Below are 71,766 nucleotides of genomic sequence, written 5' to 3' on the forward strand. Positions count from 1 at the left end.
ATGGCAGGCTGCCCCCGGGGCCGGAGCCGTTGCAGCTGGTGCTTTGGGAGCCACAGGGCCCGCTCTACACGGCGGGGTAGCAGTGCTGGCAGGGCGGCTGTGGGCGGGGGCGCAGCATGTAAGCATAATTACAATATAAAATGTTATTGTTACAAATGTTTTTATTATGCATTTATGATATTATAGTGTATTCTGTATTATTGTTGCAATGAATAAAATGTTTCTTTTATTTACGATATTTTTTTCTTCAATTTATTTGTGTCCTCCTTTTCATTGTAAATAAGTTGGTCATCTTACGAAAAATAATGTGAGCGTTTTTAAATAGTTTTTCTGTCCAGACGTTACTATTTTTAATAACTCAAAACAGCGAATATACCCTAATTATTCCTTCGTCCTTCCATTTCCTCTGCCATGCCAGTCTTGTGGGTGAGTTGGGATGAGACAGATTGTCCCTTGGTACTCGACTAGTGTTAGCTGAAGTGATTGGTCCAGTCAACCCAGCCAGCTTTCAAAACCGAAGTTCGGGTCCATGTATTTTCCTCATTAGTGATGTTAAATTGGAGCTGCACTATGTGTTTAGAATTAGTAATTAGAGTAGGGGGGACACGATAGCGGTATTCCAGTATTTGAGAGGCTGCCACAAGGAGGAAGGGGTCAATTTATTTTCCAAAGCACCAGAGGGAAGGACAAGAAACAATGGTTGGAAATTGATCAAAGAGAGAAGCAACCTGGAATTAAGAAGAAAGTTCCTAACAGTGAGGACAATTAACTAGTGGAATAGCTTGCCTTCAGAAATCGTGGGCACGCCATCACTGGGTTTTTTTAAGAACTGGACAACGACTTGTCTAAAATGATATAGGACAGTGATGGCGAACCTTTTAGAGACTAAGTGCCGAAAAACTGGCCCCACCCCTGCCCCACCCCATTCCACCTGCCTGCCCACAGGGCCACTCACCGCCTCCAGGGCCTGCCGCAGATCGCCATGGCAGCCACGCCTTCTGCCGTGTCCTGCAGCATCAACTGTGTGTGTTGGGGCGTGAGGGCAGAGTCTTATCTATGCTGCCTGGTTGCCATGTCCTTGGCTGCGCTGTTCCACGTGGGCCACGCTCGGGGGCAATTCTCCAGGGGGGTTGCTGGTGAGGAGGGGCTCGTGGGGGGAGGCAAGGCTGGGGCAACGGCACGTGCCCACATAGAGGGCTCCCAGTGCTGCCTCTGGCACCTGTGCCATAGGTTTGCCACCACTGGTATAGGATCTCCTGCTTGAGTGTGGGGCTGGACTGGAAGAATTCCAAGGTTCCTTCCAGCTCTATTCTGATTCTAATTCTAATTAATTATGCAGTGCTGATTACCACATTTTTTCTCTTTCTAAACTCAGGGCTCAGCTTATTTTGGTGGGGACCAGTGATCCTCGCATATCTTAATTAAAAAAAAAAAGAGATCTCCATTGCTTTGCTTTGCATTTCAGTAAAGCTGCTTTTTTTCCATGACAATAGAATAACTACCTGGGATCCTAGTAGATATATCCATGCCTGAACATTCTGTTTGACTTATAGTAGTACTTCCCAAACCTGGGTAAATTATCCAAAATTGGGTAAAAGTGCTTGTTCATTAGAAAACAGTACAGGAGCCCATTACCCAATCATAACAGAAACATTTAAATGGACTTTTTAAAATTGACATTTAAATAATAAAGTGTTTTACCTACATTGGGTAAAAAAGGCTTTCTGATTATTGGTTTTGGATTGTAAAAAATTGGGAAGGACTGAGTTGGATTGACAAGGCATTCTGTCAAACCTCCTTTTTGTGTAGCAGAAGATACTTCTCCAAAGCTATTCTATCCTCCAAATTTAAGAAACTTATACAATTGTTGAATTATAAAGTTGGAAGGGACCAGAAAACCTCTGCAAGGTTCAGGAAAATTAATTAAATTAACGACAAGAAGTGGACATCCAGTCACTTCTTAAAATTCCAGATGTGGAAAATACATAATTGTACGTAGACTTCCACTATTGTCCAGATCTTGCTGTAAGAATATTTTTATCTATTTAAATAAAATGTAGGTACCTGCAACTTATATCCATTATTTTTGGTATTTGTTTCTGTGGTAATACCTTCCCTACAGCATACTAATACACCTCTTCCGTCAATTTTGTTCACATTGAAATTAAATTTTTTCAAATTCCAAATTAAGAGCCAATTTGATTGATATGACTAGAAACTGGGGGAACTGAAAGTTTTACAGATAGTCCTAAACCAGTGGTGGCTAATCTATAGGCACGGGTGCCAGAGGCGGCACTCAGAGCCCTCTCTGTGGGCACACGCACTGTTGCCCCAGTCCTAGGCTTTCAGCTGGGTTTTATAAAACCTTTTTGCTTTAGGCCTCTGCTGCCGTGTGCAAAAAATCCAAAAGGTTCAGTCAATTTCAACTTCTTGAGGGAAAAAAAAAAGATCTTGCAAAGTTGGAATTGAACTTTTTAGTCCCACCCAGTCTGCCATTACCACCACAGCCACACCCAGCCAGTGGGCCATGGCCACCCAGTGGGCCACACCTAGCCAATGGGCCACACCCACCCGGCACTCGATGATGCATAAGTGGGCTTTGGGTTGCAGTTTGGGCACTCAATCTCTAAAAGTTTCGCCATCACTGTCCTAGACCTAGACCTAAATTGAGACTGGAATTTCTGTCAGTGTCTTAGGTGAAAATGCCTCACTGGGATACTGTTATGGTGAAAATAAGGAGCATTATATTTGTTGTCCTGGGTTGCACAGCCCTGTTGATTAATCCAATTAATCAACAGGGCTAGGGATCAGAAAGTGTATCTGAGCCCGTACAATGACTGTTAATTTGTTACAGGTGAGCTTATGTTGCTTTTAAGTATTGTTAACTGCCCAGAGACATGAATCTGAGATGAGTGGCCATATAAACTGAAAGAGTGAATGAGTAAGTGAATGAATACTCATTGCAGCCATTAATATAGATCCGGGGTGTCAAATTGCCGGCCAGCGGGCTGGATGTGTCATGCTGAAACCGCACCCACCTCATTGCCCGCAGTGGAAAAAAAGTTGAAATACATCGTAACACATCACGTGACGTTGCGAGTTTGACACCCCTAATATAGATTCTCAGAATGAGTAGCGAGCCAGTTGTGGACCTTTCGTATAGGGCCAAACAAATTACACTTTAATGTCTCTTTAACAAACTACACTTTAAGGTCCCTAATATTGCTAATGGATTAGGAAAAAAATTAGAAAAGGGCTGATTGGGTAAAACAAAGAAAAGCAATAGTCATGCATACATAATTCAAAATAAAAAGGAAACTGAATATATGTAGAATTTCAGCAGACTGCCCACAGGCTACCGCTTTGAGTTTCTTAAATGTATTAGGGCTTCTGGACAAGACAGATCCTCCCCCCCACCCCTTTGGAGTCTGTTTCTATTGCCTGAATGAGATCTTCTCCCCATTCACCATGGTCAACCTGGGTGGCTGCCGTTCATTTCTCAAGGAGTAGGATTTGACATTGAATTAAAACAGAGATTAGAGTAGCAAACATTAACCTTTTTTAATAACATTGTCTCTATAAAATGTTTTTGCAATTCGTAAAAATGAAAAGGACAAAACATAATCCAGTAGAAAAATATTTTAACATTTAAAAGCATCAGTAAATGTTTGCAAGCACACCTCATCTCACAAGAATCAGTACCTTCTACTGAAAAGTTAACTTTTAAAACTAGTTTCAGGTCCATATTGTAGTATATACAGACATTAAGAACAAAATATTCCATGCTAAACACCACAGATGAAAGTATTAAAGGAATCAGAATTCAGAAATTAAGATATGTCGACAACTCATTAGTTCTTGTCATATATGACAGATACCAGAGTTCTATTATTGTCCTGCTCATCAAAGATACTTTGATTTTACATTGTACCTGTATCAGACACAAAACCCTTTTGGGTTTTCCAGTTTTTGAATATATAAATACTCCCCTGTGAAGAAAGAGATTTTGAGGTTGGAAGTGAACTATTCTTTTACCTGTGGAATTTAGATATATTTGCTCTGAAGTACCTAGACTTCTGTAGATAGAAGGTAGGGCAGTATGGATATATAGCAAGGAACAAAACAAAATGTGTGTACGTGTGTGTAAAGAAAAAGAAATACAATTTAAGAGACTTCGGTTGTCTGGAGTACATAAATCATGATTATGCATTTTAAAAGGGAGGGGTGATTTCTACTTATGAATGTAGTTATTATACAATTTCTGATTCTTAGAAAACGTCAGACCAAAATGAATAAGTTCACCAAGTTGCATTGTTCAACAATTTAACCATCTTTACCAAGTAGAGACTTTGAAAAACAGAAATTGTAAAATTTTGTGTTAAGCCACTTTTAGTTCCTGTCTAATTACATAGCACGCAATTTCTGCTACGTTCAGAATAGTTTTCAAAATGATGGAGCTTCTGTAAACATGAATGTTAAATAACAAACTTCTCAGGTCAACAAATTGTAACTTTCACGAAAACAGCCTATAAAAAAGCACTTTAGATCATAGTTCAAGTAATAGTTGTTGTTCTTCAAAGCCAAGCCCTGTAACAAACTACTCAAAATCCTGTGTCCAGAATATATTCTACAATCACACGAACTGTCTTGAATGCCTGCAGTCCAGTTTAAGGAATGTACAATTCAACATAAAGTCATGAATGTTACCTTCAGGTACAGATTTAGGCACGTTCTCTCCAAAATTTTAATTTAAAAATCTAAACTACAGATCTATTTTTAAATAGTATAAGAATAAATATTTCCAGCTTTGAGGAAGCTTGAAAGTGTTCCTTTTGAATTTTCTGGCCTAACAACTTGGTGTAGCTTCTATTCTTCCACAAAGGCTGCTGCTGCCATTGGAGTTCTCATATTTCCTCTCGCTGAAGAAGTGAATTCTTCTATTTCAGCATTAAGTTTGCTGATTACCCACTCCAATGCTTCACGTCCCTGTAAAGATACACATTCTTCATTGAAACAAGTCCAAGTATCTCAGAGATCATAGTAATTTACAGAAATGAGAGTGATCATAAATGTTAATTATATTGGTATTACTTTAACATTTAGAATCACCAGGTTAAAGGGTGTAAAGTCTCTATGTTGTATTCAGAATAAGCTTTTTTTTAAAATTGTGGTGGTTCCCAAATTCAAGAACATGGTCAGCTGATCATATTTCAGTAGCCATTTTTTTTTTTTAAAAAAAAAATCTGTTTCCTTGGGCTTTTGGAAGCATTTAATATATATTATCTATTGGCAGCAACCTTTTGTTTTTATCATGATACATTTTGATCATGATGTGAATACCATGAACACCTTGACTCAGAAGGAAATAAGGAAAGAGAAGTCATGCATAGAGTCATGGAAAAACAGGTCAACCCAAAGGAAAAGCTATCCACTGGAAATGGGGAAACTGATGAAAAAAGATATCACATATAACTATCTTGCTGTTCAAACTAAATAGAGATAGCTTAAATAGATAATATAATATGAAGGAAGAATCTAAATCAGGGGTCCTCAAACCTGGCCACTAAGACTTGTGGACTTCAACTCCCAGAATTCCCCAAGCCAGCCTGGGGAATTCTGGGAGTTGAAGTCCACAAGTCTTAAAGTGGCCAAGTTTGAGGACCCTTGATCTAAATTGTGAAAAATTCCACTAGGCCACAAAAGCTTCTTAGGTTCTGTTGCCTCTTACACAGGTGTGGGCAATAAATTTTCCCAAGGGGCCACATGAGAAACTGGGACTGTTGTGGAGAGCTGCTGCTCCGCCCTCTGCTGCTCCTGCCCCCGCCTTGCCCCCCACTGCTGTGGGCCAGACAGGGACCACCCATGGGCCAGATGTAGCCCGCAAGCTGTAAAATGCTCAGGACTGCTCTTACGGGGTAAATATTTGGGTTAAAAATTCAGCAACGTGCATTTCAGCATCACTTGACAAATATGTTAATTATGAAATATCCACATTTCATTTACTAAAATGCTATTTAGGCAGTCTATTCTGTATGAATGACTCTGTTAGTTACTTTTGCAAGAATGTTTCTGGCCTGATGTCATTAATTTTGATTGTAATGCTTGAATTAAGAAAAGATCCAATCTTCTACCTCAACACTTCTCAAGATAATTCTTCATAATACGCTTGTTATGCTTATCACCTATATCAGGGGTTCCCAACCGGGGCTACCCGCATCCCCTGGGGATACGAGACGATATTCTGGGGGTGCAAAAACTTGGGTTTTCAAAATTATAGTGTATATGCATAATTCGTTGCCGTTATTTTGAACTTTTGTAAGGGGTGCGAGAATATACCATACGCTTTCTAGGGGTGCGGGGTATAGAATAGGTTGGGAACCGCTGACCTATATGATCAATATTGTTATCTTACTTTTCTTTTTAATTTTTGTAAACATTGTGTCAATGCTGCTAATATTGGATATTCTTGTTTTGACAAAATATGCAGAACTGTCTGGTATTTTTAGAGTTAACTTAGATGATGCTGGGAGAGGAGGAGAAAGAATGTGTATAGAGAGTAATTACAGGGGCAACCAGGAAGTGAACCTTTGCCCCCAGGCTGATTGGAGAACCTGATTTATGACTGCAAAATAGCGGAGGGGAATAGGCAGGAATATTATGTGCCAGGGGAGGGGAATTTAGTTCTTGGCATCCATCCATGCCGTGCTGACACTCTGTTACACAAAATAAAGACTTTTTAGGATAAACAATGCCTGGAAGTTCTTTGAAGTGTTTCATTAGTCGGAACCATGACACATTGATTAAATGGCTAAAAGTAATATATTATCCAAACAGATTAACTGCGAAAAAAAATCTGTTACAGCAGAGGTCCCCAATCTTTTGGGCACCAGGGACCGGTTCCGTGGAGAAAGTTTTTTTGGCGGACTGGAGGGGACGTGCTTTTGTGTGCTGCCTGCATCTCGCGGATGGAGCTTTGCTTGTTTGTGCGGACTGGTTACTGGCATGCCACGGACCGGGGGTTGGGGACCCCTGTGTTACAAGATAGTTTAGTCTTCCAAGCTTTTGGACTTCTAGTATGAGAGAACTTCCATTAAGGATGAGCTCCAGCACGAGTCCAAAAGCTTGGAAGACTAAACCCTCTGGTCCCAATGACTGACCCAGCTTGGATCCTGTAACATTATCCTGGGACACCTAAGTTTGCCTTAATTTGTGAAAAAAAATCTGTGTTAACCTCACAGGTGAATTACTTTCATTAGTAATCATTCAGGGTATATTCAAGTTTGAAATAGGTAATATTCATAAAATATAGCACAGCCCTTAATAAGCTCTTATTTTCATTCCATCCCAACTTTGAAAGCAGAAATATACTTTGCCCATCTGCCTTGCTAGTTCTCTAATATAAATACAATAATCATCCATATGGTTATTTTTCCAATATTAGCAGTAAAGTCACAGCCTCTGTGAAGATTTGCGTTCCCTTTTCATGTTCACAATTTTCAAGTTCACATTTTTTGCAAAGTTTAGATGCTCATCCACTATTCTCTCCTGTCTTCTCAAAGTAAGTTAGTAATACATACTTTTTTGGCATTAGAAGAAATTGTATTTTCCATTAGTCCTTCTAAGTAACTGCTGAGACTAACTCCTTTTACACAAATGGTTGCTTCTTGAGTCAAAATAGTTCTGTGGAAAAAATGACAATAGTTTACCAATTTATTTCTCAAAATGTAATAAGGAGCTATTTCATTCTTTCTATGTCTATAAAAAATTCCACATATTACAAGAACAACCAATCAATTTCCACAGGGATAAGAGTGTTCATAGATACACTAAATAGTAGGGAATGGGCAACCAATAATCTCAAAATTGCTTTAAACCCTAAGGTGTGGGTGTGCATTTCTGTGTTTGTGTGGATGGTTCTTGGAATTCCTTTTGACAAAGATTACTGAAAACAGTACTGTTTTCTGCCATAATAATATATAGTACAGGTAATGCTTGACTTATAACTATTTGTTTAGTGACTGTTTAAAGTCACAATGGCACTGAAAAGTGACTGATGACTGTTTTTCACACATACAAGAGCCGTGATAGTACAGTGATTAGAATGCAGTATTGCAGGCTAATTCTGCCAACAGTTCGATTCTGACAGACTCAAGGTTGACTCAGCCTTCCAGCCTTCCGAGGTCAGTAAAATGAGGACCCAGATTGTTGGGGGCCATATGCTGACTCTGTAAACTGCTTAGCGAGGGCTGTAAAGCAGTATATAAGTCTAATGCTACAATCATTGCAACATCTGCATGGTCACATGATCAAACTTCAGGCACTTGGCAACTGACATATATTAGTCCAAGTATATTGAGCAGTATTTTGATTATTTTTAAATGAGCTACTGTTATTTCATACCATAAAGATAAATAGAATAAAATTCTGAAAATACATTACTTACTTTTCTGGCTCTTGAGGATGTGGCTTATAAATTAGTCTCTCATCTACCGACACCAGATTTGTAAATGAAATCTACAAGAAATTTAAGTGTCAGCGTTAAAAAATAATTCAGTGAACACAATTCACTTGTGAGACCATAATTCAATAAACATAGATTACATTGGCTTCCTCAGATACAGATTTCATTGTACTTTCTCATAAGACCACATGACACACAAATGCATTATGATCTATAACTATAATAATGAAGTAAACCATTTCACTTGGAAGGATACCATTTTAGAAAAGACAGTCAATTTTACAAAGTACAAAACAGATACTTCCTGAGAAAAACCTGAACTGCTAAGGACTTCTGAAGAGATATTTGGAAGTATGACATTACAGGAATTAAGTCTACGAGAAATGTTTAATTTCATTTTTTAAATACTTACATTAATAGACTTGAGCTCCATTGTTTTCTCAACTGGGTCAACTACAGAGTGCTCTTGAACATAGGTTCTCATTCTACAAGCACCAATAAGCTAGAAGATAAATATAGCATTAGCTGCATTGTGACATAAGCAGAGCATCAAAAGCTGAATTACATTATGCTGTTTCGAGGGCATGAAATAAGAAACAATCTAGAATTTTTCTCCTCTTGCATCGAGTTCCCCTTCCATAACGGTTGTTTTAAAATATAAATTGGATTTTCCTGCTTCTGTACCCTGATTTAACCGAATCTCTTTCAAATCAAATATGTGAATCAAATGCATACACCCTTAATACTTATGCAAAATTCAATCGTCCATGACATGCCCTAGCCTAGATATATACCCATGATGGAGGAATGGGTTATAAACATGGGATAGAAGGTTAAGGAGGGAGGACAGAAAGTAAGCTTGTAATTGCTGCAAAGGAAATGGAAAGTCACTTCCTTAATTACCTTTTTCTTTTTCTAACTTACTTTTCATACTTTTTCTTTTATCTTTCCTCTTTAACTTTTCTTTATATACTTTCATATTTATCTTATCTTGCAGACTTACTGCAACTCTCTCCAATATTTTCTATTCAAATTCTACAGAAATTAATCTATATACTATTAAAATTCTTCTGTTTGTCACCTTCAATTACTCCAAACAGTGCATCATAGTGCAAAAAGATTTGAATCAAGGTACTTCAAATCCACTAACTTAAAAGAATGCACACAAAATGCAGGACCCATTAATCCAGGGATCCCCAACCCCCAGTCTGTGCACTGACACCGGGCCACAGGATGCCAGAAACCGGTCTGTGCAAACAAGCAAAGCCCCATCTGCGGGATGCAGGCAGTACAAGAAACCACGCCCCCTCTGGTCCGCGGAAAAACTTTTCCACGGAACCGGTCCCTGGTGCTCAAAAGGTTGGGGACCTTTGCATTAATCCCATATAACTGAAATTTTAAGGATCTTCACACCAATTGTATTCACAAACTTGTGGCTGCTGCAACTTTGCCACGGTTGCGTGAGTGTGGTTTTCTGTATTCTCTGCCAGCTTTCCACAAGCAAAGTCAATGGGAAAGCCAGTAGAAAGTCAAAAATTGCTCCCGCTCCCATGCTTTTTCACCTGCTTGTGGTTATTCTGTTTCTCTGTTTAAGAAAGGAAGTATTTCTGAAAGAAAGACTCAGTGGGGTTGTGCGTTGTCTAGTATAGATATAAATGTATAGAAATATGTAAGTTAATAAATATGTATTTATAACCACCATTTGTTTCTCAATTTATAAAACTTTTCTGCATTTAAACTGACATTTGTATAAAAATCGTTCTTATGTGTTTGTGTTGCTAAAATTGAAATTACTTGACCAACTAATTTTCATGCTATCCAAAACAGCATAAGGGATGTAATCTGAGGAAAAAAGGAACAATAAAGCAATTCAGTTTTGCTCTAACATGCAGTTGTTTATCATGTAATAGGAACAATGAATTCATTCATCAGCTATAAAGAGCTGCTGCACAATCCAATGTACCAGTCACCTTTATTATAAAAAACTAAATGAATATGCAATAGTAACTCTATGTGAGAATTTGGTCTATTCAAATTCTGAATACTGCTCAATTATGGAAATATCTACTTTTGTAACTTAAAAAACAGAAATTCTAAAGAAAACATAATGCAAAATGCTACAATGTGGACTGTAAGCTATATTTTGTAAAACCAAAGTTATATGACAAACATTCAAAGAAAACTTTTGAAAGCCCTAACTCTTGGTATGGCACTTACCGATTTTACAATTGAGGGCATTCCCCATTCTGTACTCAGCAGCCGGTGGCTATGTAATTTTCCATTAGTATCTACATGACGGTCCAAAACATCAACTCCAACTACGCTGGGATTCATGGGATTGGGGTATTTCTGCATAGCAGCTGTAGTAACAGTCTTCCAAGGGTGACTATAAAGCAAAAACAAAAACACAAGGATGACCATTAGGCTACATAATGTATGGATGGGCAACCATCAATTACCATTTTGTTTGTTCTTCGTGGGTCAATTTTGGGGACACTTTTGAGACTTTTTCGTACAGTGAATCGCTGTGTATCTGTCATACAAAAACATCAAGATTGCTCACTATTAGTGGATTGAATTGTGTTTTCAAATGTTCCTCCAGCTAGCTTCAGTACAGAACGCCATACATATGTGAATACGCATCGCTTATTTTCATGCGCATTGTGCAGCAGCCTCTACCCATACCGTGGTGCGCTATTGGCCAGAATGAGCAGTGATGGAGGGTGGAGCGCTTCTTTTGAAACATCGCATGCTGAGTGGCTGTCCCCTGTGACATCAGCTGTAATGTCAATGTAACTGTTGAAACTAGGTTTATCGATATCCACATCTTTTTCTAATGTTCCAGTGCAGTCGAAAATTTAGTTTGCAGGTAGTGCCTTTCATTTCGAAGACCTCTCAACATGGCCGATAAGAGGAAGTGTCACCAATATTCGACGGAATACCTAAAATTGGGATTCATTCCATCTCCTTCCAACATACAGCTTTTGTTTTGTCTTCTTTGTGAGAAAACATTTTCAAATGAAGCGATGAAGCCTTCCCAACTGAAAGACCATTTGGTAAGAATTCATTTGGATAAAGCCGACAAACTGGCATAGTTTTTCCAGTCCTTAAAGGCCAAGTTTGAGGGTTGCAGCACTGTTGGGAAGTTATTTGGAAAATCGTCACTCAATGCCGACAAGGGGCTCATTTGTTCCTATGAAGTATCTTTGTTGATAGCAAAATGTGGCAAATCTCACACTATCGAGAAACGCTAATTTTACCAGCAGTGAAACAGATTGTTGCCACCATGTTGGGGCCCAGAGCAAGCACTATCATGTAATCGATTCCTTTGAGCAATTACACCTTATCAAAAAGAATTGATGAAATGGCTGCTGATGTGGAAGAAAGGCTTATTGACACTTTGAAAAATACAGAATTCGTGATGCAGACTGACGAGTCAACGATTCATGAAAATGAAGCCTTGTTATTGGCTTATGTCCGTTTCATCAGCGGAAATGAAGAGATCGGGGAAGAACTGTTATTTGTTCGAAATTTAGCCACCGACACAAAAGGTTCTTCGATATTTAAAAAGATTGAATAGTTTTTTTAATGAGAGAAACATCCCTTTGATATCGGTATGTCCCGATGACCATTTTAAAGAAAACAAAAAAAGTGTTTGCATAAATTGAAGAATTATTTCCTATGTTGTGATTGTGAGGTTATGTTGGGGGATGGGACAATGATAACTTCCTCATTGGCTCAAGGGGGCGATTCGTTCAAAAAGGTTAAGAACCACTGGACTAGATGACCTCCAAGGTCCCTTCCAACTTTATTATGATTATTAAAAGGTAATACTGTAATTCCCCAGGACAACCATTTTGTCACAATCACACTGTAAACAAAAAAACACCACTTGCAACGACTGAAAGCTAAATCCTAGCATTGTTAACTAGAATTCCTGTGATTGAGAAACGGCCAAGCTCCTCTCTTCCGCGTTTGCTCCTTCTCCCCTCTTTCTTTCCCTTTACCGATCGCAGCGTTTATAATCAAACATACTGTACGTTTGAACATCTGTCCATAAGGGCAGGACACGGGAAAAGAAACAGAGAAACTCTTGCTTTCTACAAAAGAGAAGCAACCTTTGGAAACGAGGTGCTCAGACAGGGGGGCGCCCTTCGCGGCCTCCCCAAAGGTTGTTCCTTCCTTCCTTCGAACTCCCCAACGGGAAGAAAAGGAGCCGAGGGCTGCAAAGCTTCAAGCCTTCTCCCGAGCAAATGTGGGAGGCTCTGACTCCCGCGAACACCCCTCACTCGGCCTGGGAGGATGATGGGCCCTGCAGTCCCTCGCCCTGGGGGGAACGCACGCACCACCTCCGCCAAGGTCAGCCCTGGCGGATTTACCCGCGCCCAGAGACGCGGGGAGGAATGAGGAAGAATGAATGAGCTGCCGAGGCTGATGGCCGCAGGCGAAGACCAACGCTCTCCCCGGGGGTCGAAGGACTGTCCAGCCTCCACGGCTCCCCCGCCGGGATGGAATGGGAGCCTCCGTTACCCTAGTGACCCCGCCGCTGCGCCCCGGTCCATCCCCCACCGGAACTCCTCAGACGCCTCGGCCACTCACTCGAAGGTGTGCTCCGAGGTCCAGATCTTCATCGTGAGGGCGGCGGTGCTTCCTCCCAACCCTCTTCGGAGACGCTTCCTTCGCCAGCCCGCCGAGACTGACCAGGAACTCGCGGCGAGGTAGCGGCGCAGAAGAAGCCGGGCGAGGCGGAGACCCAAAAGCGCCTGCGCGGCTGGCCCGAGGAGAGGTCGCAAACGAGTGGGTGGGGCCAAGCCTCGGGGAGGCCTCGGATAGGGCAGTTTCCTATTCAGGGCCGGTGACGTCAGAACAGAAATCAACGTTCCTTTTTTTTCACCCGGCCCGTTGAGAGCGGTTCCCGGCTGTGCCTGTGTGAAGAGGTAACGGTCTCGCTTAAGCTTGGGGCAGAGCCGGCCGGGGTTGCGAGGAGGCGAGATTCGCGACGTCCCTTCCTCCCCATCTTGCTATTATAATAATTATTCCATTAATAATAATTCCATTAGCAGCACTGTGGCCCTGGGAGCCTCAGTGAGATGGACAAGAAACTTCCATACTTTAAGTTTCATCTCAAGCACAGGTTAAGTAATTGTAGAAAAAGACTGTTTCAGCAGTTAGAACCAAAAATGCAATACAGGTAGTCCTCGACTTACAACCATTTGTTTAGTGACTGTTTGAAGCTATAACGGAACTGAAAAAATTGTTTTTTCACACTTGCAACTTGCAGCATCTCTGTGGTCATGTGATCAAAATTTGGACACTTGGTAACTGTCTCATATTTATGATGGTTGTGGGATCCCGGGATTATGTGCTTACTTTTTGCAACTTTCTGACAAAATGGTGAAGCCAGATTCACTTAACAGCCTTGTTATTAACAACTGCAATGATTCACTTAGCAACTGTGGCAAGAAAGATCCTAAAATGGGGCAAAACTCACTTAACTGTGTCACTTAGCAATGGAAATTTTGGGCTCCATTATGGTCCTAAGTGAAGGACTACTTCTATCAATGAAATAATATTTGTAGCTCAAAGTTGATGATGTTGCCTAGTTTGGTGATGAAACGTTTGGAAGAAAACCACCAAGCTCAGTGAGCACCAAGTACCCCATAGCCATTTGTCCGAAATGGTATAGGGTTTCCTGCCTGACCAGAGGGTTGGACTCAATGATCTCCAAGGTCCCTTCAAACTTCTTCTTCTTCTTCTTCTTCTTCTTCTTCTTCTTCTTCTTCTTCTTCTTCTTCTTCTTCTTCTTCTTCTTCTTCTTCTTCTTCTTCTTCTTCTTCTTCTTCTTCTTCTTCTTCTTCTTCTTCTTCTTCTTCTTCTTCTTCTTCCTCCTCCTCCTCCTCCTCCTCCTCCTCCTCCTCCTCCTCCTCCTCCTCCTTCTTCTTCTTTATCATCATTATTATAAAATGCTATATATTCAAATCAGTCAGACACACTACCATTCTGATATATACACAACAATAAAAAGACACTGATCATATGTGAGGCTTGAACAATACAAAACATTGATTCTAGGTAACATTCCACAAGTGATAAATTAGAGTTACATTTCTCTTTTCCAACTGGGTTTGTATCTTCCTTAAAACTTGCAAGTATATCCAAGGACTTTCAGAATAAGGTCTCTATTGTTTAGTGCTGAAAAAATAAGTTCTCACAAGCTAAAAAGAAAAAAAAAACATGTTCCCCTGAAGTTAGAAAGGAGGCCTAGATTGATTGTTAAAAATGCTAATAATAAATTCCAGGTAAAGCTTTTTTAGGTTTTTCCAAATTAGGTGCATTCCCTAATAATCTCATTCAGAATTGTAGCATTGGAAAGGACACAAGGATGTAGTCCAGGGGTATCAAACTGCTAGCCCGCGGGCTGGACACATCATGCAGAAGCCGTGCCCATCCCACTGCTGGCAATGGCAAAACAGTCCTGATACGTTGCGCGATGTCACATGACGTCGTGAGTTTGACATGTCTGATGTAGTCCAACCTTCTGCAATTTGAGCTACATTGCTTGCCTGTTTACTTCCCAGTCTAAGATGCTGGCCAGGAATTTTAGGCTTCATTATTAGCATTTTAAAAAGTGATATTATCTATTACATCTGCTAGATATAGTATGTCGAGTCTCAAGTGTTGTCTCCAAACTCAGGCACCCACCTTGTGGAACATTCTTCCCCCACCCAAAGTTATGTGAGCTCCATCTCTGTTAATGTTTTGGAAATCCTCAAGACCTGGTTATATCATCAGGTCTGTGGGTCCCAGGGAACTGAACATTTGTTAGATGGCTGCACTACTGAAGTGGATATACTTGCTCTCTCTCCCCATGCCTGGGGTTGATATATTTTCATTTTAATAATATTTATTTTTTAGTATTAACTTTTAATATTTGTGTTCATTTTTATACACGCATTTATACACACATTTTATACACACATCTAACAAATAAATGTTCAAGAAAATCAAATCAGCCCTGAGAGATGGCTGTTCAGCCTTTAAAAAAAAAATCCAAAGCTCCATGGCTTTCATAAGTAGGTTGTTCTGCTGTCCTAGAGATCTTACCTTCAAGATTTTCTCTCATGAAAGTTAAATAATCTATCCACGGTGGCTGATAGTAATGGAAGGGCATTTATTTATTACCGTTCTAACATTTCCATTTATTTATTATCATTCTAACATTTACCACCAAAGGCTGATATTTTCAATATGCTTTCTCTTGGAACCATGTTTTTACTATTATTTTTAATAGAAACTTACCAGGGAAGAAGTAGTAATTGTACATGATGAGATGAAACTTTTATGAAAGTTATACATAACTGTAGTCTTACCTATCTGAAAACACTAAACTGGGAAAATTTATTCTTAATGAACCAAAACCAAGCTTGCAATATACCATTTCCTTATGCAATTCACCACCCATGGGGCAAAAAGGCAAAATATTTGTAATTCTCTATCATTGTGAAATTGCAAATAGCTCCTCAAATCAGCCTCTATGATTTCTTTAGTCAGCTTAAAGTATCTCTCAAAGCAAACAAGGTATGGCATTAATCCACCCAGAGCTCAAACTGTACCTTATCAAAAAACTTAGTTTTTTTAATCATAATCTTATTAGAACAGTACAAAGATAAAAAACTAATATAAAGTAAGGAAAATGTAAAAAGTAGAGGAAAGAAAAAAAGAATGCAAAGAGATGGAAAAAAGAAAATAAAAAATAATATGTAAAAGATGACAAGTATAACCTGTGGTTGTGCAGCCCTCCTTGGCGGTACTCCTGAACATTATATACATGGTGGCTGATCTTTCATCCATCCCAAAATCTTTGGCATTGCAGGCACCAATCTTACATTGTTTGAGGTAATTTTCTTCCTGGCTAAATGGGGTGCAGCTAGGGCCAAAGGAGCATTCATCCATGGAAATCTGGTTTTATCATAACTTTTGTTGAAAGATGAGATTATGCAAAACATTTACTATTGTTGTAGCAGGTTAATGGCTTTAGGGATGATCAGAGTTCTGGAATGTTTCTCAAGGAATTGAGTTTCCTTTGGATGTTTTGATTTATAGAGCACCATTCCTCAGAGAGTTCTCATAGCAAAATTGGGCCACAAAAGCATTCTTTTCAGTTAAGCTTGCTCTTTTTCTGACTAAGGTATCACTTGAGTCTTGTAAATTGGGAAAATGGGGCTGTGTTTGGATATAATTACAGAATATCTCTGCTGCCTCAAGGCAGTTGTAGCAATCCAAAGAAATGGACCTTGTACACCCTGGAATCATATTAACAAATCTGAGGTCTCAGTAATGAAACAGAATATCCAAAAATAGCAGGATATTTTTCTCACCCAGGAGCAAAATATTTTTTGGATTGTGAGCAAATACTAAGGAGTTGCTCCAATCACTATTCAGAAACGTGCTCACCTTGCTTCTTAAAGGAGACACAATCTGACTAAAACAGACCAATACAATTGCATCTGAGGAAACTAAAGGAAAGATTCAAAATCTAAATTTTGCTGTTAGTCACGTTTCTTATGTGCTATAAGATGTTCTATACCTGCTAATATTTTGTGTAATTCCTTTGCTTGGATTTGAACTTTGGATAGACAATTGTAATTCTCTCCAACTGAGTAAGCTATTTGGTATCAGTGTTATTCATAAAATAGGTAATTCACACATTCTTCAACATCAATTTTGGTCACCACGATGTAAAAAAGATGTTGAGACTCTAGAAAGAGTACAGAGAAGAGCAAAAAAGATGATTAGGGGACTGGAGGCTAAAGCATATAAGGAAAGGTTGATGGAATTGGGTGTGTCTAGTTTAATGAAGAGAAGCACAAGAGGGGACATGATAGCAGTGTTCCAATATCTCAGGCTGCCACAAAGAAGAGGGAGTCAAGCTATTTTTCAAAGCGCCTGAAGGCAGGACAAGAAGTAACAGGTGGAAACTAATCAAGGAGAGAAGCAACCTAGAACTAAGGAAAAACTTCCTGACAGTTAGAACAATTAACCAATGGAACAACCTGCCTCCAGAAGCTGTGAATGCGCCAACACTGGAAGTTTTTAAGATGAGACTGGACAGCCATTTGTCCAAAATGGTATAGGGTTTCCTGCCTGAGCAGGGGGCTGGACTAGATCAGTGGTTCTTAACCCTTTTGAACGAATTGCCCCCTTGAGCCAATGAGGAAGTTGTCATCGCCCCCTCCCCCAACATAACCTCTCATTCACAACATAGGAAATAATTCTTCAATTTATGCAAACACTTTTTTTGTTTTCTTTAAAATTGTCATCAGGACATATGATGCAAATAATTTATTTCCAGTCTTTTTCACATATCTCAACTGTGTGAAAAATTTTGGTGCCACCCGTCACTTTATTCCCAAACTTCATGATACATGCATTTCATTATTATCTTATTTATTCAAGACACTTAAATGTAATGACCACTGAAAACAAAATTCAACTGCAAGAAAGTGAAATGCCCGAAAAGAAAAACAGTAACATTTAATGATTGAATTACAAGTGAAATTTAAGATGCAAAAAGAAATATAAAAAGGGAATAAGAACAAACCACAATGCAGGAACTAAGAATTTCAAGACGAAAACTCTGAAACTAAATTAAGTATATATAGTCACACAAACTGTAAAAAGGATTAAAAAGACACAAAGAAAATATAATATTCAACTGGAGTGCATGCTAAAGTATAATACAAAGAGACACACAAAACAGCATGCGATGTTTCAAAAGAAGCGCTACCCCCTCCATATCTATCTATCTATCTATCTATCTATCTATCTATCTATCTATCTATCTATCTATCTATCTATCTATCTATCTATCTTCAGTGTTATCTTCATTTTAGATGTCAAAAGGGTCTCTCTTTCTCTCCCTCCCTCTCTCTCCCTCCCTCCCTCCCTCCCTCTTTCTGCCCTTGGTCTGCCAGTCCTCTTCCCCCACTCAGTGTGTGTGTGTATGTGTGTGTGTGTGTGAGAGAGAGAGAGGGAGAGAGAGGCACTTGCGTTTCCTCTCTCTCTCTCTCTCTCTCTCTCTCTCTCTCTCTTTTTTTTTTTTCTCTTTCCCCTCTCCCTCTCTCTTTCTCTCTTTCCTCTCCCTCCTTCTCCCCTTCTTTCTCCAGATGAGGAGAGAGAGAAGAAAAGGTAGAGGGCGCCGAAGGGGTGGGGAGGGGGGCAGGAGGCAGCAGAAGACCTCCTGTCACAGGCCATCCCATGTGCTGCTGGCATCCCCGGGCTGAAGTCGGGGACACGGGGCATCTGTGGAATGCCCCGCCTGTCGGCTGCATCACCAAGCCTCCCCTTGCGCCACTGGGCTTAAGTCATGCTTCTCCCAGGGGGCGGAGCACCTGGGCGCAGAGCCAGTCAGGAACCCTGCGAGGGGGCAAATCCGCATGAGAGAGAGAGAGAGAGAGAGAGAGAAGCACAAGTGCCTCTCTCTGTCTCTGTCTCTCTCTGCAAATGGTGGAGGAGGCTCAAAGCCGCAGGGGAAGGCTCAAAAGTGTCCCCAAAACTTCTCACTCCATTGCCCCCATATCGCCCCCTTTTCGTTCCTTTGCCCCCGCATCACCCCTTTTCGTTCCATCGCCCCCCTTGAAAAATGAAATCGCCCCCTGGGGGGTGATATCGCCCAGGTTAAGAACCTCTGAACTAGATGACCTCCAAGGTCCCTTCCAACTTTATTATTATTATTAGAGTATAAGAGAACATACTTTAATAGGACCATCTTTGCCTGGCTTCTTTTTCACAAAGGAATTGGATGTTTATATATAATACAGGCTGATTTGATAAAGGAATTATTGTGTCTCTGGGAGAGGCTCTCTGCTAAAGGAAATCAATGAGGAGCTTTGTTTGCACACCCAATTTTTCAGAAGCAGAGCAGTTGATTCTTCCTCTGCAGGCCTATAAAACCTAAATTATACAGCTCAACAAAATTTTGATCTGATTATTCAAGGAATATTTTGAAGAACTGAAAGTAATGGCAGATTAACTCAAGATAACTGTTTTAGAGGAAGGGAGTGAGAAGGGACAGAAGCTGGATTCACCCACAACAAGCCATGGTTGCCAGTCTTTTGCTTGGTGAGATATGGAGTCCACATTATAAAGAGATGATTTAGTAGCCCCAATGCCCCAAGCCTTATCCATCCTGGTCTGTAGGTGAGCAATTGTATATTTTGCCAAAATATTTGCTTGTCAGATAAGGTTCTTCTGTTGAGTGGTCTTGGTCCCGTGGACACCAACCTTTTGCTTTTTCCAAGCAAATGAGAAGTTGGAAATAGATTACCTCAAGGGATCCAGGACTTTATCTGTCCAAAAACATTCTGGAAAAATATTCTGCAGTCCATGCCATTAAGAAGAGGCTTGGAATGCTCCCATTTCCTAAATTTTGGACCTTGTCTCCTCTTCTTTAATGATCGCAGCTGCAGAATAGAGCATATTCAGCCTACTTCTTATTTCACAGTGCACATATGCGCACAACACAAATAGAAGGGAAAGCAGAAATACAACAATAGAAGAATAGAAAAAAATAGATGCCTCTTATTTACCCACTGCTGGTAAAAGGATGGGAAAGCATTCTAGAAGTTATGTTCATCATTTTTCCCCACTGTGTTTACATATATCCCAAACTCCTTATAACTGCTTTAATTACAGGTCTTGCTTTTATTTGTGAAATGTTAATGGTTTGCTTAACTGTGTCTTATTTAACAAGCTATAACTAGTTGGGTTTATACAATAACAGTGTAAAGTATTGTAGTGATAGCAGTGTTCCAGTATCTAAGAGGCTGCCACAAAGAAGAGGGGGTCAACCTATTTTCCAAAACACCTTAAGGCAGGACAACAAACAATGGATGGAAACTAATCAAGGAGAACAGCAACCTAGAACTAAGGAGAAATTTCCTGACTGTGAGAACAATTAATCAGTGGAATGACTTGCCTCCGGAAGTTGTGGGTGCTCCAACACTGGAAGCTTTTAAGAAGAGCTTGGACAACCATTTGTCTGAAATGGCATAGGACATGGGTTTCAAATGAATGCCGCATCACGTGATATGTCATATCACGGCTTTTTTTGCATTGCCGGAGCTGGGGTGGGCGCAGCCTCCGTGTGATGCAACCGGCCTGTGGGTTGGCAGTTTGACACTCCTGCTTGAGTAGAGGGTTGGACTAGAAGAGCTTGAAAGTCCCTTCCCACTCTGTTCTACTGTTATTCTGTTATGCTAAACCATAAATCATGATATATATAAATACTAAACTCTGGGGCTACCCAGCAAAATAACTACAAATAAGCAAGGTGTCAAGACTGCTAACATTGGATGTTCTTGCTTGCCATATACGAAGAAGCAAACATATTTTATTTAACCTGCATATCACTTCTAGAGTTAAAGTCAGACAATGTTAGAATAGCAGGTGGGAAAGTATGTACTCGGGGGATAGTTAGCCACAACAATATTTCAGTACAATATTTCCAAGGTCAGCTGTAATAAGAGGAGTTACGGAAGGGAAAGTTCACGCTTCAAACTAATTGGAGAACGTGATTGATGACTGTTAAATGAAGGAGTGAGGTATGCTTTGTTACGGGTGATTGAGGGAGGGAGGATTCAGTTTTTGGCTTCATTATGTAGGTGCTGAAGCTATGAAGCAATAAAAGGATTCTTTAAGGTAAACAAAGCTTCAAAGTTCTTTGAAAAGCTGCTTCTTTCGGAACCATGACACAAGGTACATAATGGCTTAATGTAATACATTTGGTAAACCAATCCTTATTAGGGCTCAATATGTTGCAATCATAATTAGATATCAAGTAAAAATTAGTCAGCAGTACTATAGTGGCTTAAGAGATTTTTCCTTGATTATGTAGTTTATGAGTCAAACTGTATGTGGTGTATTTGTAATTTGAGCATCCTCAAAATATTCAGGAAAAAAAATGAAAATCCAGTTTGAGAAGCCAACAAGTAAATATAATACTATTTTTTATTAGCTTTGATATTTTACCATTTTTATTTTTAAGACAAGATTTTTATCAGCTCTAATCCCAACACAGATCTGACAGTGCTAGATCTTGTTCTTATGCAGAAGGCTATACAAAAAGGAAAAAAGTATTTTTCCTGATGAAGATTAGTAGTTTTTTCTTACTATTTACTCCCCACTTTTCAGAATATTACTACCATATTTTCAAAAAGATAATAGTCAATTGGTTCTCTTATTCGAAGATATTATGAAGAGAGCAATATACCCTCTATATCTATACCATCTCTCCCAATTGCTATTGCCTTGTGAGTCGTGTTTTATTTTTAAAAGAATACACTTGTTTCCTCTGTTACATTAACGACTAATACCCTCACTTTACAAATCCAGCTAACATGCAGTATTATTGCCATTAGTAGCAAGAAGTCATTTAAATAAGAATATGAGAAAGTCATTTACAACAGTGATTCAACAAACAACTAGCTATCTAAAGAGATACAAGAGAGATTTACAAATAAAATGAGTTAAGAGCGTTTAGGAGATAACATAAACATTTACTTTTCTACTTCATTATAGATAGGTGGCAAAATTCTTCTTGACTTTGTCTTAACCCATGGATGTTCCATTATTCCTTTCAGAGGAAGTCTCATAGAAGGTGTACGGTTAAGAACTTTAGCAATTAGATCCATGGCTCCCTCTGATATCCAAGGAGGAAATTTAAAATTCACCTTAAAATAATTTTTTAAAAAGTTAGATTTTGTTATGAAAGCAATTATATTGTGCAAAGTTTAACTGAACCATGGTCTGCTTCTCCAACCAATCTGTCTGGTTTTTTTTCTGTTTGACTGACAACACTTGTTGCTGCTTCTCCTGGTACAAGACTTTCTGCTTATGGTATGGCATGGGTGTGTAATCATCAGCTCAAGGATCACATCAGGCTTTTTGTGGCATGTTGAGACCCACTGTATTTGTGGATGCAACCAGGGCCCATTTGCAAGTTTCATAGGATAAGATGAATGCCACATTTCCTGTTAAACCCACCAGCCTTGTGCTGGATCAGGGTAATGTGCTGGATCAGGGTAATATATATATGGCCGGAGCATATATTGGCTTGAGATCTGTATGTTAGAATGTTTGGCATTTAAAGGGTTAAGTGCTGTCTTCTTAAGAGATGGCTTATGGGTAATGTAGTTTAGCTGTTCAGTGAATCCTATGTTAATAAATCACTGGGAGGGGCTACTAAGTTCATCACAGGATATCCTGGCTACGTGCCAGCTCGTGTTTAATTGTCTTTGTGCAAACCAACCATGCCGCATGCATGGACATCGTATGTAATCAGGCTAAAATGAATGTGGAGGAATTACTGATTTTACCGACGTAAATGGGCAAATGTTCAGCTTCTGGATGCATCTTCAGAAATGTAAGTTTCTGTTAAGGATTCCCAGATTAAATATTTGTTTAAAACCATTTTGTTGAGTTGTCCCTGTCTGGTCTTGAATTTCAAAGCATCTTAGTTCAGGATCCAGAACAAGCCTTGATTAACACAAAAGAGGGGCCATATTTTTTAGCCAACCATCTCTGAAGACCACAAAAGGGATACTACATGTAACCTTTAAATCGTATTTTTTGCACTCTTATTGTAAACCAATAGAAGAGAATATTTTTAGCTCAGGGTTGAACAGTGGGGTCCTTGGTGCTCTCTGAGTTTGGTAACTTTGTTGCAGGTGTTTCATGACCAAACCAGGTAATATTATCAATGCTAGCACTGATGTTGTTACTTAATTTGGTAGTGAAACATCTTATTGTAAAGTTTCTGAAATTATTTCTGAGATTTTTGTCATATGAATAGAACAAGGCATGTGTGAGTTCCTCCTGGTCTCTTAAATGTAATCTGAATGTTGGTATATGTTCATGAATAGACATAACATCTGGCCATGAGTTTCCAGTTACTGTTGTAAGTACTATCTCACTTACAGGCCTTTGGTTTGGAAGAACATACCTCCTTTATTCGTCTGAATGTCTCCATACGAGTGGGTGCTTCAAAAGGTGCATATCCTGCAAGACACTCATAACAAAGAATGCCAACACACCACACATCAACATTTTCATCATGGGGACTCCCTTCTATCATTTCTGGAGCAAGATAATCTGTGGTGCCACATAGTGTTGTCCTCCTATTTAAAAAGAGAAACAAGAAAAAAATACAGTGTTCAAATGATTGCATTTGTGATTTCTTTTCAGTCACTATTTAGTAAAATCCAAGTGAAATTAGAGATTCAGCAAAGCCTAGGGAAAAAAAATCCAGATAACTGGTCATTTCTTTACCCACAGAAAAGGCCAAAGATTAGCAATACTGTAGCACAAGTATTTTGCACATATAAATGCCATTTGATCTCTGGATACTCTGCTCTAGAAGCCTTATCATGGCTGGGGAACTATTTAGACAAGAACATTTTGATTAATAAAATTATTTTATCCTACGGGCCAATTAATAGCATTTTAATACAACATGCTACAGAAACAGCAAGGCACCCAAACCAGAGCCAAGCAGCTTGAACAAAACAATTAACTATTTTCCACACACAGAGTCTGTCAAAACTGTAAACATTGGATGTTCCTACTCTGACAACTGATGAAAATTGCCGCCATTTTCTCTTTGTTTTTAACATGCTTTTTCTGGTGTTTAGAAATCAGGAGCAGAAAGGGGGGATAAATGTTCGAGCTCAGCTAGCCATAATAATAGCGCTGCTTTGTGGGAACCCAGGGATAAACTGATAACGTTTTGGTGGGCTTAGGAGCTGGGGAGAAAGCCTGCATTTTAGGCTAACTGGAGAATGTGATTTATAACAGCTTCTTGGGGGTGGGAATTGCACTTTATTACTTTGTATCCTGGGGAAGGGAATTTAGTTTTTGGGTTCAACTATGTAGTGCTGATACTTTGTTTCCTGAATAAAATATTCTTTAAGGAAGAATTTTTGCCTTGAAGTTCTTTTGATGGGTTTCATCTGTCTGAACCATGACAGTCTGTTCATTTAAAGGCAGAATTATTAAGGCCAGATAGACTGGAGTTCAAAAACATCCCAGGAGAAAACAGTACTTCCATACTATTACAAAGAAGACAACACAGATGTGTCCTTGTAGCCACAAAAAATACCGCTTGAATTGTGGGAGACCAGGTGGATGACTGTCTGTTGGCAACAAGGATCTGTTGGCTCTATCACTTGATCTACCAGCCATATCTCATATTTGGATGTGGGAAAGAAAGGCAAAACAGGGCTTTGGACATTGATCCAAAATGCATGGATAATAAGTAAAGAAGGAAACAGATTGGAACATTATTTGGGTTAATTATCTGAATTGTCATACCCAGTGCACTCATATTTTAAATAAAGTTGTGCAGAGCTGATAGCTTAAAAGATCTTGATCTATGCTCCAGAATTTGAAATGCTCTCCTAGTCCCAAATTCACCATGCAAAGACATCCCAGTTTCACATGAGTTAAGATAGTCTGAATTTCGCTTATAGGCCATTTTCTTTATAAAGAAATGCATGTCAGCAAGCGACCTACCTCAGTGAAAGCGTATGCACTGACCAGCCAAAATCCGCCAACTTCAACTCTCCTCTTAATCCTAAAAGGAGATTTTCAGGCTTGATATCTCTGTGGATCACTTTCTGAGCGTGGCAGTACATCAGAGCATCGGCTATTTCTTCAATGTACTGTTTTGGTACATCATGTGTTAAAATATAGCAAGTAGTTAATGTCAGAGCTCAATTTCCAACACATTAGCTATAATATAGACACTATATATATGTACCTATCTTTTACACCAAGGAGTTTTCTTCTCATCAGTGCAACTAATGCCTTTGCCATGGTGTTAATTTTAATCTAAGCAGTTGCAATATCACATAAGATATTTTGCTATGGAATTGAGGAGAACTAAAGAAGCAGAAAACTCTCAGCTTCTTTTGTTCTTCCTTCAGATTATTTATCACCTGTTTTCTCTGCAAGGCTCCCAATGCAACATCAATGACTCTCAATATTATGATTACATCTCATTAATCCAATTATGTATATATTTTAACACATTCAATGTTTTTCTTATATCTTGGTTCTAACAGAATACAATAGCTAAAAGATGGGAAGGGAGGGAGGGAGGGAGGGAGGGAGGGAGGGAGTAGGATGAGCAGTGGTGGTGGTGGCATCTTATATTAATCTATCAACACCCCCAACATGAAGCCCCTCCTTTGAACCCTCAAGTCAACTGGCAGAGCAAGGTACAATCTTTAAGCTCTTGTGGAAGGTCAGGAGGGTTGGAGCCGACCTCACTCCACAGGGTAAGATATTCCAGAGGGCATGTGTAATAGCAGAGAAGGCACTTCTCCTGGATGCCGCCTGCCGGAATATCCTGACCAATGGGCCTGCAGCATGCCTCCTCTGCCGGCACAGGTGGGATGGGGCCAGTGCCAGTGGGATCAGATGATCCTGCAAGTAGCCTGGACCCATGTCATGAAGAGCTTTAAAGATAATTACCAACACCTCGAATTGAACCTGGAAGCAAACAGCTTGCAGAGCAGTGGTATTACATGGGCCAATCTTGAGGCTCCGAAAACTCTGTGCCACCTTGCTCTGCAGCAGCTGTAGCTTCTGAAAACTCTTCAAGGGTAGCCCATGTACAGCACATTGCAGTAGTCCAAACACAAGATGACCAGGGCATGAATGACTGAGTGCAGTGATTCAGAACACAGGAGTCGCAAGTCCAGATGAACCCCCAAGTTATGGACCAAATCCGTCTGGGGCAGTGCTGCCACATCCAGAAATAAAGATGTAAAAATCCTGGATCTTGGGGCTCCATGCACCCAAAACCATTCGATCTTGCCAGGGTTCAGTCAAAGCCTGTTATCCCCCATCCAGACCCCGCACAGCCTTTAGGCATCATGAGAGGGCAGAAGCAGCAGCACTTGGATTACCAGGAATGGAAATATAGAGTTGAGTATCAGTAGGATATTGAAGATACCTCAATCCATGGTGACAGATGATCTCACTCAGTGGCTTCATGTAGATGTCAAAGAGGAGTGGAGAGAGCAAGCTCTGGGGCACGCCACAAGAGAAGGGTTTGGACTGGATCTCTCACTCCTATTCTCACTGATTGGGACCAGCCTTGGAGAAAAGAGCTGAATCAATGTAACCCAGCCCCTGTCCCATAGCCAACTCAAAAGCATATAATGGCCAATGATATTGAAGGCTAGTGAGTGGTCAAGGAGAGCGAGGATGGTTGCCCTACCCCCCCCCCCCATCCTGTTCTCATTACCCAATTCTGTGATTATTGGTATCTCAGACAAATATATTATGATTACTTGTAATTAATCCAATTATGTATATATTTTAATGTTCAGTGCTTTTCTTATGTTTTGGTTCTAACAGAAAATATTCGTCTAACAGGATAGTACTTACAGTGGCCGTTCTATTATCATCAAATCGATTATTTTTTTGTAACTCCTTGTACAGCTCTCCCCCTGGAGCATATTCCAGCATCAGAAAAATCCGTGTCTTATCGTGAAAATAGTTATACATTCTTAAAATGTTTGGATGTCTAGAGAGAGCATGGGGGGGGGGGAGGGAAATGGGAAGAAATTTACAACTGTGATTGGTGATCCAAAAGGACTTATTAGAAAATTGACTTTAGAAAGGAATGTTGATAGACACTCCTGTCTCAAGGATAGTCCACAAAAGTTAGGGGATAATCTAAAAAAAAAGTCCACTTCCAACTTAAGGAAGGGGACAAACTACTTTTGATTTTAAAAGGCTGGATTAGTTTGAGATTGAGGCACTAATTTGGAATCCGCGTTAGGGCCATGCACTACAATTTTTTTAAAGGAAGTTTTGCTTCAAAGCTTCAGTTGAAGCAGCTTTTTAAGTGGCACTTCCCTTCAGAACAGCTGCACTGTTTTGTTCTGAATACTCATGGAAGCTTTTGTCTATGAGGTAGAAGAAACTATCCAGATCATGAGGCAATGTCAAAACTATTCTGCACAGATCTAACAATTTTTTCAATGTTTGGAAATACTATCTTGCTCTAAAGGGATGGTGAGCAGTGGATTTTGGCTGTATGCTGAAATAGTACAGCCTCTAGCTATGCTCTATGTTTATATTTCAAGTAACTGTTTCTAAAGCCATATTTTCCAATGATCTAGTTCCAAAGGATAGAGTTAAAGCGGCAATAGAACAAGGATAACTCCCTCCAACTAAAAGCTAAACATTCATCCCATGTCATTCCAGCTGGGTTACCTGAGATGACTTAAGATTTCTATCTCTCTCCGAAGCTGATGTTCCATCTGAGCCTTCTCCAAGACAGACTTGAATATTACTTTTAAAGCCAAGATGAAGTGGGTCTTTTTCTCTCTGGCCAAGTAGACTGCTCCAAATCTCCCTTTCCCAAGTGGTTTGCCGAATTCAAAATCCCCTGTGCCCCATATTTTCCTGTAACCCAGAGGTGAACATGAAAACTAATAATGCTTTCTTTACCAACCAGATCAATATAATCAACTCTAGCATGGGCTGTTCCTCACATTTCCATTAACTATCTACCATACTGACCTTTTTTCTTCATATTTGGAGTTAGTTTTCATATTTATAGAATCAAAGAGTTGGAAGGAAACTAAGAGGTCATGAAGTCCAACCCATTACACTGTGCCTGTCAGATGATTATTCAGCATGTGGTTGAAAACCTCTAGTGAAGATGAAGGAACTACTCTGTATGGTGACCTGTTCCATGAGTGACAGTTTTTACTATGTTTTCCAAATGTCTTATCTGTTTCTACATCCTTAAAGGTTTTTTCTTCTCCTCCCATTGATTCGAGCCTCAGCTTCTGGAACAAATGAGAATAAATCTGGATCCTCTACCATGTGATAGCTTTGACATACCTGAAGAAGTTATTATGTCCCCTCTCAATCTTCTTCAAACTAAATGTATCTAGATCTTTCAACCATTCCTGTAGAACTTAGTTCTAACAGAAGAATAGAATCAAGATCATGTGAAGTATTAATACCACTTTACAATGCCTTGGTAAGGCCACACTTAGAATACTGCATCCAGTTCTGGTCACCATGATGTAAAAAAGATGTTGAGACTCTAGAAAGAGTACAGAGAAGAGCAACAAAGATGATTAGGGGACTGGAAGCTAAAGCATATAAGGAACGGTGGCTGGAATTGGGTATGTCTAGTTTAACGAAGAGAAGGACAAGGGGGGACATGATAGCAGTGTTCCAATATCTCAGGGGCTGCCACAAAGAAGAGGGAGTCAAGCTATTTTCTAAAGTGCCTGAGGGCAGGACAAGAAGCAACAGGTGGAAACTAACCAAAGAGAGAAGGAGCCTAGAACTAAGGAGAAACTTCCTGACAGTTAGAACAATTAACCAGTGGAACAACCTGCCTCCAGAAGTGGTGAATGCTCCAAAACTGAAAGTTTTTAAGAAGAAACTGGACAGCCATTTGTCCGAAATGGTATAGGGTTTCCTGCCTGAGCAGGGGGTTGGACTAGATGACCTCCAAGGTCCCTTCCAACTTTATTATTATTATTATTATTATTAGTTGTAGAACTTAGTTTGCAGTCTTTTCATGATTTTGGCAGTCTTTCTCTGGACCAATATGGAACTATTGAATCATTGTATGGAGGAGATCAGACATAATTATTAACTATATTTGATTGTTAGTTGCCAGGTAAAATGATGAGATATAAAGTGAAATTTTATTTCATTTTACATATTTTCATCTGAACAGTTTCAAGACAAAATACATTTGCCCAATTTTCCTAGAGATTTTTTTTAAAAAATAAGAACCATGAAATATTTTAGGGAGGTTTTACTTGTACTTGGGATACTGGCTGGGGAATCCTGGGAGTTGAAATATATAAATAATGGGGTTGCCAAGGTTGAGAAACACTGATATACAGTAGATAAACAGTAGCTTACAATATGGCATTATCAAAAGCACATTGTGCTAGTAAGGCAAATACTGTAAGTGAGGAAATGGCCTAAGTAAACCATATTATAGAGGTGGACCAATAATAAAAAGGCATGGGTACTCCAAATAATATGATTTGGATTAATTGTGGACCAAATGGAATATGGAATATGAAGCAGTCTGAAAGAAGCAATTGATTTGCAAAGAAAGAATGAAGAGCAAGCATAAAACATCTGTGCTGTATACAGAGATACATTTTCCAGTCAAAAAGCAAACCTAAAATATGGAGGCTTCTTCATGCAACATTTCTTTTCTACCTGTAGAGTTTCTTAATAGTTACCTGGGAAGTTGAGAATCAGGGACATTGTTGGTACTTGCTTTTGATTCACTTTTCTCCCCTGCCAAATAAATTTGCATTGATTTACGAATATGGTAATCTTTATTATCTAAAAAGCTTTTGCTTGTAATAGTTAATATTTATATTAGAGGCCTCCTTTGGTTCCAGTCAAAAGCCTTTCTGCTTTAGCATTCCCTAACTCTGTAACCACAGATGGCAGGAGAATTCTACAAATATATGGCAGTATCACTTGTTTATGATGTCCAAGAGCAGTATTGATATGATCATAGTCCGCATGATAATTCATAGCTACATATTCGCCATAAGTTAATCTAGTCCTCCTTTAAAGCTCGTAGCTAGGTAGCTATATTAGTATCTCTATCCTGAATTTTCTTTCATTCAGATTTACTGGATACTCCTGTATTCTAGTATTAAGAGAAAGTGTGCATCTATGTGTACTGCTGCACATTTTCTATGCATTAGGATGAAGACAACCATAAGAGTATAAGAATCTGATTGAGCTTAGTGAGATACAGAGATCAAAAACCAAAATAAAAGATCAATACACTGGGGGGCAGATGAGAAGAAGACAGTATGAAAAAATATAAAAGAAGAAAAAGGTCAGAGACTAATTTTAACCTTTGGATAACTATTGGTCAAGAAATAACTGATTTTCTTTAAGTTGTTGAAGGCAGTTATTACTTCATAAGATGGATTACTTATTAGTATACTTAGATACAATAAATTACCCAAATCTGATTAAATTGTTATATGACACCTGTAGTAACATACCCATTGATTCTATTCTTTGTCTTTTAGGAGATTCTTGAAGTTTGGAGACAATCCTCCCTGAAATCTGCAGATGAAGAAAGAAGTACTATTAAGCTGCTTCTTCAAAGTTCTCTGTTGCATAGCAGAACAAGTGGTTTAATAGCACATGGCTGCGCAAGCAATCCAAGAGATATTTATATAACCACAGTTGACAGCAAAAACTTTAGGAAAAGAAGAAAACAAAACTCAAAAAATAAAAAATAAATTATAGGTTTTATTTAAGTTTAGTGCAGAAAGTAAAAAGAAGATGTAAAGGGGCTAAAATGCACCCCATTCAAAACACTATAATTTGAGGTCTAAAGTTTGCAAATGGTCAAGGAAAATCTTATTTGCATCTCCCAATCCCCCCTTTTTCTTATGAATACCTGCTTCAGCTCTTATTTTGGAGCCAATATTAAAACTAATTTGATAGATTGGTAATTAGAGATTGCAGTGATGTATTTTGATGCAGTGTTCCTTTTGCATCTATTACTAGAAAATTATAAAAAAAAGTTTTTTGTATATGTTTACATAAACTTGATTTTATATATTCTATTTATTTTTACCTCCATACTGCCAAATCCACAGAGTCATAACAGTATTCAAAGAAATATTATAAATTACTGAAATGACATAGTAAAAGCTTTATAGTTTATTAGAAATACTGGTTTCAGTATAGACAACTATCGGAAAGGTGGAAGATAGATTACAAGGTGGGCTTGTTTAGAGAGGATGAGAATTTGTTAAAACAAATCAGAGATCAAAGTCGAACTCACATTAAAAGAATTTATGGTGTGTTAGTGGAATTGGATTCAGAAGCAGAGTTAGTTAAAGACTGTATGGTTAAGTGGGCACAAAATTTTGATGAACCGATTCTATTAGACACATGGGAGATTATTTGGGTGAGGAATGTCAAATTTACACAAGCCCAAAACCTACGGGAAATTTTTTATAAAATGTTTTATAGATGGCACCTTGATCCACAAAAAATGTCTCGTATGTATTCAAACCTGCAGCCTAAATGTTGGAGATGTGGTTGCTTGGATGCCACTTATTATCATAGTTGGTGGTCATGTAAAAGTATAAAAGCTTTTTGGATTAAGATATGGTGGAATATTCAAAGAATTTTTAAAAGAAGGATAAAATTTACTCCACAACTGTTTTTGTTGGGTATTGTTTCGGATTGTGATGATAATGAGATTATTTTAATGTTAAATTTAATTACTGCGGCTAGACTGTTAATAGGGCAATATTGGAAGAAGGAATTTTTGCCTACCTTGCAAGAATGGTTTTTAAAAGTATCTTATCTAGCGGAAATGGCAAAAATTTCGGCTTTCTTGAAAGATCAATCGCAAGAGAAGTACCTCTTGGTGTGGAAAAGATGGATAAATTTTATACAATATAAGTATGATATAAGAAAATACCATCTAGCTTTTGAATAACTTATATTTAAAGTTTAAGATATTTATGTAGAAGTGTAATTATTATTATTCTCTAATTTTTCTTTTCTTTTTTTATCTTTTTTTATTTTATTTTCCTTTCTGTTTTTTATATACAATGGAGTTAAAGTATGTCATAATCTGTTTATTGAGTGTAATGATATTGGTTTAAGGTTTATTTGGGTTTAATTTTTTTTTTCTTTTAAGTTCTAGTTAAGCCTGTATTCAGCTCTGGGAAGAATGAGGGAGGGTTTTGGGGAGGGTTGGGAGGGATTGGGGAAAGGGTTTTTATTGTAAAATTTTAAAAACTTTTAATAAATAAAAAAAAAGAAATACATAAGTTACCCTGGATTTGTGTCAGTACTCTGCATGGATGTTCAATTATCTAGTGGATATACTGAGATACCTGGACAGCGTTATGCTGGCTTGTGAGCTAGTTTTCTATTGTAAAGATCCTCATTTGCATTGAATAGAGCAGTGGTTCTCAACCTGTGGGTCGGGACCCCATTTGGGGTCGAACGACCATTTCACGGGGGTCGCCAAACAACGCAGTCTGCCATTTTTTCCCCCTTTTCCTTAGCTGTGCTACTCCCTTTTATTCTATTGGCTTTTGAAAGCCAATAGAATAGACTCTCTTGAATAGAGTCTAATTCTATTGGCTTTCAAAAGCCAATAGGAATTGTCCAGGCTGTCTCTGCCCTGCTGAGCCCGCCAAAAGTCCCATTCTGCAAACGGTGCTGCACCAGTTGAGTAGTCCTCGACTTACGACCGGTTGAGTAGTCCTCGACTTACGACTGGTTGGGGGTTGCGGCATTAAAAAGGTTGAGAACCACTGGAATAGAGGGCTATGCTTGAACCAGAATTGCCTTTTGATTGTGCAGGAAGTTCTATATGAAAAAATAGAAGTAATTAATCTCTCAGCTGAATGGAAAATGGATATAAGAAAACAGAATGGGGAAGCTGCTTGGAAGATTGAGAAGAATTATGTTATACTGCACTAACATTAGTATAGCTAAGGATGGCATAAGCCTGTATAGCTAAGGATGGCATAAGCCTGTCTAACTCGGATGGATATGAAATCATGGAGACAACAACAGCAAAATGTTGCTAGGACATGTTGATGTTGAAATTAAGCACAATCAGGAAAAGACTATCAGAGCAACTTTAGAGTCCACAATTAAATTGCTGTGTTGAAAATGACATATTTTTGTTTTTTGATTAGTAGAACCTATGGATTTTAAATATCCTGGGGCAGAACTCAAGTGGTTGGCTTCTAAGCACATACAACAGAGAATTCCAGCTTTTATGCCTACATGAAAATGATGATGCTGATTTGAAATATGCAATGCTGGAATCAGGTCTTGCCCTGAGCCATAATTTACTGAGTACATTGACCAATGAACTGGGTTTAATATACCACATTTAGCATAAATTGCTAGTGTGAGAAGTTTTATATCCAAATATTAACAGAATTCACAATGGTCTGAGAATCAGTATCTCCACTAGATAATTGACAGTCAAGCTGAAATTAATCAACTAAAACTAGCAAACCCCCAAATAGGTTACCCAGACCTAATTCACATAACAAAGGATAAGGTCTGTAAACAGAATTAATTAAATTAGCTCTCCCAGAGTAACTGTATGTTCACAAGAATAAATATACGTACCTACAAACACACACACACACACACACACACACACACACACACACACACACACACATCCCTCAAGTGTCACCCTAGAATTAGCACTTAGACACTTCACCCCGGACAAGGTCCCCCTATAAAAATCTGCTGCAGTACCCCATTTCTCTGCAGCTGCCCCTACATGCAAACTGTTTTACTTTTAGGAATAAATATTTCTTCTTTCTTCAGAGCTGTCTGGATCTCTTTTTTATTTATTCTTGTGCAATCCTGGCTCCAGTTGGAATCCCAAATTATTCTTCTGATACTAGATTTGCCCATTGTGCTAAATCACACCAAACAAATCAACGTATCACTTAGCACATGTGACTCCAGCTGTAAAGCAAGTCAGGTACAGACACATTCATTATTCTGCTACTCTGAACACATGGGGTGACAATTCACAAAATAACCCTGGCTTTGTGACCTACTATAAAAAGATACAATCCATTTGAATTATTCAAACAACAAAGAGCAAAGCAAACGCTATCCAATATATTAATGTTAAGTGTCATAAGAGAGCATGCCTTGAGACCCAGTTTGGTCTAGTGGTTAAGGCACCAAGCTTAGAAAGCAGAAGACTCTTGAGTTCAAGTCCCACCTTAGCTATGAAAGCCAGCTGGGTGACTTTGAGCCAGTCATTCTCTCTCAGCCCAATTGACCTCACTGGGTTGTTGTGGGGAAAATAGGAGGGGAAAGATGTTCTCCCTCGTCTAGGCTGGACAGGTGCTCACTTACCATTTTCTTGCGTATCCTAACTTGTGTTTCTATTCTGTTTTTTATGGCACTATTTTTGATAGGTTGGTCTGTTTTTTTCCTTTGTGTAAAGGATACAAAAAACGAGTTAAATAGTTCTGCTTTCTCCCTGTTGCTTGTCATCTTCTTGCCACTTCCACCCACTAATGGACCAATCATTTCCTTCACTTTTTTCTTGTTTTTTACATGTTGAAAGAAGCTTTTTTTGTTATTTTTGACTTTGGTCGCAAGCCTTAGTTCATTTTGAGCCTTGGCTATGTTTGCTGTTGGCTATGTTTGCTGCCTTGGGTTATTTGTAAAAATAATAAAGGTGGGATATAAATAAATACATACTGGTACATACATAAATTTGAATAAAATATTAACACTATAAATCTGAATAGTTATTTCTCTTGCTTAAGAATTCTTGTGCATTGCTTTAATCCTATTACCCTTAAAAAAGCCTAATTTACACACTACACTGAGCCATAATAGTTAACCATAATTTATGTGGTTGGTAGATTCACACAGTACACTATATCATATCCCAGTGGCTGAGTTCACACAATACTAACCCAACATTAAACAAGCCATATTATGGCTTAATTACAGTGCACTTAGCATGTACGTATCTTGTCACAACATATTACCTAACAGAATAAGTCAGCTTGCAAAACTCCTTGAAATTCCAAGACACCAAGAGATGATTGAGGAATCTTACCACAACTTTCCTACTACAGCTGGAAAAAGAATTACCTGGAAGCCTTATTTTCTCAAATCAAGAATAATATGGAAAGGCAACTTCTGATTGGCCAGGGTAACTGTCTTTTCTATATTAGATACCTGCCCACATTTCTCTTCTTAAAGATAGATGGATTTGGTTCTCCTTTGCATTACATCATCTTTGCTGGCCTCACTGAGTATTAGCCACTGGAGGGCAGAGCAGCACTGTCTATTCCAGATAAGCAACCTCCTCTTAGCTGTGGTGAAAATCTGTTGTCATAGAATAGAATAGAATAGAATAGAATAGAATAGAATAGAATAGAATAGAATAGAATAGAATAGGACCTTGGGGGTCTTCTAGTCCAGCCCACCCACTCAAGCAGGAAAATCTATACCCACGGTGGTGAACCTATGGTATGTGTGCCACAGCTGGCATGCAGAGCCATCACAACATTGCCACAGACAGAGGGACACAGGGCCGGGCTCCTCCCCTCCCCCTCTCCATGCATGCGGAGTCTGGGAACAGCTGTGAGAGCTGGGCGGGATGAGCAGTTTTGGTGGGAGAGTGAGTAAGCGGCCTTTGGAAGCGACCAGTGGTGGGTTTCAAATCATTTAAGAACCGGTTCTCTGCCTCGCCTTCCCTCTGTCTTGGTTGGGCTGGGCTGCAAGGGGGGTCAGCTGGGGTGGGTGCAGGAGGGTGGGAGTCATCAGGTCCCAGCTGGGGGAAGGCGAGGAGGTCTGGTGAGGGGGTGGGTGGGAGGGCTGGGACACCTCTGCGGAGGAAAGCCACCCCCTCCGTCGGCCTCTCATCCACACTGTGGTCACTAGGATTGCATAGAAGGGGCACTGGGCAGGGGGCTGAGGGGGCGGCCAGCAGGGGGGGAATCAGAGCCGCCATTTACCTTCTGCAGTTCAGCCCCATCGGTGTGGGCGGAGACGGCTCTGGGATAGCCAGAAAGGAGCCGTCACCTGGTGCGGGCCCTGTCTACACGGTGGCTCTGATGGAGACAGTGGCTACTGCTCCTCCTGTTGCTCCAAGCCCCTTGACCAGCCAACCACACAGGGAAGCAGGAGGAGGCGGCAGTGATCCCTGCATCATCAAGCCTGGCTGGAAGTAGATCTGGAAGTGAAACTGTGCCACCCATCCTCGCACTGGTGGGCACAACAGTGGGGAAAGGTGAGCTCTTACCTAATCTGTACTTATATCTTTGATTTTCCCTGCCTAAATGTAAAATTTTGCTTTTCTCCACATTAAAACTCATTTTATTGGATAGGGCCCATTGTTCAAGTTTGTCAAGATCTTTTTGAATTCTGAGCTTATCTTCTGGGGTGTTGGCTATTCCTGCCAGTTTACTGTCATCTGCAAATAATTTGTAGCTTTGCCCTTATTATTTGGGGTTCATCAAAACTATGTCCAGGCATTGGCCAATTTGTTTTGTAACTTTGCTGGCCAGGATGTCTATAAAAAGTTAGTTATAAAACAGTGATTATAAAAGTTAGTTACAAAACAATGTTTCTCATTAAGGCACTATTTAAGGGCATCTGGAAACTAAATCATGACTCAAAATTCAGAATGATTTTTGCTGCCTGGTTGAGTGTCCAATTCTCTTGCACACTTTTAAAAATAATAACAGTAGCAGTAGAACAGTTATGAAAAACAGCTGCAGCCACTGTCACAACTTTTAAAAATTATATATAGAAAGTATTTTTCTATCTAGAGCAGTGGTTCTCAACCTTCCTAATGCTGCGACCGTTTAATACAGTTCCTCATGTTGTGGTGACCCCCAACCCCCCATCCAGCTGGCCGGGGGGGTATCAAAAACTTGACCCAAAAAAGAGAAAAAAATGGGAAAGTATAGGTAGTCCTCGACTTACAACAATTCGCTTAGTGACTGTTTGAAGTTACAACAGCACTGAAAAAGCGAATTATGATCATTTTTCATACTTATGATTGTTGCAGCATCCCCAGGGTCATGTGATTTACATTTGGATGCTTGACAACTGATTCATACTTATGACGTTCACTGTCCCAGGATCACGTGATCAATGGCCAGAGGGCATCGCCAGCTGATCACTCAGGTTGCAGAGTGCCTGGGGGGGGAATCTGTGGGTCTCTGGGATGGGACTGGGGTGGGTGCCTGCTGCCTTCCTTCCCTCCCTTCTCTCCCCTTGTCCCTTCCTTCCTTGTTTCCTTCCTTTCCTTCACCCTCTTAGTCTCTTCCTCCTTCCCTCCCTCTCTCCCATTGTCCCTTCCTTCCTTCTTTCCTTCCTTTCCTTCACCTCCCTTAGTCTCTTCCTCCTTCCCTTCCTCCTTCCCATTGTCCCTTCCTTCTTTCCTTCCTTTCCTTCCCCTCCCTCTTAGTTCCTTCCTTCCTTCCTTCCTTCCCTCTTTGTCCCTTCCTTCCCTCCCTTCCATTGTTCCTTCCTTCCCTCTCTCATTGTCCCTTACTTCCCTCCCTCTTCGTCCCTTCCTTCCTCCCCCCCTCCATGCCCAGGAAGAGACAAGGGGAGGGGGACAAGCTGCCAGAGGCAGAGGAGATCTCCGCCCAGCTCACTTGCTTAGCTTCACCAGAAAACAAGATGCTTGCTAAGTTAGCAGAAGCCCCAAGATCAGCACTGGGCTACAGCTGATTCGCGCTTCTGCTAAATTAGCAAGCGGCATGTTTTCTAGCAAAGCTCGAGCATGTTTGCTGGGCAGGAGCCAAGGAGAGCTGCTACAGCTGACCTGCTTCTTGGCTACTCTGCAGAAGCGCGGATCAGCTGTAGAGGTTTGTCCTGATCCTGGACAACAGGGAAGGAAGGAAGGACGGAAGGGACAAGGGGAAAGAGGGAGGGAAGGAGGGACAAAGAGGGAGGCGAAGGAAGGAAGAAAGGAAGGAAGGAAGGAAGGAAGGAAGGAAGGAAGGAAGGAGGAAGGAAGGGACAAGAGGAGAGAGGGAGGGAAGGAGGGACAAAGAGGGAGGCAAAGGAAAGGAAGGAAGGGACAATGGGAGAGGAAGGAAAGGAGGAAGAGACCAAGAGGGAGGGAAGGAAAGGAAGTTCCAGCCAGCAGAGGCTTGGCAGCCTGGCTGCTGAGAAACAGAAGAGCGCAAAGCCAAGGAGAAGAAGGTGGCGGTTTCCTCCCAAAGGGGGCTCCTTTTCTCCACCCCTTCCCTGGGTTTGTGGGGAATTTCTCATCACCAATGCTGACAGGTGCTCCTTCGAGCCCTCCACGAGCTTTCTCACCCCCTTTGCTTCTCCCCCCGCTTTCGTGAGGATTGTGGCACCCTTGGGAAGCCGATCGTGCTTTGAAGCTTAGGAGAGGAGGAGGAGTGCCTTCCTCCTTCCCTCCCTCTCTCCTTGTCAAGCCCCGGCGGGCTCAACATGAATGGGCGGAGGAGGAGTCGAGGACGGGCGGCGTGGCAAAGGAGACCGGCGGCCGTCGCCAGACCTCCCGGCTGACAAGCACAAGTTTGGGGGTCGCCAGCTGACGGGTGCAGGAGTTGGGTGCTGCAGCGGCCCCCCCTTCGCTGACCTGCATGCACGAAAAGAAGTCAATCTGGTTGCTGCACAATGAGTCTCTGGAGAGGGCAGGGCCTTGCTCTGCGTCTGCGCTCTTCATGCACCCCCTGAAGGGCACATTTGGTAGAGTTCGTGCAGACTGCCGCCAAGCAGCATATTTTCCACAAACAAGTGAGGTGGCATGGAGGGGGGGAGGGAGAGAAGGTGGTTGACAAGCCCTGCCTAAGACCATCGGAAATATGTGTTTTCTGATGGCCTTAGGCGACCCCTGTGAAAGGCTCGTGCGACCCCCAAAAGGATCACGACCCACAGGTTGAGAACCGCTGATCTAGAGCAAAACAAAATGGAATTGTATGTCAGTCTGACACCAGAAAGGAAAGAGATGCATGTTTTACTTTTTGCAAAAAACTCTTTTGGAAGAACTTTTGATAGCTTTTCATTTTCTTGGCTATATGCTTTTTTAAGAACATAATTTAGAGAACTTATATGTTTTGAGGAAGTTTTGAATAGGCTTCGATTTAGATAGGAAAAGGGCAGGGGTTGCTCCTCCTTCCCCAAACTAAACTCTTTTATATTTCACTAGGATCTATATTCTTTCTTTCTTTCTTTCTTTCTTTCTTTCTTTCTTTCTTTCTTTCTTTCTTTCTTTCTTTCTTTCTTTCTTTCTTTCTTTCTTTCTTTCTTTCTTTCTTTCCTTCCTTCCTTCCTTCCTTCCTTCCTTCCTTCCTTCCTTCCTTCCTCCTTACAAGAAGAAACCAGATGATTGCACAAAGATCTCTCAGACAAACTGAAAGACAAAAAGGACAAGTACAAAAAATGGAAAGAGGGACACATAATTAAGGCCAATTATCAGCAGACAGCCAGAACATGCAAAGACGAAGTTAGGAAAGCAAAGGCTCAGAATGAGCAAAGACTTGCAACAGAAATCAAGGATAATAAAAAAAAATTCAACATATTAATAACAAGAAAAAAGTCAAGGAAACTGTAGGTCTACTAAAGAGAGAGAATGGCAAAGAAGTAACAAGCAGTAGGGAGAAAGCAGAGCTGCTTAACTCATTCTTTGCATCAGTCTTCATACAAAAAGAAATTATAGTATAAAATACTAAAAAAAATACTGCAAAAGACAAACTAGGAACAAAGATTAAAATAAGCAAAAAAATGGTAAGAGAACACCTATCGGACCTTGACGAATATAAATCACTAGGACCCGATAGATTACATCCCAGAGTCCTGAAGGAGCTGGCAGATGTTCTCAGAACCATTGCATCATATCTTTCAAAAATCCTGGAGCACTGGGGAAGTACCTGAGGATTGGAAAAGGGCTGATGTGGTGTCCATCTTCAAGAAAGGAAAAAAAAACCCAGACCCAGGAAACTACAGACCAATCAGTCTAACATCAATACCTGGGAGGATCCTGGAAAAGATAATAATAATAATAAAAAAACAGATCTGTGAACAACTAGAAGCAAACAAAGTTATAACTGGTAGCTAGCATGGGTTTGTTAAAAAGAGATCATGCCAAAACAATCTAATTTCATTCTTTGATAAAGTGACCAAATTAGTAGACCAGCAAAATGCTGTGGACATAATATGTTTAGATTTCATTAAGGCATTCGACAAAGTAGACCACATCCTACTCCTTGGTATGCTAGAACAAGGTGGAATAGACAACATCACCACCACATGGATCTGTAGCTGGCTGGCAAACCGTACTCAACGAGTAGTCCTCAATGGTACTATAGCCACATGGAGAGAAGTAAGCAGTAGTGTACCACAGGGCTCTGTCTTAGGCCTAGTACTCTTCAATATCTTCATCAATGACTTAGATGAGGGAATAGAAGGGGAACTCATCAAATTTGCAGATGACAGCAAACTGGCAGGACTAGCCAACACCCCAGAAGACAAAATCAGGATTCAAAAAGATCTTGACAAGCTGAAACAATGGGCCCTACCCAACAAAATGAGTTTTAATGTGGAAAAAAGCAAAGTTTTACATTTAGGCAGGAAAACCCAAAGAGATTAGTACAGATTAGGTGAGACCTGGCTCAGAAACAGTAACTGTGAGAGGGACCTTGGAGTCCTAGTGGACAATCACTTGATTATAAGCCAGCAATGTACAGTAGCAGCCAAAACAGCTAATACAATCCTGGGTTGTATAAACAGAGGCATAGAATCAAGATCACGCAAAATATTAGTATCGCTTTATAAAACCTTAGCGAGACCACACCTGGAATACTGCAACCAATTTTGGTCACCATAGTACAAAAAAGATGTTGAGACCTTGGAAAAAATTCAGAGAAGAGCAACTAAGATGATCCAAGGCCTGGAGACTAAAACATATGAAGAACAGTTGCAGGACTTGGATTTGGTTAGTGTAAAGAAAAGAAGAAATAGGGGTGACATGATAGCAGTATTCCATTATTTGAGAGGCTGCCACAAAGAGGGGGTCAAATTATTCTCCAAAGCACCAGAGGGAAGGACAAGAAACAGTGGTTGGAAACTGATCAAAGAGAGAAGCAACCTGGAATTAAGGAGAAAGTTTGTAACAGTGAGGACAACTAACCAGTGGAACAGCTTGCCTTCAGAAATTGTGGGTGCTCCATCACTGGAGGTTTGTAAGAAAAGACTGGATAGTCATTTGTCTGAGATGGTATAGGTTCTCCTGCTTGAGCGGGGGTTGGACTAGAAGACCTCCAAGGTCCCTTCCAGCTCTATTCTATTCTATTCTATTCTATTCTATTCTGTTCTGTCCTGTCCTGTCCTGTCCTGTCCTATTCTATTCTATTCTATTCTATTCTATTCTATTCTATTCTATTCTATTCTATTCTATTCTATTCTATTCTATTCTATTCTATTCTATTCCATTCCATTTCTCATCCAACCATGTTTTAGAACCACAGATCTCCTTCTGTCTTATTTAATATGGCTTTATATTAGCCTTCCCGGGATTGATCCCTCAAGGGAATTTGGACGAATCTCAAGGGAATCTTGGAAATGCAATTAAAACATACATGGAGGATACTATCTCCAAGATGTTTCTCCAGTTGTCCATGATGTTTGGGTTCGCCAATGGTCTCTTAGGGAAAAGACACAATACACTCTTCTTCAAGGCTGAGGAAATCCCCCCCCCCGAAGAGAAGCAAATACTGCCACATATGCCCAGAGGCAGGTCTTCTCTTGGAAGTGACCATTCAGGAGGTGCCTGAGTCTAAAGTGGCCAAATACTCAGAAAACTATGTCCTTTTTTCAGGAGTTCCAGAATCGAACCATCAGTATTACTATCATTATAAGTAAATTGCTCAGGCTGTGAGAATCCCATCCATCCCTCTCTCAAACGTGTCTGTCCCCCTAAATGGACTAGACCAGGAAATCAACTATCCTGGAAGGCTATCCTCACACCAGGCCAAGCAGGTCATGCAGATAAGCCAAATTAATGTATTGATTCATGTTGAACTCAAAGACCTTTTTAAATATTTGATTTAGCTATACACAACTTACAACCATTTGTTTAGCCACCATTCCAAATTACAGCAGCACTGCAAAAAGTGACTTGTGGCTGTTTTTCTACTGATGACCATTGCAGCATCCTCATGGTCAAATGATCAAAATTTGGATGCTTGATATTTATGACAGTTGCTGTGTTCTGGAGTCAGGTGATCATTTTTGTGACCTGACAAGCAAAGTCAATGGGAAAGCCTGATTTACTGAACCATGTTACCAACTTAACAACTGCAATGATGCAGTACTGCAATGGTAAGACTACACTTGGAATACTGCATCCAGTTTTGGTCACCACAATACAAAAAGATGTTGACACTCTAAAAAGACTGCAGAGAAGAGCAACAAAGATGATTAGGGGACTGGAGGCTAAAGCATAGGATCAATGGTTGCAGGATCTGGATATGTCTAGTCCAGGGGTAGGCAGCCTTGGCTCTTTTAGGACTCGTGGACTTCAACTCCCAGAATTCCTGAGCTGGCTCAGGAATTCTGGTAGTTGAAGTCCACGAGTCCTAAAAGAGCCAAGGTTGCCTACCCCTGGACTAGTCTAACAAAGAGAAGAACGAGGAGTGACATGATAGCAGTCTTCCAATATTGGAGGGGTGGTCACAGAGAAGAGGGGGTTGACTTATTCTCCAAAACACCTGAGGGCAAAACAAGAAGTAATGGATCAAAATCTATCAAAGAGAGAGCCAACCTACAATTAAAGAGAAATTTCCAGTCAATGAGAATAATTGATCAGTGGAACGGATTGTCTTCCGGAATTGTGGGTGCTCCATCGCTGGAGGTTTTTAAGAAGAGATTGGGCAGCCATTTTTCTCAAATGGTATAAGGCAGTGATGGCAAACCTTTCAGAGACTGAAGTGCCCCAAAACCACTCCCTGTCCCCGCTCCGCCTCCCATCCTGCATGCGCCGCCACTGCCCACCCCCTGCCCCGCCCACCCACACTCCCACCCACCGCCTCCATGGCTTGCCGCAGCAGATTGCCCAGGCAGCCCTGCAGCACCATGGCAGCCATGCCCTCCGCTCACCCCCGCAGCATCATCTGCACACTATAGGGCACGAGGGCGGAGTCTTGTCTCTGCTGTCTGGCTATGTCCTTGGCTGTGCTGCTCCATGTAGGCCACACTTGGGGGCGACTCCCCTCCAGGGAGGCTTCTGGTGAGGAGGGGCCACGGGGGAAGGCGGGATTGGGGCAACAATGCGTGTGCCCACAGAGAGGGCTCCGAGTGCTGCCTCTGGCACGCGTGCCATAGGTTCGCCACCACTGGTATAAGTTTTTCTGCTTGAGCAGGGGACTGCACTAGAAGATCTCCAAGGTTTCTTCCAACGCCATCATTCTGTTAGATGTGCCTCCCTGTAACAAAGCTCTATCTAGAAATTGTTGGTAATAGGCAACTGAACTGAAACAATTGGTCCAGATGCAACAACAGATTAGAAAGAAAGAAGTTTTAGATTCCTATTAGAAGTGGGTGCCAGAATGTATATGCATTGCCAAAGATTGCATATTCTGAAGAAAACATAAAGAGAGAAAAGATGTTCCTTTTCTTCTTATCCTACTTCTCCACCAAAGCAACATGTTAAAAAAGAAACATGCTTGCATTTTGATTCTTGGTTTTGAATTCAAATGAAGCATGGTTTCAAATTGGAATAGATGCTGGATGAAACAGAAATTACTTCGGATTTGGAAAACATGCTTCGTTTTCTAGACACTTTAGACACAGATTAAATGGCTACATAGAAAATGTGGCATTAGATGGTGTTGTGATTTTCATCATTAACTATCCAAAATATCTTAGTGCAGAGGTCCCCAACCTTTTGGGCACCAGGGACCGGTTCCGTGGAGAAAGTTTTTTCAGTGGACCGGAGGGTGTGTGGTTTTGTGTGCTTCCTGCATCCCATGGATGGGTTTTTGCTTGTTTGTGTGGACCGGTTGCTGGCATAACATGGCCTGGTACTAGTCCTTCGACCGGGGGTTGGGGACCCCTGTCTTAGTGAGTTGTCTGGACATGCTTTAAACATTTTTTTTAATTTTTTGGCATAGCATGATGCTATGTAAAAGCAGAATCATAATGATAATCTGCAATTTATGACCGTATCTGTATAGGAAGAATGTTGGATAGATGATTAATACAAATCATCAAATCTTATAAAAAAGATGATGATTCAGAAGTAGTTCTAAAATACTGAGCTGAATTTGCTTTGAAAAAAACCCCTCTCCTTTGGAAAAATACAGCTTTGTGCCTAGTCTGTTTTCTTCTTTCTTCTTTGTTTTTAAATAATGCCAACTACAACTGTTGGTTTTTAAGCCTGCATTCTTGAACAAGTGGGTTTTTTTTCCTGTTGCAAGGAATTAAAATCAAAGTAATAAATTACCCTTGTTTGACCAAGACAATCCTTTCAAGTTGCAGCATTTTTTTCAGCAGATGTAGTTGCCAGATGTCTGAAGAACCATCTGTAGTGAAAATAGTTTTGATGTCGAAATTATGCACACAGATGACGCCCAGATGGAGGCTGGTCTCTTCTTTTGAAGACAAAATTTGGCCCTGTCCAGAAGGAATCCCTTTTACTTTTTTTAAAAGCCTCCATTGTATGTCCTGCTTTAGAGGGATGCTTTTCAAATTGTGATAAGAAGAAATATCTTCCACACTTTCACCAAACACTGTGCTAAATACTTTTCCTCACTGCCCCTGTTTATATCTGTTCTTCCTTTAAGCTAAATCAGAAGTAGCTATGGACAATCCAGGAGCTGCAACTTGGTGAGAGCTTTTTTCCAGGTAGTCCTGTGCTTTCTACTTGGTGGTGGTGGTGGTGGTGGTGATGGATCTTGGCGTCTACTGGTAAGCCGTCTCTGACTAGTCACCTCTCCTAGTTATGTGGCTTTTTAGCTTTTGCTCAGTGTGTTGTGGAAACAGCCACTGTGCATGATGAAACATGGCTTAAGGCAGGATCATACAACTTTTGAGGGCATCAACAGACCTGAATGGCTAGTTATACCAAAAGAGGGCAAGGCTTCTTGAAAAGTTTCAAAAAGGTGTTGATGGTGGGGAATCCCGCATTAAATATTATTTTAGTTAAATTATTGCATTGTGAAATGCTAATGCATGTACACAACAGTAATGATTCCTGTTCTATTATATATGGTATATACTTTCATTGAAATTGCCAATCCTTTGGCATAGTCCAGACAGGAAGTCAAACCATCATATTATTACTACCCTTATTGTAAAGAAATAGTAATAGAATCTTGCAGGTCTGAAAATACTTCCCCCTTCTCTGCCTTTACTTCTCACAGAACTAGGGAGGGTTTCTTTTGAGGCACTTTCTCCACCTCTATCCCTCCTTTAGACTGAATTTTCTCTTACCAGACAGCTGTCTAGGCTGAAGCTCTTTCTTCTTCTTTCCAAAGTTATCCTTATAGCTCATTAGAAAAATATATCGACATATATGAATGAGACAGGAACAAATGCTGCCTAGACTAGAGCATTTTTGGTGGAATGGAGAATGTCAAACAAATGAAGATGGTGGTCGCGATTATGCAATACAAACCCCATGTCTTTTAGCTGAATCACAACACATATAAAAACAATGGGGCTTCAGTCATGCTGTGATGGCCATTCTTGCTTGATTCCCTTTCTATGGATACCTGTGGGTGGTGGCATGGGATGTGTGGGGCACAGATTCTTAAGGTGTCTCTAATTTTCTCATAAGCCACATGTCTTTGGGGTTGTATTTTTATCTTCTTTGGATTATTCAACCAGCCATGGTTAAAACATCTCTTAATGAGATATGCAAATCTGGATACTTAGTGACAGAACAAAGTAATTTGTGCTATGATTTGCTGCTTGTGTGAAGTCAGGTAGAGTATTTTTGTAAACTCATTGCTTAGACAAATATGTGCACTTAGGTAATAATTTATTATTATGATTGGTTCATTGCACAGTCAGATGTTCAGACTGTATTTGGCATTTTTATCCACCTATCGAGTCCTTTCCAAGGATCTGGGATAGGTAGTTGTGGATATTTGATGGTGTTAAAGGTATCTTTGCAGGATGTAAGCTGTTCCAAGTAAAACTGCCTTTTGCAATTGACTGATGGTGATTTTGTCAATACCAATGGTATTCAAGCGGTGCTCCAGTTGTTTTTGTTATTATTATTGTAAGCCGCCTAAAATCAGAAGAGTACTACAGATTTTGGCAGATGGCTGTATGGATGGATAGATGGATAGATAGATAGATAGATAGATAGATAGATAGATAGATAGATAGATAGACAGACAGACAGACAGACAGACAGACAGACAGACAGACAATCATATCTCATTACAGGTCTTGGGAACCAAGGACTACCCTGATCATTTTAGTAGTGTGGCGGGCTAAAAAGTGGGTAAGGCTATGACAGAGTTTCATGCCCTATCTTAAAACAGTGGAAAATTGTTTTCTTGGCAATTATGTCATCAGTATGGCCTTCAAAGGTGACAAACTGGGAATGTGTGCAGTGGGAAGGAGACAGGTTGCTGGTCTTGATTTATTGTATGGTGTTGTTTGTGAACACCCATCCCTATCTTACTCATGTAGGATCCTATATTAGCAATTCTGCATAGTAACTTAAGCTACGACTTTCTTACTGATTCTGGCTGTTCCTAATCATTCCAGACTGGATTACAGTTATTTGGTAACAGAAACCTGGTTGATGTTGAGTCCAAATAACAGCCACTGAAGGCCCTGACTGGTGTTTTTCTTGTTTCTTGCCCTTGTCATTCATTCAGGAAAGCCTTTTTGGCTGACCCTTGGATGGGTAGATCTTCCAGTGCCTGCTTTCTCTTTTAGGGATTGTCACTCCTCACCAATCCCTTTTCTTTTTATTTTGCTTTTCCAGATGTTTGAACAGATGGATGCCATCATATACTCTTGCCAGGTTCTCTCTTTTGACAATACTATGTCTTTCTTTTTATTATATCATCACTCTGATGCTACTGTGCTGGCTCTTTCTTTGCTCCTATGATCCACTGTAGGTCTCTGGACAAGGAAGAATTGATGGTTCAACATCATAGAAGCAATGCTGCTTTCATTGAAACTTGAGTTGGCTGCATTGCATTTTAAGGATATAGGAGGGGAAAAAATAGGAAAGGAACATATTACCGAATGGTGTGGGAAAGTAAAGGGAGCTGTCAACCCTTTAAGATAGACCAGACTAGGAAAACAAACTCATGAATGCTAATATTACTTTTATTATAAAGTTACAATAACTGAATCATGCAGATCTGAATGCATTCTACTCCCCCTAATTTTCATGAAAACTACCGGGGTTCTGAGATGCTTGCTCACATTACAGTTCTGTCCCAGACCCAGAATTCTTTTATCTGATAGTTGTTCTTGGTGCTGGCTCTTCCTATTCCTTGAAGTTATTCCTTCTTCCCATCAAACTTCACTCAGCCTGGACAGAAACCAAAAGGGTGTCCACTGGGAAATATAAGGGTTGAATGAGCAGTAAGCTTCAGTGGGGATGGGAAAATACAGGGTAAAGAAAGATCATTGACTTAATGGGATATTGTTAGATCAATAGAACGATAATAAAAATATGGCTGTTGCTGACCATCAGAAAATATAGAAGCCTAGGACAAAATAGTTGTAAAAAGGTAACACTGAGTCTTTAGGTCTTTTTCCATTCGAAGCTAAGCATGGCCAAAGATGCCTTAGCAATCACTTTTTTTGTCAACTTTCCATGTTTTACCATCTTTTGATACTCAATCCATTAAATCATATTTAGCTGTACCAATGTGGGTTTTGTTTTTACATCAGTATTGTCAAAGTAAGTCACCAGGCTAGAAACCGGGAGACAGTAACTTCTAGTTCTATCCTAAGCATGAAAGCTAACTAGGTGACTCTGCACCATTCTCTCAACCCAACTCACCTCACAGAATTACTGTTGTGGAAGATGAAGGAGTACTAGATATGTTTGCCAACTTGAACTAGTTATAAAAATAATAAAGGTAGGGTGAATATATATATATATATATATATATATATATATATATATATATATATATATATATATATGTAGGTCTTTGGTTGTTCGGGTTTTCTCCCGCGTAAAATTGGAAGTGTCTTGGCGACGTTTCGACGAAGTCCCATTCGTCATCTTCAGGCTGGTGCTTTCAGCTTCGTGCCTCGAGCAGCAATGTGTGGTCTTAGCTGTTTCTTCCTTTTAACTGCCAGTGGGGGTATGAACTGATTGGGTGGGAGCTTGGCTGTGTTCTGATTGGGTGGAGGTGTGTTCTGATTGGTTAGGGGCATGGCTGTGCTCTGATTGGCTGGGGGGTTGGCTGTGCTCTGATTGGCTGGGGGATTGGCTGGGGGAGTGTTCTGTTTGGTTGTGCTCAGGTTAGTCTGAGTTGCAGAGGGATTCAAGATTTTGGGCTGCCCTGCCATTCCTTGGCTTCGCGTTCGTGGTCGTGCTTCCTCTTCATGGAGAGTGTCAGTTTGCTTCATGTATGGATTGGGGGGGTTTAAAGTGGCTAATGATGCAGCTGTGGTCTGGCTTCTGGTTTGTGGTCGTGCCTCATAGTCAGTGTGGCTTTGGGTTTGTTTTTTGCGTGGATGTTTTGGTGGAGGTCATATATATATATGTTTTCTGAGGTTTTCGCGGGTGTTTGTATGTAGGTCTTTGGTTGTTCGGGTTTTCTCCCGCGTAAAATTGGAAGTGTTTTGGCGACGTTTCGACGAAGTCCCATTCGTCATCTTCAGGCTGGTGTTTTCAGCTTCGTGCTTCGAGCAGCAAGCACGAAGATGAAAACACTTGCTGCTCGAAGCACGAAGCTGAAAACACCAGCCTGAAGATGACGAATGGGACTTCGTCGAAACGTCGCCAAGACACTTCCAATTTTACGCGGGAGAAAACCCGAACAACCAAAGACCTACATATATATATATATATATATGTGTGTGTGTGTGTGTGTGTGTGTGTGTGTGTGTGTGTATTTTCTAAGGTTTTCATGGGTGTTTATATGTAGGTCTTTGGTTATTCGGGTTTTCTCCCACGTAAAATTGGAAGTGTCTTGGTGACGTTTCAATGAAGTCCCATTCGTCATCTTCAGGCTGGTGTTTTCGGCTTCATGCTTCTAGGAGCAATTAGCACCAACAGAGGAAAAAGAGTGTTTGGCTGTGGGGAAAGCAAGTTTGATGTCAGGATAATTTTCAGCTCAGCAGTGGGAATTAGATTTTCAAGACTGATAGACCTTAATAGACTGGGTAAATCTCTCCATTCCCCTTTTAAAGCTAGCCCAGTTAGTGATTATAGTCATATTTTATGGCCGTGAATTCCACAGTTTAATTATGTATTGTATGAAGAAGGACTTTCAGCTTCATTGGACAAACTCTGGTCATAGATTTAGAATGGAGACAGTCTTCTCCATGTCCACATTGTTCATAGTGGACCAGAAGAATGCTGTGGATATAATTTATTTGGACTTCAGTAAGGCATTTGATAAAGTAGACCACAACCTACCATTTGATACGATAGAAAAATGTGAGTTAGACAGCATCACCACCAGATGGATTCGTAGCTGGCTGACCGGCCGTACTCAGCATGTGGTCCTCAATGGAACCGCATCTACATGGAGGGAAGTGTGTAGTGGGGTGCCCCAGGGCTCTGTTCTAGACCCAGTGCTCTTCAACATCTTCATCAACAATTTGGACAAGGGGATAGATGGGGAACTCATTAAATTTGCAGACAACACCAAGCTGGCAGGAATAACCAACACTCCAGAAGATAGGCTTAAGATACAGGAGGATCTGGACAGACTTGAACACTGGGCACTATCTAACAGAATGAAATTCAATGGTGAAAAAAGTAAGGTTCTACATTTAGGCAAGAAAAAACAAATACTCAAGTACAGTATAGTAGTACCTTGCTCAATAGAAGTAACTGTGAGAGGGACCTCGGAGTCCTAGTAGACAATCACTTAAATATGAGCCAGCAGTGTTCTGCAGCTGCCAAAAAAGCCAACACAGTGCTAGGCTGCATTAATAGAGGGATAGAATCAAGATCATGTGAAGTATTAATACCACTTTACAATGCCTTGATAAGGCCACATTTGGAATCCTGCATCCAGTTTTGGTCACTACAATGTAAAAAAGATGTTGAGACTCTAGAAAGAGTACAGAGAAGAGCAACAAAGATGATTAGGGGACTGGAGGCTAAAGCATATAAGGAACGGCTGCTGGAACTGGGTATGTCTAGTTTAATGAAGAGAAGGATGAGGGGGGGACATGATAGCAGTATTCCAATATCTCAGGGGCTGCCACAAAGAAGAGAGAATCAAGCTGTTCTCCAAAGTGCCTGAAGGCAGGACAAGAAGCAACAGATGGAAAATAATTCAAGGAGAGAAGCAACCTAGAACTAAGGAGAAACTTCCTAACAGTTAGAACAATTAACCAGTGGAACAACCTGCCTTCAGAAGTGGTGAATGCTCCAACACTGGAAGTTTTTAAGACGAGATTGGACAGCCATTTATCTGAAATGGTATAGGGTTTCCTGCCTGAGCAGGGGGTTGGACTAGATGACCTCCAAGGTCCCTTCCAATTTTTTATTGTTATTGTTATTATTGTTATCATGATCATCATCATCGGGAAATTGTCTTGAGTATAATATATCTTGGATTAAAGGGAAACCACTGGATTATTCTGCTTCTTATTCATGGTGCCTACAAAGCTTAAGAAGACCATAACATTTGTCTCTGGGGGTGGGGAGTGGAGAGGGTATTCCTAGTTCTGAAGTCAAATTCAAATTGACCTTCTTTTTCTTTTCCTTCAGTCAGCCTCCTTAGATTACTTATTGCTCTAGAATTGTTCCATTGTGAAAAGAGAAAACAGGTTGCATTCACATATGTTTATATTATGCACAGAAGACCAGAAAGTCCTACGTAGGTGGCAGATAACTTTCTTAACTGGTGGATTTTTATCTCGGTTTGGGGATGACACATCCTTTCAATTAAAAAATGACTCATTGTGCCTGAAATGAAATATGCACATTGCATGATTCACCCGCCAAAAGCACCCTTTTGATAAAGCTGTTCCTCAGTTATAGAAATGAGCTGTATTACATTAATCCGCATGGAAATCTTTTGCTGGCCCCCTTCAGTTGGAATGATGATATGCTTAAAAACAAAAATAAAATACCCTGAGACAATTAGGCATGCAACAATCTGACCAATTTTTCTTAGAAATAATTCTTAATATGCATATTAATATTAATATATTATATATATATTTGTTGGTTGAAACATCACACACACACACACACACACACACACTTATAAGAAACTGCAATTTGTTTATGCCAGCTCAAGCTTATCTAGAGGCCTTTCAACAAAACCCATGGAACAGTCACAGGTAGGAAGTATATGGGCAACTAGATATTGCTGAACTACAATTCCCCTCATCCCTTACCCTTGGCAGTGCTTTCTAGGGATGCTCATAGTTGTGACTTCAGGTAGTCCTCGACTGACAACCATTTGTTTAGTGACCATTCAAATATACAATGGCTCTGCCTCCAGAAGCTGTAAATGCTGCAATACTGGAAGTTTTTAAGAAGAGACTGGACAGCCATTTGTCTGAAATGATATAGGGTTTCCTGCCTGAGTACGGGGGTTGGATTAGATGACCTCCAAGTCCCTTCCAACTTTATTATTATTATGGATCATCGCACAGTCAGCCAGATGTTCAAACTGGATTTGGCATTTTGTCTACCTATCGAGTCCTTACCCAGGACCTGGGATAGGCAGATGTGGATGTTTGATGGTATTACAGATATCGTCGCAGGATGGAAGCAGTTCCTAATAAGGTCGCCTTTTGCAATTGACTAATAGCGAATTTGTCAATGCCAATGGTGTTCAAGTGGTGCTCCAGTTGTTTTGGGATTGCACCCAAGGAGCCTATTACTATTGGTACTACCCTTGCTTGCTTTTGCCACAGTCTTTCTATTTCTATTTGTAGGTCTTTGTATTTTGTTATCTTCTCCAGTTCTTTCTCTGTCTATTCTGCTGTCTCCAGGCACTGCCACGTCCACTATCCAGACTTTTTTTGTCTTTCTTATCGACAATTGTTAAGTCTGGGGTGTTATGTTGCAGGTGCTTGTCTGTTTGAATTCTGAAGTCCCAGAGCAGTTTAATTTTATCATTTTCTATGACTTTCTCTATTTTATGATCCCACCAGTTTTTGCTTACAGGCAAATGATATTTTTTGCAGATCTTCCAATGCACCATTGTTGCTACTTTGTCATGCCGCTGCTTGTAATCAGTCTGTGCAATCTTCTTGCAACAGCTTACCAAGTGGTCCACTGTTTCTTCAGCTTCTTTGCATAGGCGGCACTTACTGTCTGTTGCTGTCTTCTCAATTTTGACTTTGTATGCATTTGTCCTTAAGGCTTGGTCTTGTGCAGCCAGAATTAGTCCCTCGGTCTCTTTCTTCAATTTTCCTGCTCTTAGCCATTGCCAGGTTTTATTATTATCTGCTTTCCCAGCTATTTTTTTTTCATGTATTGGCCATGTAGTGCTTTGTCTTCCCATGCCTCTATTCTGTTCTTCATTTGGTCTTTCTTGTAGGCCAGTTTGGTCTCTCCAGTAGTTAGTAAGCCTTCCTGATATACTAATTTCAGTGCATCTTCATCATTGTTCTTCAGATATTCTTCCAAAGCCATTTTTTCTTCTTCAACCATCTGATGTACTTGTAGCATTCCACGCCCACCTATTTGCCTTGGTAGATAAAGTCTATCAATGTCACTGCGTGGATGAAGGGCATGATTCATTGTCATTATTTTTCTGGTCTGCCTATCCATTGCTTTTAGTTCTGCTTGAGTCCAGTCCACTATTCCAGCTGTGTACCTAATAACTGGGATTGCCCAGGTGTTGATTGCCTTTATGGTATTTCCTCCATTGAGTTTGGATTTTAAGATCGTCTTCACTCTCTTGATGTATTCACCTCTAATCTTTTTCTTGACTTCAGTGTGCTTGATGTTGTCAGCTTGAAGGATACCCAAGTATTTGTAGTACTCTTCCTCATCCAGACTCTTAATGTTATTTTCGTGGGGCATCTTGATTCCTTCAGTTTTCATTATTTTTCCTTGTTTGATAGTAAGTGTGGCACATTTGTCTAAGCCAAACTCCATTACAATATCTTGGCTATATATACGGACAGTGTTGAGCAGCGATTCTATTTCAGATGATGTTTTTCCATACAGCTTCAGATCATCCATATAAAGGAGGTGGGATAGTCTAGCAGATGTTTTTGATGTTTGATAGCCATGTCCTGAGTTATTCAGTATTGTTGACAGAGGAAACAGTGCAATAACAAATAGTAATGGTGATAATGAATCTCCTTGAAATATTCCTCTCTTGATATTAACCTCTCCCAGCCTCTCACCATTGATCTGCAACTGTGTCTTCCATTGTGCCATCGATCTTTGCACAAATTTTCTGATGTTTCTACTGACTCCTGTTATTTCTAGGCACTTTATTATCCAATCATGTGGCAGAGAGTCAAATGCCTTTTTGTAGTCAATCCATGCCACATTCAGGTTGGTCTTCCTTCTCTTGCAGTTTTCCAAGATCATTTTGTCTATTAGGAGTTGATCTTTTGTTCCTCTGCTATTGGGGCGGTTTCCTTTCTGCTCAGGTGGAAAGAGATTGTTTTCAACTAGATGCTGTTGCACTGCATCAGCTACTACACCAGTTAGTAATTTGAAAGTTGTTGGTAAGCAGGTAATTGGCCTGTAGTTACCTGGTGTTGCCCCTTTTGCTGGATTTTTCATTATTAGGTAGGTTTTCCCAGTTGTTAGCCACTTTTCAATTTCTCCTCCTTGTAGTATATTGTTGAACTGCTTGGCAATGAGTGGGTGTATAACAGTTAGATGTTTCAACCAAAACCCATGCAGTTCATCTTCACCTGGTGCTGACCAATTTTTGATTTTCTTTGCTCTTTTTTCTACCATTTTTGTTGTTATTACTAGTTCTTTCATTTCAACTTCTGTTTTATTTGCATCCACCTCTTTTAACCAAGCCGCATCCTTGTTGTATTTCTTTGGGTTATCCCATATCTGCTTCCAGAACTGCACTGTTTCTTCCTTGTCAGGTACTGACTGATTCCTTGCAGTTTCTCCATTGATGGATTGGTAGAAACGTTTCTGATTGGATTGAAATTGGAGGTTCTGCCTATAGTTTGCAATTCGAGCTTCATATCTACTGATTTTCCTGGCTATAGCTGTTATTTGTTGCTTTATTATTTCCAGTGCTTCCTTGATCTTCCTTGTTTCTAAGTGGTATTTCTTGATTAGGTATTCTTTGGTCTTCTTGTTCTTCAGCTTCTTTTCTTTCATCTGTTCTAGCTTGCTTGCATGTGATCTTAACTTGCTGATCTTATTTTCTAGTCTAACCTTCCATTTTTCTGGTGCACTGTTTGTTTGTTTTTCTTTTTTGTTGATTTTGCATCCCAGGTATTCTGTTATAACTGCAGCTGTATTATTATTATTATTATTATTATTATTATTATTGGAAAAAGTGACTTATGACCCATATTATTACTGAAAAAAGTGACTTATGACCCATCTACAACCATTGCAGCATCCCATCAGTCATGTGATCAAAATTCAAGCGCTTGGCAACTGGTATGTATTGATGACGGCTGCAGTGTCCCGAGGTCACGTGATCACCATTTATAACCTTTCCAGATAGCTTCTGACAAGCAAAGTCAATGGGGGAAGCTGGATTTGCTTAACAATCAAAGGATTCATTTAACTGCAGCAATTTGCTGAACAACTGGGGTAAAAAGGTCATAAAATGGGGCAAAACTCAGTTAAAACTCTTGTTCAATAATGGAAATGTTGTGTTCAGTTTTGATCATAAGTTTGATGCCTGTAAGGAAAATTGAGGTCCTCAACCTTTGGGGCACCAGGGACCGGTTCCGTGAAGAGGTTTTTCCGCGGACCGGAGGGCACGTGGTTTTGTGTGCTGCCTGCATCTTGCAGATAGGACTTTGATTGTGTGGACCGGTCGCTGGCATGCTGTGGCCCAGTACTGGTCCACGGCCCAGGTGTTGGGGACCCCTGCTATAGGGCATAAAATGCAGTCATAAAAGAATCATGACCATGGGATGCTATATGTGGACAGCAGGGGGGGGCACTGGGGAAACAACAGCCATCAGAACTATGGAACTGGATCATAAGTCTTTTTGGGAGGTCTATCATAACTTCAATCAGTTGCTAAGCAACCAGTCACAAGTTAAGGACTACCTGTAATTGGCTGAATGTAATTTTTGCCTCTTTTGCTCTTTCAAAAAGATCCTCAGCTTTCCAGATTAGGGCCTCAAAGACTCATGGTGTTATAAGAAGAGGAAGTGTGTGGATTGCTTTCCTGGCCTCTTCCACCAGTAAGTATAGTTCTGGATTCCTCCATTGTTCCTAAGATAATCTAGCAATGCAATGTAGCTACAATAAATCCTTAAGAATTCAAAAACATTTGCAGCTCTCAACTGCTTAGCTCTGTCAACCCATCATCTTTATTTTGGCAGTAGTTATGCAGGATTCTACTTAGAGGGAAAAAAAAATCTGATACAATAGTATGTAGCAGTAATGAAGAACAGTACTAGGCAGTTCAAGGACAGCTTGTTCACTGTGGAACTTTTGCTCAGTGACTCATTCTCAGGAATGAATCATAATTTTTTTTTCGGAATTCATGTGATTTATGAAACCATTTGTTCTCTAACGAGATATGCTCTTGTTTTCCTCTGAAATAATTTTTTTTCATGAACTAATCTTAAACCTTTATGAAAACAAATATAATTAGGAAAACTACAAACATCATAGCATACCTTTTTCTTTTTCTTAAGAGCCGAGGTGACGCAGCAGTTAGAGTGCAGTACTGCAGGCCACTTTAGCTGACTATGTTCAGCAGGTCAGCGGTTCAAATCTCACTGGCTCAAGGTTGACTCAGCCTTCCATCCTTCCGGGGTAGGTAAAATGAGGACCCAGATTGTTGGGGGCAATGTAAATATATAGATATACATTGCTTACTGGTGTACACCGCTTAGAGAGTGCTTGCACTTAAAGCGGTATATAAGTCTCATAAATAAATAAATAAATAAATAAATAAATAAACCTGAAAAAAGTCATCTCAGAACTAGAATTTTGGTAAACCTACAGAGATGCAGGGGAATGAAGGAAGGACTAGAACAGTGATGGCGACCCTTTTAGAGACCAAGTGCCCAAACTGCAACTCAAAACCCACTTATGTATCGTTGGGTGCTGGGTGGGCATGGCCCATTGGGTGGTGTGTGGCAGAGACTTAAAGCGAAAAGGTTTTATAAAACCCAGCTAAAGGCCTAGGACTGGGGTGACAGTGCACGTGCCCACAGAGAGGGCTCTGCATGCCACCTGTGGCACATGTGCCACAGGTTCGCCACCACGAGACTAGAACCTGCTGCAGTACTTGTGTGCAAACCACCCTGTCAATAAACCTCTTTAAAAAGGATAGTTAGGAGACTGGACAAAGGTTGTCTAATATTGTTGGTTCCAAGAATGGTTTGAGAATGGGGGACACCATCTCCTTCAATCTGAGATTCAACAGAAAGTATCCATTTCATTAACATTTTTCAAAGGAAGTTGACTGGACCCATATGAATGCAAAATTACTACACTGATTTCAATTATGAGGGCTATAGGAAAATCTGAAATTCCAAAAAGTATGTTTGGTGCAAAACCAACACTGGGCATTACCAAAAGTACATCATACCCACAGTGAAGCATAGCGGTGGCAACATTATGCTTTGGGCTTCTTCAGCTGGAACTGGGCCTTTAATCAAGGTGGAGGAAATTATAAACAGTTCCAAATATCAATCAATCTTGGCAAAAAATCTTCAGGCCTCTGCTAAAATGCTGAAGAGGAATTTCACCTTTTAACAGGACAACTCAAAGCATACCTCCATACCAACAAAATAGCTTCACCAGAAAAAGATCAAAGTTCTGGAATGACCCAGCCAGAGGCCAGATCTGAATCCAATTGAAAACCTGTGGGGTGACCTGAAGAGGGCTGTGCACAAGGGATGCCTTTGCAATCTGACAGATTTGGAGTGCTTTTGCAAGAAAGAATGGGCAACGATTCCTAAGGCAAGATATGCTGTGCTGATAGGTTCCTACACCAAAAGACCAAATGTTGTCATAAAATTCAAAGATGCTTCAACAAATATTAATTTGAGGGTGTGCACACTTATGCAACAGTATGCAACATTTTTATTGTTACGTTTCCCCCCTAAAATATGTCAGTTTCTTGCCTCACGGTGAGATAGGTGGCAAATAAATTTAACAATCAATCAATAGTACAGCTTTTATGTTATATTAAAGATGGAAAGAATTCTGAAATGATTTATCTTGGTCTGATTTTTGTTTACACCTCAAAAACCTGGCATTTTAACAGGAGTGTGTAAACTTTTTATATCTATTGTATCTGTGGGCTTTTTAATCAAAATTACTTGGCAACTTTAAGATGTGTGGACTTCAACTCCCAAAATTCCCCAGCCAGCATCTTAAAGTTGCCAAGTTTGAAAATGATTAAACATGACACTTGTATTAATGAAAAAGGTTTCTAAGTGTTCAGAACAATGATATATTTTTAAATGTATCCAATATTTTATGCACTTCCTGTTATTAAAGAATATACTTAACCAACATGTTTGTAAAGAAATGGGTTTTTAATTAGTTTTCATCTGCTTTGTAAATGAAGGAGATCATGTCTGAAAATGGCTAAAAACAATAATGGGCACCATGACAATAAATGGTGTGCTGGGGAAGGAAATTGTTTCAGTATTCAAGAATTAATTAACATCATGGAACAAAATAGAGGAAATAATCATGAGATTAAATATGTGGTTTTGCAGTACATAAAACATAGCACTTCCCTCTTGCCCCAATTGAAAATAAATAGAAAGCTCTGTATATATTGCACTAAAGGAATTATTTCATAAGCATTTTGTTTTCCATTAACAAACGTGACTGTTTGTTAAGCCTGACATTTCAAAATTGCACTCTAACTTAATTCTGACAATAAGTTTGCATAGTTTTAATAAAAAACAAAAAAATGGATTGCTCTGTAGAAATTTTCCAAAACCCTGCCAATCTTAGAGAAACTAAAACACATTGCAATTAAGAAAAAAGAAGGAATTGTAGATTCCTGACTTCCTATTACCGATTTACATTTGGAAACATTAGGTTTGTGATCTGTGCTCATTCCTATATGTATTATTTATTTATCTGAAACAATATTTTGAGGTTGTCCACAGGCTTGCCCATATTTAAAAGAATATGATACATTAAAATGTTCCAAGCATCTACTTTATCCTTGAAACCACAGGAAACAAGCTGTACAGGTAATCTTTGAGTTAGAACTGTAATGGAGTCTGTTCATTACGGATGAAAGTTATATATGTTGACAGCAGCAAGATTACTCTACGCTCAGAAATGGAAGACCACATCAATTCCTACAACGGACAAATGTTTGCAAAAACTGATGGAGCTAGCAGAGATGGCTAAATTGACTGTACTGATTAAAGAAAAAAATGTGAATACTTTTATTGCCATGTGGAAACTGCTTCTAGATTTTGTGCTTGAGGTAGAAAAAAAATGAAATTTTGATTGTGGGCTTTACCAATTAGATTTGATGTTATTGAAATGGCTAGTTTATATTATTTTGTCAAAGTTGAAGCTGATACTCTATTGCACCAAAGGAAGTCGGAAGTCAATGCCTCCCCCCCCCTTTTCCCTTCTCACCTCACTTCTCTACTCCCTTTTCCATCTTTCCCGCTATTTACTTTGTATTTTGATTGTATCGTATATTATAAACTAATAAAACTTTGAATATTGAAAGTCAGGATAAACGTTAAATGAGCAGCCTCTACTAATGATCAGCTATCCCTGCTGTCCCCGGTGCAACTGTTAACGAACGTCCATTAAGTGGAGCATGGGGTGGTGAGACATCTTGGGAGGCCTAGTGTAGACACAAGCCATCTGCATTGAGCCTCCCAAGGCCTCCCCCACTCTCAGAGGCACCCCATCTCTGCTCCCCACCCTTAGGGTCCCACATATTTCTTCCCACCAATCACTCCCTCACTTTTTAACAAAGACTTCCATCTGGAAGTTCTGACACATTGGGAATTAGAGCCTCGTCCCTTGGTGTCCCTAGTCCAAAAGCTAGTGCCATTTTCAGAGTAGCCGTAATGAAATGTGAGCCCTTCAAAATGGTGCTTGCTTCTGGAAGGGAACAAGGAATATGGCCTACGGAAAAAGAGCTTGTTCTTCTTTCCCAGTGCCTCTTGCTGGCTTGCACATGTTAATAATAATAATAGTAAAGTTGGAAGGGACCTTGGAGGTCATCTAGTCCAACCCCTTGCTTAGGCAGGAAACCCTATACCATTTCGGACAAATGGCTGTCCAGTCTCTTCTTAAAAATCTCCAGTGTTGGAGCATTCACTGCTTCTGGAGGCAGGTTGTTCCACTGGTTAATTGTTGGCTGCACAGCTGTCATGCCAGTGAGAAACTTGTTGGTTCTGATGCTGCCCTTCCTCCTGCCAAGGTGCCCTTACCTTTCTGGGGCAAAACAAGGGCTGGTTCCTTAAACTGGTCTTGGGAGATGGCAAATCTTCTCCTGGCTTTTGCTAGGCTTTGGAAAAGCTACAAAGGTAGTTGGTTCAGGACAATTTTACCAAAACATTTCTCTTGTTTTAGCCTCCTCTGTTCCCCTAGAAAGCCACTTTTTTGGGGGGGGGGAGGGGCTTGGACTTGGCAGCCATGATGGAGGCCGCACTTTATGGTGGTGGGAAAGAGACGAAGTTTGAGCAAAGTTAAGTGGGAGCTAAAGAAGTAAAAGCATAAGAAATAAAAGAAGGAGAAAGAGGGGAAGAGCGAGCAGGACAGAAGAAAGAAAAAGGAGGAGGGGGGGGATAGATGGTGGCAGTAATGGTGAACAGCAGCGAGCAAGCACAAACAGCAAGCGTCAGCAACCAGCAAACCACAACCACAAGCTGACATAACTATAATGGGGTGTGAAACTGAAACCGGGTGGCTAGAAGCACCCAAATGGCTCCAGGGCAAGTTGCAGAGGAATAAGTAGTAGCAGACAAGCAACAAAGGGATGACATTGGCCCCAAAGGCATTCAGAGTGGAAGAAAAGAAAGAGGATATTTATAAAAGTTAAGTAAACTTAAATAAAAGGAAAGACAAAGTGGTGGGGAGGGAGAAGAAATGGCATCAAAAAGTAGACTGCAAAATGTAGACTAACAGCTGAGAATGGCAGCTGTGAGACAGGCAAACTGTCATTTCAACACTAGCCACAAGTGCAGCTGAGGACTAACTGTTAAGTATTGTTTCAGCATTAACCCCAAGAGGTTAAAACTCTCTGTAAATCCAAACTTCATAAAAAAACAAATAACAATTTGTTATTTAAACTTTTAAATTAAAACTGTTAGGTTTAGAATTTTGTAATTTTTTAGAATTTTTTTAAATGTTATATAATTTTTTAACATTGACATCTTTTAATGAAAAAAATATTTGAAATTTTCTAATTACATTTTAAAATTATTATTATTAATTATAATAATTAATTATTTAATAATTAATAATAATTAATTTTATTAATAATAATATATTTTTACATCTTTTAAGATTATTAAAATGCAAACAAATTGAAATAGATTGCAACCAAACTGAACAACAGTAGGGAACAATTAAGAGACTTACTAAAATAATTAAACCAACAGATTATTATCCCTTTCTCCTCTTCCCTGTGGGGATGAAAGATACCACAAAGAACCTGAAAATATCAAGAGATTATGAACACCTAAACATAAAAGTCAAAGAAATGGGAGCAAAGGTGGTGTTTTCTTCTGTATTCCCAACAAAAGATAAACACCGAAAGAAGGAACAAGAATTTTTGAAATAAATCACCGGCTTAAAGGAATTCTGGGAGTTGAAGTCCATGAGTCATAAAAGAGCCAAGGTTGCCTACCTGTCCCAGCGGATAGCCACTTCAGTATGAACCAGCAGTGTGCTGCAGGTGTCAAAAAAGCCAATGCAGTTGTAGGCTGCATTAACAGAGGGACAGTATCAAGATCACATGAACTTTATACTGCATTGGTAAGACCATACTTGGAATACTGTGTCCAGTTTTGGTCACCATTGTCCAAAAGAAGATGTCAAGATTCTAGAAAGAGTGCAGAGGACAGCAATAAAGATGACTAGGGGATTGGAGAATAAAATGTATGAATGGCGCAGGAATTGGGTGCGTCTGGTCTAATGCAGAAAAGAACCAGTGGTGACATGATAGCAGTGTGAGAGTCATGATAATCCTAATAATAACCCTAACCCTAACCTTAACTCTCTGCCCTCCAATCTCTAGCCTTTTTAAAAACTCTCTACCCCTTTTTTAAAACTTCATTTGCTATATTACTGCATGCCTGGAAAGAGGGTGACAAAATCTGCAAGTTATTTATCTTGACCCCAGGCTGAAGAGTAAAGGAATCAAGCAAAGAAAGACAACCTTTCTCCAGCATTCAGGATCTGAAGAAAAAAGTCCCAAAGCAAAATCGGCTAAAGCAGAAACATGCAGCAAATGGTCATGGGGTTCTAAAGGGTGTCAAATGGGCAGCAAAGAGCCGGTCTTGACTCCCTTTAGGACCCATATTTTACCATGGCTGTGGCAAACTTTTTTTCCTTCAGTTCCTCAAGGCAAAAAGCTGCAGATTTTTCTTTGCTTGCTTGCTTCCTTTCCTTTCCACTTCAAGGGGGTCTTTGAAAGTGGTAGAGGTTGGAGGGCAAAGGCAAAGAGTTTGGGCGGGGGGGGGGGCAAGAAAAGTCAATAAATCTGTCCCTCCCAGCTTTTTTTGTTTTGTGAAGAAATGTGGCTTTCTGGGGGGGGGGAGGGGGTTAAAGCAAGGGGAAGGTTTTGGAAAGCTTGTCCTGAAGCTGCTGCTTTTGCAAGCAGGGGCTGACTTCCCAAAGCCTAGCAAGAAAAAATCTCCTGATGGCCAGCTGATTGGAGCAAAAAGCTCTGGAAGCAGCTGTCATTTCCCACTGAAAATAACGGCTGCTTCCAAGAGGTATGGGGAGCAGGCCCAAGCACTGCAGGGTCCTGGCAGGGTAGCATGGAGGTCATAAGGGCGCTGCAGCAGTTGTAATTTTGAAACAGAGTTATATGTAATTTGGGGGCATCTGTCGTAACTTTGAACAGTTGTTAAGTGACCTGTTATATCTTGAGGATTACCTGTATTTTTTTTTAAAAGTCAGAAGATATCCCAGATAAAGATTCATGCACTGCTGTTTCAAAAAACAGCATTTTTGAACTTCCAGGGCAGGGAAGGATAAAGCAGCTAACCAAAAGCCTCTTTTATTTTATTGCTTAAACCTGATGATTACGATGCCAAGAGCAAGCGCTCTTTTTGGACAGATATTTATAGAGAAATTGGGTAAAAGATTCTATTTACTACTGTGTGACTCTTGGGTTGGCTGGGGAGACAACTGTTCTCCCCAAAGACATGTTTTATGCAATTTTTCATTTTTAGCCTATTAAAAAATAAAACAGAAACTTGAGATATAAAGTGCTTCGTTTGCTGACACTATTAATGAAATAATCTTATTTGTAGAATCACTTCTCTGATTATTCTCATAGGCACACAACCCATTATCTGTATTCAGGGATAGTCTTGCTACCACATCCCTCTTTTCTGCCATTTTTCTTTTTCTACTTGGATAGCTTTTTACTGTATGAATAGGGAACTTGTGATCTTGCAAACTGTTGTTGATTAAACAAATCCCCATTTCTTGAAACTGTTATGGTATGGCAACTGGCATTGCTGGGATATACAACAGTATATCAACAACATCTGGAAGACTCAAGATTCTTCACTTCTGCTCCAAAAGATCTTATTTTTCCTGTAAACATTAAGAACCAGTTACAAACTATAATATTTTCCATGTTCAAGTTGCACTGTATTCCATAGGTGAGCTTGCCCTTTTAATGAGCTGATGTCTTCCTTGGGGTCTTCTCTACATGCACTTCTTTCTACGCTTTGCTGCAGGGAATAAAAGATAAACAGAACGATAAACTATTTGGCTGTTCTGCAAACTTTTAAAATTGATAAATAAATAAAATAAACTTAGCATAGTAATTTATGTCACTGTGGCATAGATATAAAGCCCTCCCGACATAATTCCTTCTATATATGAAGAGATCCCTGCAAACGTACGGCTAAACTTTTCCTTCTTCCAATTGCTGTAATATACAAGGACTGCATTTGGCTCAGCTGCTCATGATAAACTGGGTCCTTTTATACTTCAAAAATATTTATGTAAACTGGTGAAAATATTAAAAATTAAATGCCTACCAGAAAAGGAAGTCTGGCCTCTAAGTACATTCACTGAGGATGCTAAGGGGTCTCTCCAAAGAAAGACCTTCAGACAAGGGGACTTTTTCCGTGATAGCCACACGTTGCAACATTAACAGTTAGGGAAGGATGTGGTCTTCTCCAAGGTCCTAGTGCACACTGAATTTAGGGTGATTTTGAAAGAGCCAGGAAAGTGAAATCTGTATAATTGAAGATGGGGTGTTAGCCAAACCATTGCATATTTAATCAAAAACTGTAGGTAGCTGAAAGTCCTAACCCATCCATTTTAATTTTTAAAAATGTTATTAAATTAAAAAGCTACCCAGATCAACTGTGAACTTTTGGTGGTGTACAATATATAAAATTTAAAAGAATTTAAATTAAATACAATAGTATAAAAAGACTGTCTGGAGAAGCAACCACATAATCACAAGGGGTCTGACACCCATTCTAATCCAGGACAGTCTAATCCAGGTTTAGGACAGTGATGGCAAACCTGTAGCAAACCTCTCAAAGGTGACGTGCCCTGACATTTTGGTGACATGCCAGCATGCACTAACATCCGACAGCTATTCTTGAAAGCAAACATCATTCTTGATTTTCAGAGGCTGCAGAGGCTGCATGAGAATGGGGTGCACCCTCATGCAGCCTCCAGACCCCTTGGAAGTTACTTTAGGCCCAGCCTCGGCACTGCCACCGAATGGTGTTGTTCAGGGTGATCTAAATGGTAGAGGGGTGATAGAGAATTGTTTCTCTTTTGTTCGGGTATGTGTGAGAGAGACACACATACCAATAGAGTCAAGATAGGCATTTTTGGCATCTTTGACATGCTGAGCCCAAAAGATTTGCCATCACTGGTCTAGGACAGGGCTTTTCAACCAGTGGTACGGGTACCCCCTGTGGTACATTGGCACCTGGCAGGTGGCACGCGACCATCCTAGAAAAGTGCTAGTGGGAGAGGGGAATGAGCTGAACCGGTGGCAGCACCGCACAAGCCTGAGCGAGAGATAGCTGGAGCTGCAGGGCTGTCAGGGCTCAGCGGAAGGGCCAGGATCAGCGCTTCTTCAGAACTGTCAGGGCTCAATGGAAGCACCAGGATCAGCGCCAGGCTTCAGCTGGAGCTTGGCGCTGATCCTGGTGCTTCTGCTGAGCCCTGAAGAAGCACCAATCAGCTGGAAAGTAGCACTGATCCTGGTGCTTCTGGCGAGCCCAGAAGAAGCGCTGATCTGCTGAAATGTTGCAGCATCTCCAGGGTTTTGTGATTTACATTCAGATGCTTGGCAACTGATTCATATTTATGACGGTCACAGTGTCCCAGGGTCATGTGAAGTGATCAAAACCTGCTGCAACCACTCAGCAGACGGGGGGAATAAAAACCAAACACCCCCACCCCACCCCCGCTGCCAGTCCTCAATGGAAATGCTCACAATGAAAACCTAGGACAGGAGGAAGAGTGCTGCTGGGCGGGTGTCTTGCTCGGCTGTGGCTTGGGGGGCACTTTTTTCAGTGCCATTGTAACTTTGAACTGTTGTAAGTCGAGGACTACCTGTACTTTATGAATTTTTTCCTTTTTTTCCCTTTTTTTTTGGTCATCAAGGTTTTGACACCTTGCTAGACGACTGGTAGTACTCGGATAGTGCCATATCCTAAAAGTGGTACAATGGGTGAAAAAGGTTGAAAAGCCCAGGTCTAGGAAAAGAGCAACTCTTAAGGGCTTGTCTAATAAAATTAAGGCGGAGACTCTAAAAGGATGTTATTTCAGAGGGCAACTGCTAGGACAGAGAAGGCCTATTTCCTGAGTTCCATCAGATGTCATCACTTAATCAAAGCATGTTGATTGCCAGATGGCACAGGTAGTAACTCTAAAAGACAGCAGCCCTTCAAGTAATCAGACCTTATGTCCTGAAGAGCTGCAGAGATGGTAACTAGCACCTTGGATTGCACTGGTAATCATTATGACTATTACAAGATTATATCTTAATGAAAAACAAAATGAAAAATGCTTCTCTCATGAACACATTACCTCCTGGAAAAGTGTAAGCAGACTGGAAATGTAGAAAAAGACAAAAAAAGCATAATTTACCCCACAACCATTTTGTTAGGTGCTCCCCAACGAAGTAGAAGATGAACATTATGCACACAGCAACTGAAAGAAACATTGCCTTTCCAAGTAGGCCAAGCACTCCTAAAACTGGATAAGCCCAAATCCCAGCTACATGATGTATCCAAATTATCCTAAAACAAAGCAAGGTAAACATCGTAATGAAATACAGGAAGCCAAACAGGTTAAATATTGCACCTGTTTCGAGGTTGCCTGAAAATATTTCAGTTGGCTAATGCTTACAGATACAAAAGTTAATATTACACTAAGTTGGATATAATTAAAAATCTACAATGTGATCTCCAAGGCGAGGTCTTTAAAAAGCTCCGTTTATATGAGGAAAAATGAAATGTTCTTAACTCTCCCATTTAAATCAGTAGGTCACAAAATGTTTGACAATGACTACTTCATAATGGCAAATCTGTTATCTTCCAGATACTACCACTGAACTACGTTTTCCAACTTCCATTACTGTAGTGAAAGATAGATTTGGACTACTTGAAGTCAGCAATATCTGAATGCTACTGGTTCCATAGTCCATGAGAGATTGAGGTAATTTTGCCTGCAAACTTGTATAGTGATTTTTAAATATTCTAGAAGAATTACATAATTGCTCAGAGAAGCAATTACTCCTCTTCTGTCCTCCTCCTCTCCTCCCCTCTCTTCCGTTCCTTTCCTCCTTTTCTTCCAGTTAATACAAAATAAACATCTGAACAAAATAAAAATGTTTTAAATTCAAATAAATTTCTCAAACAAGATTGAATACCTACCATGATAGGTATACAACTGCAAAGATGCCAAGTCCCAATATTCCTTTCCATCTAGGAGGATACTTATGTGAACATATAACCAGCTCTATGAAAAGCAGTGGCAGGATAGTAGTATGCTAAAAAGCAAAAGCAGAACATAAAAGTATGATGTAGGGCAGGGGTAGGCAACCTTGGCTCTTTTGTGACTCGTGGACTTCAACTCCCAGAATTCCTGAGCCAGCCATGAATTCTGGGAGTTGAAGTCCATGAGTCATAAAAGAGCCAAGGTTGCCTACCTCTGATGTAGGGAAACAAAATCAATTGCATTACTTCTTATTCTGGTTTCAGATCACTAGGAGGTATGGTGGCATAGTGGTTAGAATGTAGTATTGCAGGCAAACTCTGATCACAGCCTGGAGTTCGATCCTGATTGGCTCAGTAAAATGAGGACCCAGAGTGTTGGGGACATTATGCTGACTCTGTAAACTGCTTAAAGAGGGCTGTAAAGCACCATGAAGTGGTATATAAGTCTACGTGCTATTGCTATTCTGTTCCAACATTTTTGCAAGAAAAATACTTTCAAGATATCTTTTCTACTCTGAAAGCAGAACATCCTGTCAAATTATAGCGATCCTTTTGAAAAGCCTACGTGAATACAGATAGTCCTCGAGGTACGACCGATCATCCAGTTCATAACAAATTGCATGTGCCAAAAGAAGACACTAAGCTTCAAATACTTACCATAGTGTGATTAAGCCAATCTGGATTAATCTCATCCAGTTCTTTAGGGTACACTAGTTCTCTGTCAATTGCATAAAGGCCCCAGAAAGCAACAGCTACAAACTGAGAGAAAACATCTGAACATTATTGAGAACCTCAAATGTTGGAAAAAAATTTAGAAATCTGGTAAGTCACCATCTTACAAACTGTCTTTGTACTTGTATGAACGTAAGAGGGTTATTGTTTTAATTTCACCAGATAAACATTGATTAAAAACTGAACCTTCAAACATATTCTGGATCATGCAGTGCAACATACAATTGTATCTGCACTGTGTAAAGTCACAGGGAGTCAGGTGGCAATTCAGTTTGCTAAATTATTAGTTGTTTAATTTATAAACCCACTCATTCTCAATTTCAGAGCAACTCTATTGCCTTAAAGAATCAAATTAAATATTGTGTAACTTTAACATTATATTTTGTTATGTCAAGATAGCTTAAGCAAGACAGTAATAAGCCCAATTACTTTGGAGAGTGAGATGGACATCATGTAAAATAAAAATAAAGAAAGAAAGTAGGATGGATGAGAAAATTAAACTTTTCTTCCTACTCTGTTAATAAAACTTGCTGTAAAATTTCATTTGCATTTTAAACCAATCTGCTATTGCAGCCTAGGAAATTATCATCTGAAATATAAATAGCTGATTTATAGAGGCAATTTTTTTTTCAGAACCATGACAGGAAGGAGGAAAAAAGGACATTTCTAACAATCTTTTAAAGAAAAGAAATAGGCACAGAACACTGATTTACTTGGTTGAATCATTCACCTTCCAAGTACAGTAATTATAAAATTCAAATTATATTTTTTGTAAATTGGAAACCAGGTTACTTTTTATTCTTAAAATAAGCAAAGGAACTTTCAGAGACAATAATTGGAGCATTCAATTTTGTGACATGCAAATAATTTTAATATATAAAGTTTCATATATAAATTATAAAGTGCACAAGTTTCACTTTATCGCCCATTTTTATCATTTGAGTTCTGTCTTTTGTTTAGGAGTTCTGGGAATTTTTTTTTTTAACTAACTCCCTAAAAAAGTTTGAAAACCCCAATTTAGAACTCCCCATAAATGAACACTGCTCAATGTGTATTTCAGTTCCTACTACTTGAACAGAAATCCCACTTTATTTACTGTTTTTTACTTAAAACTATGCATGATTATATCCTTACTGCTAGATGCCAGAGATATTTTAAAAAGTCTAGTCCAGTGATGGCGAACCTTTTAGAGACCAAGTGCCCAAACTTCAACCGAAAACCCACTTATGCATCGTCGGGTGCCGGGTGGGTGTGGCCCATTGGGTGGGCGTGGCTGCGGTGGTAACAGCAGACTGGGTGGGACTAAAAAGTTCAATCAATCAATTCCAACTTTGCAAGATCTTTTTTTTTCCCACGAGAAGTTGAAATCGACTGATTGAAACTTTTTTTTTTTTTTGCACACGGTGGCGGAGGCCTAAAGCGAAAAGGTTTTATAAAACCCAGCTGAAGGCCTAGGACTGGGGTGATGGGGTGTGTGCCCACAGAGAAGGCTCTAAGTGCCGCCTCTGGCACCCGTGCCATAGGTTCGCCACCACTGGTCTAGTCATTGATAGATTTTTATGCCTTTTAGACAGTGTTGATTCCTAGCAACTGCTTGGGCAAGTCCCTCAAATTCTGTCAACATTTTCAGAAATGGTTTGCAATTGCTTCCTTCCTAGGAGTACGTGAGTGCCCAAGTCCATAACTAGTCCATAATGATGAGGTTACCATTGAGAAATTAACGTTGCTTCTGTTGATGTTATCAGTAAGCAAATGGGTATACTTTTTTACTGTGAGATTATGGAAAGGATCATGTGGTTTTTAAGAAAACCATCTAAAATCTCATGAACCTTTAAGCCAGGGGTGGGGAACGATGGCCCTTTTATGACTTGTGGACTTCAACTCCCAGAATTCCTGGCTCTGCTTTAAGCAAATCTGACTCAACCTAATGGAATTATAGTACAGTATGGATTATTTGAATAATAGCAGATGTTGTAATTACTTACTAAGCCAACAGGGAATACAAATGCAGAGAAGATGAAATCTCTAATAGGCAGCACTATAGATGATACTTTCCTTTCTTGGGAAGGAACAAACAGGGCTACAGCATCAATTGTGACACATAATAAGTACAGCACTGTCTGTAGAAGCTATGAATTCAAAGAAGTTATATTCAAGGTGGAACATACATTTTCTTTCCATTATTTATTACCCAAGAATAAAATTTAAAGTTAAAAGCCATGGCTTGGGATATTTTTATCTCTTCTATCTAAGTCCCTTAATCTAGATTTCTTCAGTATACTATACCAGGTACGGTACTTGAAAAGACCTCAAAAGTGAGAACTGTGAATCTACATCTAAATCAATTACTCCTCACCTAGTGCTCTGCAGACATTTTGGGATTGCAGTTCATAGAATTTCCAGTGTTGTGCAAAAGTAATTCAGCAACAACTGAAGGGGATCAACAATTAATTTATAGTTGAAAATTAGCAGGTTCCCATGAGTCTCTGATCTCTTGCACCCAGAAGTACCAAGGCAAAAGCCTCAAGTTCACCTTATTTTTATGTAGATAAAGGCGGTCTGAGCATTTAGCAGAGGATCCATATTAGAGAAATAATTGCTTTACAACTGATCTAGTCCCAGAGGGAGACGTGGGTACCCATCATGTTTGTAAATCCTGAAAATCCTGCAGAGATGTTTGTGGAAATGCAATGCAGCAATTTTTATAGGCAAGCCCAATGGTTATTCTGACAGGCTGATTTTAGCAGCAGAAACTGCTAAACTGCTATGGTAACATAATAAGTTCTTCTAACACACATACCATCAATTAGTCTCTAACAGCACAATATGGGGAAAAAATCCATTAAGGATGTTGAGTGAGAGGTACAGAGAAGGACATCAAAGAATTAAAGAATAAACTCAAATGTTTACTTATAAGTGCACCACAAATGAATCCAACCTGAATTTTTATTCCATCCCATCACTCAGTATTGCCAAAAATCACCTCTCGCAAAATTCTTAGTCACTATTGGCTGCAAAGGTGCAGACTTGGGCTGGGACGGATTTTCTTTGGTTATTTCTGAGTGTTCGGGAATCTGATTTAGAGACTCTTTGCTCTGCCTGTTAACTTCCACATGTTCTGGACTGTAATTCCAGAATTCCCAGCCAGAACGGCCTTTGGCTGGGAATTGTATAGCCCAACTCTCGTCAGATTTATCAAGGGGGTCACCTGCATTATAATCCAAAAGTAGGTCTAAGAAAGAATCCCCTAGGATTTGGCTTCACCTATACTAAACTGACCCTTTAAGCTCCCTCCCCTCTTGCCTCGCCTCGCTCTCATTGGCTTACCCTCCCCAAAGCCCTTCCCTCCGCCGCGTGCGAAGGGCTAAGATTAATTTGGGCAGGCGCAGCACGCTTTTCGTTTCGCGTGCCTACCTGGTTGAGGAAGGTCAGGTATTTCCATTGGCCGCCATAACTATCGTCGTGCACTTTCCGGACCGACTTAGGCAACCCCAAATTTTGAGTCAGAGCGAAGATTGCCCAGAGGAAGCAGAGGAAGTGTAGCAGTGCCACAGCTCTCTGACCTCGCACGGCCAACGGCATGATCGTTCATTCCACGCCGCGGTGGGTAGAAGTGGTAATAAGGGATAAAAGTTTCAAAGCCGCGGCGGCGCCACGCGCCGGCGGATCCTCCGCGCAGGCGCTGAGAGGGAATTTGGCGCTCAATCGCCCGCCGCCATCTTGGCTGCCTTTGAAGCTTAAAAGGCGAATTTTGGACAGTTGACGCTTTCTCACCTCACAGAGGGCCGTGATGGACAGTTCTATGTCTCTATTTTTTTTGGGGGGGGGTTGAGAAAATAGTGATTCTCCCGGTGTAGGTTTCTTTATCCGATAAGTTTTCGGTGCAGATAGAGTTGAGAATATTTGCTATTTCTGAAGCTATAAGTTAATATAATATTTCCTTTATAAATTCGCTGCCGTTGTTAGGGGATGTTTTGTTCGCTCCCCCCGTGAGATAACGTTGGAATGGTACTGACCTGATTGAGATGGGAGGGGCCTAAGCATATGGGAGGATTATTTAGTTTAGGGCCTAAGAATCAATGGTGTCATAAGCCAACTTTATGAATGCAGACATTGAGTTTAGCATTTGATTTGAATAAATAATAAATTGAAAGTGTTGAGTTTTCCTTCCAGGTTTTATTTTATAACTTAGCTTTTTGCTGTTGTTTTGGTTTGTTAGGAATAATGGGGAGTTCAGGCTGGGGAAAAGGATGCACTTTTAGAAATAGGGGATAATTTTTGAGGGGGTGGGCACTGATGACATGAGACCTGATTAATGTTGAATGAGACACCACTAGGAAATCCCAGGCTCTAAACTTTTAGGATGTGGAAAAAATATTACAAAAGAAGGCAATTTCTGTATTGCAGACAAGAAAACTAGAATGACATGCCTTTGAAAACAGAAGGAACCAAGCTTTATATTTACTTCAAAATAGTTTTTTTTTTATCACAGATTAACATTTTTATTTTTTGTCTTCTAAACAAATTGTGGT

At 40.2% G+C, this 71,766-nt stretch overlaps 3 protein-coding genes across 4 annotated transcripts; all 3 read right to left on the reverse strand.

The window, feature by feature from the left end:
- Positions 1-3,536: 3,536 nt before the first annotated feature.
- On the reverse strand, positions 3,537-13,244 carry PRELID3B (PRELI domain containing 3B). Its single transcript, XM_039364518.1, has 6 exons — positions 13,061-13,244; positions 10,679-10,847; positions 8,874-8,963; positions 8,444-8,514; positions 7,578-7,680; positions 3,537-4,986 (listed from the first exon to the last, which is right to left on the reverse strand). The coding sequence occupies exons 1-6, from the start codon at positions 13,090-13,092 to the stop codon at positions 4,867-4,869; spliced, it is 585 nt and encodes a 194-aa protein (XP_039220452.1). The 5' UTR covers positions 13,093-13,244; the 3' UTR covers positions 3,537-4,866.
- Positions 13,245-21,422: 8,178 nt separating this feature from the next.
- Positions 21,423-36,071, reverse strand: LOC120317702 (aurora kinase B-B-like). Its single transcript, XM_039364509.1, has 6 exons — positions 36,052-36,071; positions 27,749-27,940; positions 26,915-27,053; positions 25,031-25,179; positions 23,463-23,637; positions 21,423-22,191 (listed from the first exon to the last, which is right to left on the reverse strand). The coding sequence occupies exons 1-6, from the start codon at positions 36,069-36,071 to the stop codon at positions 22,018-22,020; spliced, it is 849 nt and encodes a 282-aa protein (XP_039220443.1). The 3' UTR covers positions 21,423-22,017.
- Positions 36,072-62,484: 26,413 nt separating this feature from the next.
- LOC120317709 (androgen-induced gene 1 protein-like) lies at positions 62,485-70,954 on the reverse strand. 2 transcript variants are annotated; one of them, XR_005559301.1, is made up of 7 exons: positions 70,649-70,954; positions 69,220-69,363; positions 67,160-67,261; positions 66,440-66,555; positions 65,652-65,803; positions 63,569-63,768; positions 62,491-63,256 (listed from the first exon to the last, which is right to left on the reverse strand). XR_005559301.1 is itself a non-coding variant. In XM_039364519.1 (6 exons), exons 1-6 carry the CDS (start codon positions 70,814-70,816, stop codon positions 63,231-63,233), a joined length of 708 nt encoding a protein of 235 aa, XP_039220453.1. In that variant the 5' UTR covers positions 70,817-70,954; the 3' UTR covers positions 62,485-63,230. The 2 variants fall into 2 exon arrangements, 1 of the variants encoding a protein (XP_039220453.1); XM_039364519.1 differs by lacking the exon at positions 63,569-63,768 and having other exon boundaries at positions 62,485-63,256.
- Between the last annotated feature and the right edge of the window lie 812 nt (positions 70,955-71,766).

This window comes from Crotalus tigris, unplaced genomic scaffold (genome assembly GCF_016545835.1).
Source record: "Crotalus tigris isolate CLP2741 ecotype Arizona unplaced genomic scaffold, ASM1654583v1 scf7180000019768.410792, whole genome shotgun sequence".
NCBI lineage: Eukaryota > Metazoa > Chordata > Lepidosauria > Squamata > Viperidae > Crotalus > Crotalus tigris.

Bases quoted from the DNA above. Each gene is read 5' to 3' on its own strand.
- LOC120317702 (XM_039364509.1), bottom strand. From the start codon at position 36,071: ATGGGGCTGAACTGCAGAAG. The intron at 27,054-27,748 runs GTAACCCAGCTG...TGCTCTCTCTAG, and splicing joins GAAATCTTAAGTCATCTCAG to ACATCCAAACATTTTAAGAA. The intron at 23,638-25,030 runs GTAGGTCGCTTG...CTTTTTAAATAG, and splicing joins GTGCATACGCTTTCACTGAG to GAGGACAACACTATGTGGCA.
- LOC120317709 (XM_039364519.1), bottom strand. From the start codon at position 70,816: ATGCCGTTGGCCGTGCGAGGTCAGAGAGCTGTGGCACTGCTACACTTC. The intron at 65,804-66,439 runs GTAGGTATTCAA...GCTTTGTTTTAG, and splicing joins GCAGTTGTATACCTATCATG to GATAATTTGGATACATCATG. The intron at 63,257-65,651 runs GTAAATTATGCT...TATTCCCTGCAG, and splicing joins CCTAACAAAATGGTTGTGGG to CAAAGCGTAGAAAGAAGTGC.
- PRELID3B (XM_039364518.1), bottom strand. From the start codon at position 13,092: ATGAAGATCTGGACCTCGGAGCACACCTTCGA. The intron at 8,964-10,678 runs GTAAGTGCCATA...TTTATCTTCTAG, and splicing joins TGCCCTCAATTGTAAAATCG to CTTATTGGTGCTTGTAGAAT. The intron at 4,987-7,577 runs GTATGTATTACT...GTATCTTTACAG, and splicing joins TTTCTTCTAATGCCAAAAAA to GGACGTGAAGCATTGGAGTG.